Source organism: Equus przewalskii, chromosome 2, assembly GCF_037783145.1.
Source record: "Equus przewalskii isolate Varuska chromosome 2, EquPr2, whole genome shotgun sequence".
Lineage (NCBI taxonomy): Eukaryota > Metazoa > Chordata > Mammalia > Perissodactyla > Equidae > Equus > Equus przewalskii.
Window position 1 is genome coordinate 65,124,091 of NC_091832.1, and position 72,089 is coordinate 65,196,179.

The 72,089-nt window shown below is 35.5% G+C and overlaps 1 long non-coding RNA gene across 1 annotated transcript; it reads left to right on the forward strand.

The window, feature by feature from the left end:
- Positions 1-25,742: 25,742 nt before the first annotated feature.
- On the forward strand, positions 25,743-54,165 carry LOC139082047 (uncharacterized). The gene is made up of 6 exons (XR_011537716.1): positions 25,743-25,864; positions 27,308-27,402; positions 41,137-41,233; positions 42,529-42,647; positions 43,149-43,288; positions 54,068-54,165. It is a non-coding gene; the product is annotated as an uncharacterized lncRNA (long non-coding RNA).
- Positions 54,166-72,089: the final 17,924 nt, after the last annotated feature.

Genomic DNA, 72,089 nt, shown 5'->3' on the forward strand with positions numbered 1-72,089 from the left:
TGGCGAACCCCGGGCCGCCAAAGTATTACATGCGAACTTAACCGCTGTGCCACCAGGCTGGCCCCCATATTTTCTTCTTTTTTTTAGGAAGATTTTCCCTGAGCTAACATCTGTGTCAATCTTCCTCCACTTTGTATGTGGGACACCTCCACAGCATGGCCTGATGAGCAGTGTGTACGTCCATGCCGCGGATCCAAACCCATGAACCCTGGGCACCCCAAAGCAAAGTGTGCGAACTTAACCACTATGCCACCGGCCTGACCTCTGATGATAACTTTTAAGATCTACTCTCTTGGCAACTTAGAAATACATGATACAGTAATATTAACTATAGTCATCATGTTGTACATTACATCCCTATGACTTATTTATCTTAAAACGGGAAACTTGTGCCTTTTGACCACCTTCACCCATTTCACCCACCCCCCACCTCTGACAACCACCTGCTTGTTTTCTATATCTCTGAGTTCTGTTTTCTCAGATTTCACAATAAGCAAGACTGCCCTCGAAATCTTGTACAAGAATCTTTTGTGGCCCACTCTACATGGGAACACACAGAGGAATGCTGGGCAATGTGGTTGAGCTGAGCCCAGTTGACTACAGCCTCAGATGCATATATTAATAACAAATAAACATTGTAAATTAATAGACTAGGCACCTCTGTTAACATATTAAAAAGAAAGTGCAGAATAACACCACAAGAAGTTAAAAAAAAAAAAAAGAATTATAAGGAAAAAAGATAATGAAACAGAAAACAAATATAAAATAGAAAGCCTCAACACAGCTGGAATCTGACCCTTGGAGAGTGTTTTAAAAATTGATAGACCACTGGAAAGATGGATTAAAAGGGGAGAAAATCAAGATAGAAAAAACTAGTACCATAAATGAAAAAGAGCAGCATTACTTAAGGTGCTACATCAGAGGATGTCAAGAGCAAGTTTATACTACTGCATTTTAGATTTAAATAAAAGGACAAATTCTGAGAAAAAATATAATTTACTAAAATTATTCAAAAAGAACTAGAAAATCTGAATATGTCTATAATCAATAAAATAATTGAATTAGTGGTCAAAATTTTCCCAAAAAGAAAATTCCAGTCCCAAATGACTTCACTGGCTAGATCTCCCAAAATCTCTCTACATCTCCTTATCCAGCAATTCCATTCCTAAGATTCTGATACAGATGAGTATAAGGATACATGTACAACCTGTATAATGGAGAACAATGTTCACAGCAGAATTACTTATAATAGCCTAAAGCTGGGAAAACATATATGTTCATCAACGATAGAATGTTCATCAACAATAGAATGGACTAAAGCTACTCCATTAATTGAGTACCGCATAGCAAAAAAATATAACAAACTATAGCATCATGTAGCAACTTGAATAGAATGCGTTAAATAATGTTGAGAAAAAGAAGCAGAAAATAACAACGAACACAATATTTTATTAATGGATTTATACAAAGTTCAAAAATAAGGCAACCTATTTTTAGTAATGGAAATATAGGAAGGACAATGCTAAGGAAATTGAGTGTTTATTACAGAAGTGCTATAACAGTGAGAGATGGGGTTGTGATTGGGGAGGGCCATATAGAAGGGTGGGCTTCTGGGGTGCTGGTAAAGTCTTATTTATTTCTAGTTTTAAATCTTTGTCCCTCGGGTTTTCACTTTATAGGTAGTAAATTGCATGTATTTTATTCATTTTGTTGTCTGTATGTAGTAGTTTACAATAAATGAAGAAAAGCTATTAAGCTCAAAGAAAGCCTACTCTGTGCATAACATATTATTTTGACTTAAGGGAATCAAAATTATAACATTTCCAAAATCAAGCTATCTTTCAGAAAAGCCATCTCCCACACAGTCAGTCGCAAAGAAAAGTTAGTAGCATTCTGATGAATTTGTACGGCTGACAAGCAAGTCAGATGAGAAATTATTGATTTTGTTTGTTTTCAGTAGATCTAGCCATGGAGCAGGGTATTTGATGGCTGTCTCTACAGATGCCGATGGCACATCTTCCAGCAGTAGTTACTACTGATCCTCCTCAGCTCTTGAGTTCTCTTCATGAGAAGAGATTTCTTATCATCACTCTTTCCAAATTTGGAGATTATATCTAAAAGAGTGTAAATTTATGAGCTTTCCTCAGCCATTTAGCAAATCTGCTGATTAAAGCTGCAGAAGTGAATTCCAAGCTTAATCCACAAGAGTACTGTGCCTCAGCTGGACACATAACAAAAATAGTTGACATATAATCACTCAAAAGTGTAACAGCAAATTGCATAGGAGAGCGGATTGATTTTTGAGTTTATAACTTCAGTCTAATTACTAGATTTTTAGCGTTGTAAGCTGACACTCAAAAGGATTTGGTGGATTGCCCAAGGTCACACATCCAGTGACCGGAAAAGATGAGTCTGGGTTCTAGTCACCTGACACCCTGACTAGTATTTTTCCTGTCGTATCACCTATACTCTCTGGACCAAAATTCAGAGGTTCTAATGCTCATCAGTTTTTATATTTTTCCTTTTGGCTTTCAAACTATATACTTTAGAGTTAATCCCCTATGTCTTCATTTGAATTACTTACACAGTTAGTCCTTTCAAAGGTCAGATTCTTTACTGGAGGAAAAAAGACTCCATTTCGTATTCACTCTTCTGAAAATGTTAAGTGTTATCATAAACTACTAGCTAAGAAATTCCAGCTTGATTTCTTCCTACTGGATTACCACTTTCTAAATGTCTCTGACAGTTAAATATCCTGAAGATTAAAAACAGCCTTATTCTAACTCCTGACCAGCTAACTTGAAAAAATTATAAAAATGTGATTGAAGCTTTTTAATGGTATTCGTGCTATGTAGGAATGTGCACACATTGTCACTCTTATAGTTGACTGCCAATTTTACAGAAAATAAAAATAATCATTTTGGTGATTGCAATCTTTCAAAACAGCAATCAGTGTAGCCTACATCTTACTTCTCTACCCAGTAGCAAAGTATGTATTATGCACAGTTGGACAAACCACCTAGTTCCCTAAATGCAGAGAACAGTGCTCTTATCTCCCTGTGAATCATGCATTGAGAGTGAGAACAGCAATATTATACACAGTGTGTGTTTAGAAATTATGTCTGAGTATAATTGGTTAAACGTTGAGTAGAAATGTGAATACTGGCGATGGAGATATGTGATGCATTTAAATTGACTCTAAAACCCCCCCCCCACAAAAAAAATTTGCTTCCAAAAGTCACCCCGTTCTTCAAACATAGACCTCATAAATAAAAGTAAAGTTAAATTTTTAATGTTTTTTCCATCCTCACTTCTTTCCCCATTCCATAAAACAATTTTCTCTATAAAACCTTACATTAATTATCTGCAAAGATCTTACACTTCAGTTTATGTTCCCTTGTGGCGAATTGAAAAACCATCTGTGATTCCCTCTCCCTATGTAATTTTAGAGAATTTCAGAATGTACATGGTGCTTATCCTATAAAAGTCAGCACACCTGCACAAGACCGCGAGATAACTGAAATCTACAACGCATGTTCAAATGAAATGTGTTTTGGCATGATTTAAATGGGTTTTTTTCTCATTATAAAGTACTATAACACATGTTCAGTGTACAAAATTCATAAAGAATGGAAAACTATTTCAAAAAAGAGGCAGTCCTAATACTGTCCCCTGGAAGCAACAACTTTTAGTATTTAGACGTATTTCATCTCAGAATAGTAAAAGATATGGCAATAAAATAACTCCAGCACATGAATTCTACCTTCATTTCAGGCCCAGAGTATCCATTTCAGTTACAGGATTGAGGGGAAGAGGAGGAGGAGGTGAAGAAGAAGAAAACAAGAAAAGAGGTCAAGTTCCTGCCTGCATGAGGTTTACAGTAAGGAAGAAGAAAATCTGAAAAAGTAAATAAATAACAGGATGTCAGGTGGTAATAAGTATATAAAGAAAAAACAAGCAAAGGGTTGGAGAGTATATGGCAAGGGGTTAGAGAGGGACTAAGGATGCTTTCATGTCAGAGTAAACTTTCCTGAAAATAGACATTAGAGGAGAGTCCTGAATTCCTGAATGATCTTTGACATAAACTTCTCTATGTTCTTGTTAGCATATGCAAATTCCTGGGCTGTTTCCCCAGGGATTATGACTCAAAAGTTTTCATATGGGTTCCAGTAACCTACAATTTTTAAATGCCTCACTTGACTCCAAGTAACTATGACACAAGTTACTTTTTTCACACATTGAAAAACATTATGCTTCGTTGTCCAAAATTGTAGCTACTAGTCACATGTGACTATTAAAATTAAATTTTTTATTCATTAAAATTAAAAAGTAAATTATAATTTCATAAATTTATTTTAATTAAATAAAATTAAAAATTCAATTCCTCAATCACACTAGGCACATCACATTTCAAATATTCAATCATCACATGTGGCTAGTGGCTACTGTATTAGATAGTGCATATATGGACTATGTCCATCCTCACAGAAAGTTCTACTGAACTGTGCTAGTCTAATAGAATCAATTTGCATTTTTATGTTCATTAGCCAGCTGACAGGGCTGGAGTGACAATAATGTCAAGAGAAGGGAACCAGATATTCCAAATCCAGAGGTTCTCTTTAATACTTCTGGCAGATAAAGTCATCTTGAGAGATTCTCCTTGGGATATTTCCAGAAATTTCTGAACATTGCATATAATTGGCACTGACCTGATCAAACCAAAATATCTTTCTAATCACTTTGTTCAACTGACTTCTTATCAATTTTTTAACACCCAACAATAAAAAAGGAGAGAAACAATAGAGATGATTTATTTTTCTTTCAGTCCTTTCAGTCCTAACTAAAAGTAGTATGTATTAAAATCTATCCTGATAAACATTTTTAAACTCAGGGTCCTCAAATCCCAACATTCCTATAACAAAGTCATTTTTCTTACCTAAACCCAATTGTATAGAGCTAAATGAAACCACTATTGATTAGTACTTAGACAGCAAGTCAAATTATTAAAATAAGTTAAATTTAGGGTCTCCATGATCTGGATTAACTATACAGTTCATCTCTGCTGGATTCTAGTTATGTGAATTCTTAATCTGATCCAACACAGGTGCTTAATAGCTACAGAGGGCATGAATCCTCAAGGATAAGGATAGCTGGCATTTCTAGCTCCAACAATGCTGGCATGTAGTGAAACAGAGACCCACCCATGCATTCACAGGATGCTACCTTAAAGCATGAAATCAGAACAACTAGAGGATGAAAGGGAAAATGTTAGCCAGATTAGGTAATGGCAAGTGGTGCTAGAAAGACTCCCTTTCATCTTTTTTCACTTCTTTCTTAAGTCTTCATAATTCTAGAAAAACCCATAGCCAATGATAATAAGTATAACTGATAACATATAGGTTTGGGAAAAAATCAACCATGACCTATCTCTACCCCCTCAAAAATAAATTTTTAATTAATTCAGTTTTAAAATCTTCTTCTTTGCAGTAATACATGGTCTTGATTTCTTTACTCAACTCCCCATCTATAATGCAGTTAATATGATATAATGACATGATCATACAAATATATACATATCCAAACCTCAAAGTCATTTATTTGTAAATAACAACAATTTAAAGAGTAGATAAGACAATACATAGAAATCAGCTACATTTCTATGCACTAACAATGAAATATGTGAAAAAGGAAACTATCCCATTCAAAATAACATCAAAAACAATAAAATATCTGGGAATAAATTTAACCAAGGAAGTGTAAGATCTGTACAATGAAAATGACAAGATTTTGCCAAAAGAAGTTAAAGAAAATACAAACAAATGGAGAGACATCCCATGTTCATGGGTTGGAAGTGTTAATACTGTTAAAATGTCTATGCTACCCAAACCATCTGGAGACTCAACACAATCTCTATCAAAATCCCAATGGCATTTTCCACAGAAATTTTTTTAAAACGACAAAATTTGTATTGAAGTACAAAAGACCTGGACTAGCCAAAACAATCATGAGGAAAAAAAAACAAAACAAAACCAGAGGCATCACACTTCCTGATTTCAAAATATACCACAAAGCCATAGTAATTAAAACACTATGGTACTAGCATAAAAATAGATGCATAGACCAATGAAAGAGAATAGAGAGCCTAGAATTACACCCCTGCATATACAGTCAACTAAAAATCGACAAGGGAGCCAAGAACATCCAACCAGGAAAAGATAGTCTCTTCATCACATGGTGTTGGGAAAACTATATAACCACACTCAGAAAATGAAACTGGACCTGTACCTTACTCCACTCACAAAAATTAACTTGAAATGGATCAAATACTTAAACATAAGGCCTGAAACTATAAAACATCTAAAAGAAAATATGGAGAAGGAGCTCCTTGACATTGGTCTTGAAAATGATTGTTTTGGATATGACATCAAAAGCACAAACAACAACAGCAAAAAATCAGAAGTGGGACCACTTCAAACTAAAAAGATTTGCACTGCAAAGGAATCAACAAAATAAAAAGACAACATATGGAATGGGAAAAAAAAAAATTTGCAAACCATACATCTGATAAGGGGTAGGTATCCAAAATATATAAAAAGCTCATATAACTCAATAACAAAAAAAAAATCCAATTTAAAAATGGGCAGAGGAACTAAATAGAAATTTTTCCAAAGATGACATCCAAATGGCCAACACATACATGAAAAGGTGCTCAACATCAAAAATCATCAGAGAAATGCAAATCAAACCCACAATGAGATATCACCTCACACCTGTTAGAAGGACTATTACAAAAATGACAAGAGATAACAAGTGCAGGGGAGGATGTGAAGAAAAGGGAATCCTTGTGCACTGTTGGTAGGAATGTAAATTGGTATAGACACTATGAAAACAGTACGGAGTTTCCCTAAAAAAATTAAAAATAGAACTATCATATGATCCAGCAATCCCACTCCTGGGTATATATCCAGAGGAAATGAAAACAGGTTCTCAAAGAAAAATATGTATTCCCATGTTTATTGCAGCATTATTCACAACAGCTAAGATATAGAAACAACCTAAGTGTCTGTCAATGGATGAGAAGATAAAGAGGATGTGGTATATATATACAGACACACATATATATACACACACATAATGCAATACAATCAAGCCATGAAAAAGGGAAATGCAACCATTTGCAACAACATGGGTAGACCTTGAGGTCATTATGCTAAGTGAGATGAGTCAGATAGAGAAGGACAAATACTATTCATTTGATATCTCACATATGGAATCTAAAAAGAACTGAACTCAAAAAAATAGAGTGGGATGATGGTTACCAGGGATTGGGAGATGGGGGAATAGGAGAAATGATGTTTAAGGGCACATATCTGCAACGAATAGATAAATAAGTCTTGGAGATCTAATACACACTCCAGTGATTACGGACAACAAAACTGTATTATAAGAAACATTAAATTTCCTGAGAGGCTAGATCTTAATAGTTGTCATCATTAGGGGAAATGATAATTATGTGATGTGACAGAGGAGTTAGCTAAGGCCACAATGGTAACAATATTGCAGTATAAACATTTCAAGCCAATATGTTGTATGCCTTAAACTTACACAATGTTGCATGTTAATGATTTCTCAATAAAAAATAAATAAAAGTTTTAAAAACTGTTCTCTTCATGGAAAGTGGGTACCATTCTTATACACATCATTATTACAAATGTTTATAAGCACCTCTCTAAATGCATTACAGAAGTACTGTCTGAAAAATAATTAAAAAAGAGTAGATTAAAAATAAGCAACTAGAGGGGCTGGCCCCATGGCCGAGTGGTTAAGTTCGCGCGCTCTGCTGCAGGCAGCCCAGTGTTTCGTTGGTTCGAATCCTGGGCGCAGACATGGCACTGCTCATCAGACCACGCTGAGGCAGTGTCCCACATGCCACAACTAGAAGAACCCACAACGAAGAATATACGACTATGTACCGGGGGGCTTTGGGGAGAAAAAGGAAATAATAAAATCTTTAAAAAAAAAAATAAGCAACTAGATTGTTCATTACTGGAATAATAATTGGGAAAAATTTTAATCTTCAGAACTATTTAGAGTCATTTGTGCTCCGTATAAAATAACTATTGCATTAGTATTTTTAAATGCCAATAGAAACTATTCTGAAGGAACGGCTAACCGTGGGTAAAATTTTATTGTTTAGAATATTTTTTAGATAAATTATGGTTTATTTGATTGTTCTGTGGCATACACTGATTTAAAAAATTTTTAGAAAGAAATTTTCATACGAGCTCTTCAGCTCTTTTAATGCCAACTTTTATCCCTATACCAATTAACATCACAGGATACACATCCACAGAAAAGAGGATTTGTAATGAAAACTGCAATAGCACTGCCATTCTGGCAGAAGTGACAAATTCTAATTGAGGCCATAGTGCTTCATTAATTCAAATTTAAAAGTAGCTGGTGAGCAGACAACGTGAAATAAACTGTATATAACCAAAGCCATCACTGAACCTGTTTCATGAATTTTCCTCAATAATAATAATTTAACCATAATGTACCTCTTCTTGATCTCTCATATTGTCCAAACAATTTCATTATTTGGTATATTTTATCTCGAGCTTCCTTCTAATGGTACAAGTGTTAAAGTTATACCTTCCTAATAAGACTACACATTCCTTAAGAGCAGGAATTTGGGAGGTTGCTCAAGGCTGCAATAGCAGAATTGGATGGTCAGCACTGCAAAACTGAATGTGCAGTGTAGGTAAGGACAGCAGCAACAGGGTGACCACAGCTGCATGTGTGGTGTGAACATGACGAGGGTTCTGACAAGTTTCTGTTTTCTCCAGACTTCCTATTGATCTGAGAGGTAGTCACAACCCTTACAATAATTTCATTTCCTGCTTAGTTAGTGAGAATTTCTATTTTTGGCAGGAGAGTTCTGTCTGGTAAGGTAGAAATAATAAGAGAAGAAAAGTGCAGTCTTTCCAGTTATCAGCCATCTGACAGCGTGATTTACGAGGTAAACTCAGAGTGGTTGCTCCTGAGGTTTGGAGCATGAAGAGCTGGGATGATTATGGGTTTACTCTGTTCACGAAATTCTTGAATCCAAACACCCATCAAACATTCTCAGTAGACCAGAAAAAATCATGTTTTCGCATTATAAACCACTATTTTTCAGGTTGAAGATGCTGAATTGTTTAATAAAAATTGATTTATTTAAAGAGTTACTAAATAGGTAGTTTCAATCATTCTGTATTTTCTCGAGTAAGACATAAAAGAAGAACTACTCTCACTTGGAAGTCTAATAAACTAATTTATCTTTTCAAAGAACAGCATACCCAAAAAAGGAATGAAACACTGTCAAAGAATATTTTTTTTCCACAGGGAAAGAGTCATTATAAGGTTATTTTCAACCTAAAAGTTCTAAAAAATCCACGAAACTAATCAGAAAACCTTCTGAATTCCTGAATATTAGCATGCAACTACAGAAGGCTCAGCGACAGAAGGGAGAGTAAACTGCGTGGGATTCATCACAGGGATCTGTGCATAGATTATCAGAAGAGAAGAGGTAAACTTGTAAAAACCAGTTCATCATCATTGATATTTCAAAGTCCCAGCTTGAAGCAAGTGCTGACAGAGTCACCCAGCTTCTTTTTAATTAATACGCCAGTCTTAATGAAAAAAATAAAATGACCAGATTGAAATAGGGCCCCCACCAGCCACGGTCAGAGAAGATAAATAGAGAATGACACAAAATTGGCCTGAAAAGGAAGACAAATGCAGGATAGCAGCATTTACCTGATTAGAAGGCTAATCGAGCATTTGCACAATACGTGTTTTGGAAGGGACCAAACCACATCGGAGCTCTACACATGTTATTTATGTCTATTTTATTGTGTTGTATACAACATTTAATTTAATGGATTATTATCTATTTACTTTCATTTTACATGTGGTTTCAGAGTCCAAATAACTTCTAATTAAAGCAATCCCTTTGGATATTAATAAAGAGAAGCATCTGAAATACAACATCTGAACAGCTTTGTGCCCTGAGTAGACTAATTTGGTGAACATTCCTCTAGAGCTTTGAATGAAGCCTTTCCTATTTGGGCATGCCACCATTACATTTTTCATCCCATTCTTAATTCCCTGTTAAAATTTTGCTTACATGTATCACATGTGTCTTGTGGTTCTATCCTTTAGTTATCCATAATATGAAACTAATTGCATTTGTTTTGCTTATTGGAAAATCACAGAACCTTCAAAAGAAGGTGCAAAATTTCTGTTCCATGACTTCATTTTTCAAAAATTTTCTTTCACTTTTAGTAGTATTGATATCAAGAAAGAATGAATTCAGGACTTCAAACTATGATTTGGGTTTGTGGGGTAAACTCAAAATATATTGTCTGTTTTAGAGCATTGTAAGTAATGAACAAATTAAAGATCAATAAAATATTTTAAATTAATCACTGAAGAATTTCATTTCTAGCAAGATTTAACATCCCCATGAAAATAACAAAATATGTGGGATAAAAATACAAAAAGCATTATGAATGTTCGCATGGGCTGGCAATACAGTGAGAAAGTCAGGAGAGGGAATGAGTAAAGACCAAGATCCAGAGAGGAAAGTGGAATACCTCAAGTTGCCCTCGCACTTCTGAGCATTTTCCAAAACCCAGTGAACTTGAGCATCAATTTTCTGACCTCTTAGTGTTCAGGGACAGAAAAATCGAGCCTCAATCCCTTCCTCTGAGAGAGAGTCTAAGAAGAGGATGATAGTCTTAGTAAAATAGCGAACTATTGTTAAATCCCCAACTCAAAAAATCTACAGGTAAACTGTCAGTCTTGGAGCTTCATGCTCAATGTGGGAGATAAAATTTCTCTCAGGAATTTCAAACCATAAGCCATCCAATAAATGGGTATTCATATTGTTTGAGTTGCCTAAAACAATTTAACTTAAGAATTATGTTCCAAGTGTTTCTGGATTGGTAATGTAAATAGTTCCTAGATGAATCCACCTTCATCTCAATTTTTAAAGAATTTCCATGGATCAATTTCCAAGGAAACTATGTACCTATTGCCAAAAATAATTAAATACAGAGGTGTGATGATAAATTTCATGTGCCAACTCAAGTGGGCCACAGGGTGCCCAGATATTTGGTCAAACCTTATTCTGGATGTGTCTGTGAGGATGTGTTTGGATGAGATTAATATTTGATGGGAAGATTGAGTAAAGCAGATTGTCCTCCCCAAGGCAGGTGGGCCTCATCCAATCATTTCAAGGACTGAATAGAACAAAAAGGCCCACCCTCCCATGAGTAAGGTGCAATTCTTCCTGCTTAACTGCTTGATCTGGGACATTGGCATTTTCCTGCCTCCAGACTCAAACTAAAATATCAGCTCTCCTGGGGTCTCAAGCTTGCTGACTTTCATACTGGAATTTGCAGCATTGGCTTGCTGGTTCCCAGGCCTTTGGATTCCAACTGGAACTACACCATTGGTTCTTCTGGGTCTCCAGTTTGCCAACTGAAGATAGTTAGAAATCAAACACAAATGGAGACAAGACTTAAAATTTCCTGGGCAGACAAATCAGTTTAGTCATACACACAAAACTTAATTTGGCTTACTCTGCAAAACAAGGGAAACTTAACTTGGGCCACTTCTTGTTAATGCCTCTGAAAATCATAAACAGAACTTAAATTGTCCTCCAAAACTAATATGAGGTAACTACTTTTAACCAGCTCTCTTTTAGTAGGAAAACTCTCAAGTTATAACCAATCACTGTGAAGAATAAACATCCACTGCTTTCTCACTATATAATCTGCATAATAACAGTATAACTCTGAGCCTCATTCCATGTTCAGTTTAAGAGTTCCCAGTTTATAAACTGTTATTTTTTGTGTGTGCACAGTAAGCTTTTACTAATTATTATTCAGTGATCCAGTGGTTTTACTTCTGCTATTTCCAAATTTTTGACACAATCTTGGAACTTCTTAGCCTCCATCAACATATGAGCCAATTTCTTAAAATCACCCTCTGTCTCCAATATATCCTTTTGGTTTTGTTTCTAATACAAGAAGGAAACACTACAATATCAGTGAAAGTCAACTGAAACCACAAAGAGAAAATTCAGACTCATGAAAATGTCAGATATCAGGATCATCAGACACACAATATAAAATAAGAATTTTTATTGTATTTCAAGATATAAAAGCTTTGAAAAAATGAGTAAATAGAAGAAAATTTGAAAACATGTGACAAAACCATACTTCTAGAAATGAAAATGTACAACTGAAAATAAAATACTATTTGTGTTAAAGAGCAGCCTAGGCATGGATGAAGAGAAAATTATCAATTGAAATATAAAACTGAAGAAATTATCATGAATGTAGCCTAGAGAGAAAAGAAGTAACACTATGAAAATGAATTTAGGAGTCATGAAAGGTAGGATGAAAATATTTAACATATGTTCATTCAAAATTCTAGAATGTGAGGATAGAGAAAATGTGGCAGAGGCAACATTTTAAAAAGGAACAGGTAAAAATATTTCAGAATTGGTGGCAGACTCCAGTTAACATATTTAATAAGCCAAAGAAATCTGAACTAGAGTAAATAAAATCTTCATGTAGACACATCATAGTGAAATCACAGAACAGCTATGACCAACAAAAGATCTTACAAGTAGCCAGAGAGAAAACATTGCTTTCAAAATAATGGCAATGAACTTACTGCTGAGTTCTCTAAAAGACAGACAGTTGATTTCTCCCTGCCATGAAGAGAAAAAAAAAAAACCTATCAATCAAGAATTCAATATCCAGCTGAAATATATTTACAGAATGTAGGGAAAGTACAAAAACCTTCAAAATAGAATGAGAAAAAATAACCCACCAATTCCAAACCAAAGAAGAAAATGAAGAAAAAAGAACCATGGTAAAGACAGGATGAAAACAAAGTAAAATCTAAATAAATAGGAATAAATCAAAATGTATTAGTAAGTAAAATAAAACTAAATGGATTGACTCAATTTCTAGTTCTGCATGTAAGGAGCTTAGAAGGCATCCTAATAACAAGTAAAAGAGTTGAACAGACTGAAAAATCAACAACTCTTCTCAGATCCATGAGAAGTGGAGGACACAGGGAAACCAGTGTCCCCAGGCATGGAAAGACACTTAGGTATATATAGGGAGTTATGGCTTACCCCAGCAGACTCACAAGTAGAAACTGCTGCAGGAATCAGTGTTGGGGTAGGAAAACCTGGCTGTAATTGATAAATTACTAAAAGCTCAGTGTAGACAAGCCTGAGATATAAAAACATCAAGGGGACCCTGTCACAGAGTGGGGTTTACCTACAGGAGCTTGATGATGTTCTCCCTGTAAATCTTAGAGAAAAATCCCCTCAGGCTTCTCATGAGGGGTGGGAGGAGAAAAGAAACCATTTTAAAATACACCAGAGAATTCTGTTCTTCTTAATAAGGCCTGCCCTCAGGTGAAACTAGTTAACCAGAGCCTAACCTGCTGGGGTTTATCAGAGTATAACTGACCTGGGGAAAGGAAAATACGCAACTGTAGTCAGCTTAACCTCTTCCACGTGAGAGAATGGAAATACTCAACTCCTGCCCACTCTAGCCATCCTGTCCCAACCAAGTGAGGAGGAAAAACTGAAAATATTTGTGAAGCTCACAGTTCAGAGGCCTATGCTTACTAAAAGACTGAGACCTAATCTTAGGACTATAGAATGCTTACTCTCCTCCCATAACTCGCCACCACACCACCACATTTACTAAGGCCTTTTTCAACAAGTCCTTTTACCCAGTACATCATGTCCAGCTATCAAGAAAAAAACTATAAGGCATACCAAAAGGCAAAAAACACCATTTGAAGAGATAGAGCAAATATCAGAACCAGACATGTCAGGGACGTTGGAATTATCGGACCAGGAATTTAAAACAACCATGATTAATATGCTAAGGGCTCTAATGGATAAAGTGGTCAGCAGGCAAGAACAGATGGGCAACGTAAGCAGAGAGATGGAAATCCTAAGAAAGAACAAAAAAAATGCTACATATAGAGACACTGTAACAGAAACGAAGAATGCCTTTAATGGTCTTATTAGAAGACTAGACACACCTGAAGAAAGAATCTATGAGCTTGAGGATATATTAATAGCAACTTCCATAACTAAAAAGCTGAGAGAACAAAGACCGAAAAAAAATGGAACAGAATATCCAAGGACTGTGAACAACTACCAAAGGGGTAACATACATGTAATGAGAATACCAGAAAAGAGAAGAGAGACAAGAACAAATATTTAAAACAATAATAACTGAGAATTTTCCCAAATTAACGTCAGACACCAAACCACAATCCAGGGAGTTCAGAGAACACCAAGCAGGATGAATAACAACAACAACAAAAAACCTACACCTAGGCATATGATTGCCAAATTATAGAAAATCAAGATAAACGAAAAATCATGAAAGAAGCCAGAAAAAAACAAAAACGTTACCTAAGAGGAACAAATAATTACACCCAACTTCTCAGAAGTCATGCAAGTGGAAGAGAGTGGGGTAAAATATTTAAAGTGTGGAGAGAGAAAACCCACAAACCTAGAATACAATACCCTGTAAATTAATCCTTCAAAAGTGAAGGATAAATAAAGCCTTTCTCAGACAAAGAGAAATTGAGGGAGTTTGTTGCCAGTAGACTTGCTCTGCAATAAGTGTTAAAAGATGTTCTTTAGAGAGAAGGAAAACAATATACATAGGTCAGAATAACATAGTTCAGAAACTCAGACCTACATAAAGCAAGAAAGAGCATTGAGGAAGGAATAAACTAAGGTAAAATAAAGACTCATTTTTCTTATTCTTAATTGATCTGTCACTTAGTTATCTAATTTTGTTCAAAATAATAATACCAACAATGTATTTGATTATGTATGATTACACATATATTTTATGTATATATATATATATATGCTTATGTATGCTTATACGTAAGTGAAATGAACAATAGCAATTATACAAGGGAAAGGAGGGAGGAATTAGGATTATTTTGTTATTATGAGGTACTCATACTTCCTGTGAAGCGGTATAGTGTTATTTGGAAGTGGACTTGAATTAGTTGTAGAAGTATATTGCAAATGCTAGGGCAACCGCTAAAAAAAGTTAAGAAAATTTTTTTTAATATAACCGATATGCTAGGAAAGGAGAAAAAGAAAATAGAATCATATAAAATGCTCAAAAGCACAAAAGGCAGGAAAAGAGTGAAAGGCAAAAAATAGGAACAAGGAACAAGAGCAACAAATAGAAAACAGTAACAAACATGGTAGATTTACTAATGCAAGTGTATCCATAAACACTTTGAACATCAATTGTCTAAATGCACCAATGAAAAGAAAGAGGTTGTCAAAGGGATCAAAAAACAAGACTCAATTATACGTTGTCTACAAGAAACTGACTTTACATAGAAAGATGTCTTTCATAGGTGAGTGGATAAATAAACTGTGGTACATCCAGACAACATAAGATTATTCAATGCTAAAAGGAAATCAGCTATCAAGCCACGAAAAGACATGGAAGAACCTTAAATGTATATTACTAAGGGAAAGAAGCCAATCTGGAAAGGCTACATACTGTGTGATTCCAACTACATGACATTTTGGAAAAGACAAAACTCACGGAGACAGTAAAAAGATCAGTGGTTGCTAGGGGTTGAAGGGAGGGAGACATGAATAGGTAGAGAATAGAGGAATTTTAGGACAGTGAAAATACTCCGCATGATACTATAATGATGGATACCTGTCACCATACATTTATCCAAACCCACAAAATGTACAATGCCCCGAGTGAATTCTAAGGTAAACTATGGACTTTAGGTGATTATTATGTACCAATATAATTTCATCAATTGTAACAAATGTACCACTCTTGTGGGGATGTTGTTAATGGGGGAGGCTATGCATGTGTGGGGGCAGCGGGTATATGTATCTTCCTATCTTCTTTGGTTTTCGGTCTGAACCAAAAACCGTTCAAAAACAATAGTCTTTAAGAAATTTATTTTTAAAAAGGTAAAAGGACTGAAAGCTAAAAAAACTATTTCAGGTGATTAAAAAACATAAATTCAGCTATACTATGTTTTAGGGATGCACAAACTTATACATGGATAAAGGTTGAAAGTAAAGACTATATAAATATGTATATAGGTTCATACATATATATATTTTCATATATAGATATACTGTATATATTATATATCTCTGTATCTAGATATATCTATGTAAATCTATATATGTGTGTATATATGTGTATCTATACATATCTATACATATATAAATAGATATAAAGTAGATATATAAAAATATATAGATATAGGCAACTATTAATCAAAAGCGAACAAATGTAGCTATATTAATGTCAAACAATGAGAATTTCATTCAAAAAAGGTTTCCAGGAATAAAAGTGTACTATCTAATGCAAAAATATTACTAGAAATATTCAAGTTTTCTGCATAACAATATTTATAAGGAAAGTAAAATGATACTAAGTTTGTGTGCATCTAATTAGTCTCTAAGCATGTAAAACAAAGATAGATAATCACAACACAATATATAAGTATATCAAATCAACATGTACAACTTAAACTTACACAATGTTATATGTCAATTACAACTCAATAAAGCCGGGAAAAAAGATTGGTAGAACTACAGAAAGAAATGTACAGACTCAAAATCAGAGTGGAAGGTTTTAACAACCCTCTCTCTAGAATTGATAGCATAAGCCAATAAAAATCATTAAGGCTATAGAAGATATTGAAATATATTAAAAATGGTTTTACAAAATAGATAAAAAGCATTAACAAGTATTAACAGGAAGAAGAAATGACTTATATGTATATGAGAATATGTTTAACTTCGATAGAAATAAAGGAATTACAAACTGAAACAATAATAAGCTATCATTTTGTACTGACTGTAAAAAAATTCAGATAATATTATGTGAAGCAACTAGAACTTTCATATGCTGCTGTTGGGTGAGTAGATAAGTGAAAACACTTTGAAAGAGATTTGTATTGTGTAGAATAGTCAGACATACACACCTCACAATTTAGTAGTTCATCTCCTAAGTAGCAGTCCCGAGAGAAAGTGCACACATTGTGCCCCAGGGTACACGTATTTTTATAACAGCATCAGTCAGAGCAGCAAAAATTGGAAACAATCCAAAAATGAGTCAAAACTGAAGTGGATAAATAATAGGTAACACACGTATTCAATGGAATACTATGCAGCAGTGAATAAATTTGAATAACATCCATTAGTATTAACATGGATGACCTAGAAGATTAGTGGTCAAAAAAGTAAGTAATAGGGGCTGGCCTGGTAGTGTAGTGGTTAAGTTCGCAGGCTCTGCTTTGGCAGCCCGGGGTTTGCTGGTTCATATCCCGGGCACAGACCTACACACCACTCATCAAGCCACACTGTGGCAGCATCCCACATACAAAATAGAGGAAGGCTGGCACAGATGTTATCTCAGGGGCAATCTTCCTCAAGCGAAAAGAGGAAGATTGGCAATGGATGTTAGCTCAGAGCCAATCCTCCTCACCAGAAAAAAAAAAAAAAGTAAGTTATTTAGAAGAGTACATACACTATGATTTCTTTGTATGTTTGAAATATACAAAATTAAATACTATATTGATTAGCAATGAATTCATATAGATGGCAAAGACTGCAGTGGAAAGCAAAGAAATGACTACAACCAAATTCAAGAAGAGAATAACTCTGGGGAGGAGTGAGTGAGATCTAATCAGTCTGCTTGGATAGGTCAAGCTCTACTTCTTAGCCTAGGTGGTGAGCACATGGGTGTTCACTTTATTATTTTTCTATAACTGTAACATATGTTTTCATATACTCCTGTGAACTTGTACTTTATTTCACATATTGGACAAACAATAAACCACTGAAGCAAATGCAGTTAAAGACACTTTGCAGATGAGACAACACTGAAGATCTTTTTTTACACTTTAGAGATAATATCGAAATATATTTAATAGTGTTTACAATGAATTTATGAAGCACAGGAAAGCATGGAATCAAGGAAAAATAATTATTCTTTTTTCATAGCTATTAAATTTAAACTAGAATATTTCAACCATGAGTCAGCTGAACAGACAACTAGCTAGGGAAAAAAGAATATTTTCACCCTCAGCAAGGACTCCTCACTGTTGGTTAAATGTTAATGCTTTCCCCTGCAGGGTACAAGGAAAGAGGTCAAACACTTTAGGAAAATCGAATAGTTTAACCTGTGCTAGAGGGGCTTGTTAAATAGAGCCTGTCTGTGGTGAGAAAGTGACGGATTTTCTGGGAGTGTTCCAAATCTGTCAAGTTATCAACCATAATTGGCCATATAATGAGCTTCTGACTTTAATCAAATGCTTGAGCAAAAGGATTTTCCTTTTCTGTCAAAAAGCAAATAAACCTATGGCAAAATAAATAAATAAAGTTACAATCATTAAATTATGAATAGAACGCTGTTTTTAAATTAATATTTTAACTGGTTGTTAAATTCATCTTTCTATCTCATCCCCAGTGGATATGAGAATCTGGGAAGATCAGCTTGTTTTACAGAGTAAACAGTAAGAGAGTAAGTCAATTATAGCTTGAAAGTAAGAAACACTTTCCTGAGAGGATGAAATTTGTGATATATGAGCCAGTCAGATCCTTTGGGAAGGTGACAGAATCATTCAGTAAGGGCTGGAAGGCAGTAGTCTGTTCCTTAGCTTGTATGTACATCCAAAGCTAGTTGTTAAGAGAGTCACAGAATTAAAAATAATGTTAATGTAATTCAGCTGCTTATTTCCAAAATAATCTAACCTTAATTTGGTACAAAACAATTATTCTTAATTTTAGAAGAAAGGAATAATTTATTTCACATTGAAATTAGTATAGCTGTATGTTTCAAGCTAATACACTGAGTTTAGGGCTGTACTATAGTATTTGTGCTCAAGTCTTGGCTTTAGATTTTTAATCTACTGCAATCATAAGCATTTTTCTTAACCTTTGCAAGATAACCTTGCATTTAAGATTAATAATCAAATCTGCAGTTTCCTCTATTTACATAGGGAACTGAAAAGTAAATGGATTTGAAATATGCAAGATTCATATTTGCATTTTATTATTTTTAATCTCAATGGTATGATTCTTGACTTGCAATCAGACCACCGTAAGGAACAGGGGCATGAAGTGTATCAGAAGTCTGAATTCAGGGAGAAAAGATTATAAATGGCAGAGATTCCTCTTATCAAAGCCAAATTAGTTACTGTCAGATTTCTAATAAATTATTTTTCACCATTTTTATCTTACAAAAGTTTTACTTAATATTATTTTACTGAAATAAAAATGAATGCATTTATTTATTCAACAAACATGAATTGAATGCCTACTATGCACAGACACTCTCTTGGGTACTAGCATATCATAAACAAAACTAACAAAATTCACTGACTTCACAGAGCTTACATTTTAGACAGAGAAGATTGACCTAGAGGAGGAAAGACAATACTCAACAAATGGAAAGGTAAAAAATGTGTAATAAGTGAAGTAACTTTAAATGCTGTGAACAAATATGAAAGAAGGTATATAGCAGCTGCTGGAGTGGAGATGGCATGCTATTTTATATATGGTGGTCAGGGAATGCCTCCCATCACTGAGTTAGATGGGAAATGATCTGAGGCAGAGAAATGACATGATTTCAGTATTGAAGGGATAACTCTAGCTATTCTGTTAAGAAGAGCCAGGATTCACTGACAGATTGTATTAGAGTGAGAAAGGAAAAGGTATCAAAGATGATTCCAAGGTGAATTCTAAGGAACTAGGTTCGGGACATATTACTTTGAAATGTCTTTTAGAATTCGAAGTGGAGATGTTGAGTCGGGAGTTGGGTATAAAGCATGAAGTTCAAAAGCCGGGTCTGGCCTGGAGATATAAATTTATCAGTTCAGAGATGCAAATTAAAGTCTTGAAACTACAAACATCAACCAAGAAGAGAGGGTGGAGAAGATAAGAGATCCAAGGGCTTAAAAGTTCAAATTTCCAAATTTCCAACTTCCAAGGTCCAGGTGATCAGTAAGAACCAGCAAAGGAGACTAAGCAAATGCCCTGGAGGAAGACCAAGAGAATGTGGTGGTCCAGAAGCCATATTTTGAAAGTGGCTCTTGAAGAAACACTGCTGATGTATGAGAACTTAAAATTTTTCTGTTGGAAATGTTAGCAAGTTGATGTCTAGTTATATTTTTAAAACTTGTTTTGGTAGAGGAATATGTGTGAAAGCCTATTTTGATTGTATCCGTGATTTAATTTATAGAGGTGACTGAGTGACAACATAGAGAGATCAATGCCATTGAAAGAATTTTTATTACTCGCAGTCCCCAACAGACGGGGATACACCACACCATGCAGGGTCACATGGGGTGAGTACCAGAGTCAGTCAGGAGGCAGAAGGTGTGAAAGGAAAGCATAGGCCAGAGTCTTTAGGGGGGTTTTCTCAGGAAGGAATGGGTGAGGCTAGGTAGGTTCATTGAGCACGCTTAGGATTGAATAGTTTGAATAATTTTGGTGGACTCTGGGGTATAGGGATGGACTCTAGTTGTCCAGTACCTGCCCTGGGGTGATCAGGGTTGGGTAATATTGGCTTGGTGCGTGAGAGTTTGATAAACGAGATGGTTGGGAATATGGGCTTTGCCAGGTTGGTCTATACCTGAAAGACATGCTCACAGGCACGTTGTTTGCCATCTATAGGGATTTGCTAACCCTGGAAGGGCAAGTTCCTCCTTGGGTCTGCAAGCCCCCAAAATTTAAAAGCATCATAAAATACAGAAAATAAAAAATATGATTAATATAAATTCTCAATGGAGTGAATCTATGAGAGGAATCATAGGGGGAGGAGAACTGGAATCAAAGGGCAGGAACAGCTTTAATGAAAATTTTTCTAAAGGGGAGAGGAAAAACGGGGCAAGAGCTAAAGGAAAGAGGAAAGTCAAGAGTGCGTTTTTCTTACTGTGGAACAATTTACATTCTGTTTCTATGCTGATGGATAATGATCAAATAAAGAAGGAAAAAATTGATGATGCACTAGATTCCAGAGGTGGAAGTTCTGACTTTGAATCATGGATAATTTACCTATGATTGGAAGAGGGCAGGCAGAGTATGCAGGCACAGGTGCAGATAGGTAGGTAAGTGTGGGAAGTAGAGGAAGTTCTATTCTAATTGATTCTACATTCTCAGTAAAATTGCAGGTATTATCATGAGCTGATAGCAAAAATTATAGAAGCAGCATTAGAGGATTGAGAAGACAAAAGGTATGAAATAGTTGTCCAACAGAGTGGGATAGCAGTTGAACTTGGAAAAGATACTAAGTTTGCCAGAAGACACTAAGAATCTGCTTAATACTAGTATTTACAAGATTAAAGTGGACCAGGTATGTATTCTTTCTTTAGATATATTTGGTCTCATAGGTACAGGTACAAAGTTTGTGGATTAGTTGAACTCAACCAGGTTTGAAGATTTTCCAGGGGCATAGAACAAAGGAAGAGCAGTATTAAGAATGTATGCAAGGAAAAGATTCTGATAAGGGGTCATGGAATCGATCTGTGTAAAGAACGTAGTAAAAGCATGAGTGGCAAGAAGAACAAAAGGAAAAATTAGTAAGATCATGGATGATGTGTTCTCATAGGGTCAAAGAACAGCTATGAAGAATTGCCTTACTATTTGTAACACATTGCTAGTAGTCTTGGAGGTTAAATAATGAAAGGAAATGTTTCTAGCTTCAAGGATCTTACAATTTGGTACAGGCAAAAAGTATCATGATGTTTTCTTCATGATAAATTTATAAAATTTCTTTTACACCACATGGTTCTAGGTAAAGGTAGCTATGGAATACAAGAAAACATTCAAGTTTATTCATGTAAAAATAATGAGACATAAAGCAACTGCAAAAATACAGACAACAAAATAATTTCCCTAATTTAATCATGAGGTGAGGATACTGTAAATCCATTGGACCTCTTATAGACAGCAATTTCCTGCCACAGATTGAGTAGCGTCTACACCCTCTCCTCAGAATATCACCAGGGTGAGTTGGATGTAACTTTTTCAGAATCTTGGTTTAAATGTCCTACTTTGTATCAGAATCTTTCATACAAACCACATTCATGAAGAAGGAACGAGGGCTTAGAGTATGTCTTAATCTAGTTTGAAAATCCAGCACCTGTGAGAGTGCCTAGCATTTAATACGTGATATGCATAAGGCATTGGCCACAGAGATCTAGATTTAAGCTTAGGAGGTATCAACATATTTATATCAACATCAACATCAACATATAAACATCAACTTGGCAGGAAAGGGTTAGCAGCAGGCTTGTACTCCATTCTCTCCCTTTACTAGATCATGCCCCTGGGAAAGAGAGGAGATTATATAGCCAATCTCCTTGGGAAGATGTTTATGATAACACTCCTGACAAATATACTGACTTGCTCGTAAGAGAGTACTTATCTATGGAATATTTTCTCGGATATATATGTGTTATCTAGGATTGCTTAGGGCAAACAAAACTGGAATTTATAGATTTATAGAGAATGGCTTTCCGGAAAATGTTCTTTAATTTATATAAATGTCTACTTATAAATTGGAGATGTTTCATGACCAAAACATCTCCTTTTTGTATATATGACACACATCCACACACTACTTAGATCGCTCATACATTAAATCTGAGCCCAAGCATATCCTAGTCTTCCTTGGAGAGCTGTGTTGTTTGTTCCTGACTTCTTCCTACTTTTCCTGTGCCTGATAATTACACATATCCTTGAAATTACCAGTAAATTTTGATAGTGAATAAGGTATTTTATTCTTTTGAACCTGATTTTACCATCTGATTCTTTGTGTTATCTTTATCCTTACAGTCACAAGGCCAGATGAAATCAATTAAATCAGATTACATATAGAACATAAAACCCTGAGGCTAGCCAAAATTTAGAAATTAGGAGTAGAAGGAAAATAACACTGAAAATAAATAATAAGATAGGAAGAAAACTGAGAGTTAAGAAATCCATAAAAAGAGTAAATGTTTCAAGAAGGAGGGAGTACTCCTTCGGGGAGGATGCCATTAATGGCTTGAATAAGATAAAGGCAGAAACTCTTGCTTGGATTTGGTAATATGGATAACATTGACAAAAGCAAAAGTTGTGGAGATAGAATCCAAAGTGAAATTATTTAACGAGTGAGTGGAGGCTGTGGAAGCAGAACTAGGAATCTTAGGTAACTCAAGAAATTTAGCTGTGAAAGGAAGTAGAAACATAAATAGTGGCTGTGAGGGAATGTAGTAGAACGATTTGTCTGAGGTCTTGTTTCTATTTTTAACATGTAATATAACAACAAAATATTTGAAAGTTTGCTGGAATTTCAAGTATAGAGCGTACTATTGATGATAAAAGCATGAGAAGGGATAACTCCAAGTGTATGTCCCTGAGAAGACAGGTGGACAACGAGATCCAGATCAAGAAGAGAGAGATAGGCTACCCATAGGAGCAACAGCATTGTTTCCATTGAAGCAGGACTTGTAGCAGAGAACACAGGTAGGTAGATTTTATATATTTCTTCTACAGTTTTGGTAAAATGGAAGTAATGCATAGTCCTTGATCTCAAACTATTTCTATCTTAGTCATCTCAGGCTGCTATAACAAAATACCATAGACTGGGTGGCATAAACAACAGACGTTTATTTCTTACAGTTCTGGAAGCTAGAATCCAAGATCAAGGTGCCGCAGATTCGGTTCCTGGTGAGAGCCCTCTTCCTGGCTTGCAGATGGCCACCATTTAGCTTTGGTCTCACATGATGGAGAGAGAGCTCTTGTGTGTCTTCCTCTTTTTACAAAGACACTCGTGAACTCATCTAAACCTATTTATCTCCCACAGGCCCTACCTCCAAATACCATCACATTGAGAGTTAGGGCTTCAAAATACGGATTTAGGGGGAAACAAACATTTGGTCCAAAACAACTTCCATTCTTATGAGTTTGGCAGGGAACCATGTGAATACTGAACTACTTGTATAAGTGGTTATACATACCAGGTGCACACGACTAAGACTATTACTTAGTTATTTAGATTAAGTTTTAGATTAATTTAAAATGTTCTATTTACTTTTTTATTTACCCACTTATTAAAATTAGATTCGGTTATCTAGATTAGACTGAAAAATTTGAATTTTTAAAAAAATTGATTAAATTACATTAAATATATTTACAAAAATAGAACTACTCAAAATTTTAGTGTTTGTTGCCAATATTAAAAACTGTAATTATGCCCCACACATTAGGGCTAGATTTACAGATATTCAAACTTAAGTGTAATATGAATTGTTTAATGTTATAAAATGTAAATTAGCATCTTTTATAAATACTCAACTAATTTACAATTGCCTCTAGAATTGCAAATAGGATCACAAAAAGAGCAAGAAAATGGAAGTTTGGCACTACTCTAAAACAGTACTTTATTGTGGAAGAATCTCTTTCATTTATGCATTGGAAAGGAAGGATTTGACAAATTAATATTTCTTTCTTCTTATCTCAGCCCTTCTGCTGCTCAAATGCTCCCTGAGTTCAAAGTGAGGTCCACCTCCAAAGGCAGCAGCAGCAGGACACACAATACTCCCTAGAACGTGGGTGTATGTAGCTTTTGGGAATATGTAGCTTTCGTTTTGCATACAGTGGCTAAGAGAGATGAAGTATTCCCCATTTCATGGGCCTGAAGAGTGTCAGTCGTGAGAGTAGATGTTTAGGATGTTTCCATGCTCAATGACAGATCCTGAATGACAAGGCACTTGTGTTCCTTAATAACCTTTTCTTTTATCTGTTTGTGGTATTTGGGGTCCTTTGAAGTGTGGAGGCCAGGGCAGAGGTCCCTATGCCTAGACCTGGGAAAGTTACTGACAGAATATTCCACAAGTCTACAGCTAGCTAAAAGGGAGACAGAGATTAGTATTTCAAAACAGCCTGTCACTGTCCCTCACTCCCCACAAAAAAGTCGTCATTTTGATGTTAGGGAGGAAAAAGTGAATGCAAATTGGTAGGAACTAAAGGCATAAGCCACAAAGAGGGTAATCAAGGCAAAAGGGCATCAGAGATTCTCTAGCTATCCAAATGTGAAATCAATGTAACCAAAAGATAAAAATCAGTACTTTAAAAATAGAGCTGCAATTTGAACCTATGTCTAGTCCATAGGCAGAATTCCTGATAAGGGGAGAACTTCTTGTATGTTTTGTATGTTTAGGAAAAAGAATGTAGTAGGTTAATTAAAATAAATAAATAAAATGGAAGACCTACATGCATAGACTAAAGAGGAGACCTTCAATCAGAGTTTATTTGCATAAGGAATAAAAGGAATAATTAAATTCATTTTGCAAGTTTGGGAAACAGGTTTGTGGACAGAGAGAAAAGCAAGAAGGGGTGGAAGAGAAGGTCCTCAGGACAGAGAGAGAAGTTTGAGGCAGATGCACGGCTCTGAGGAAAAAGATGCCCAGTGATACTTTCTCTGTGAGAGTATGGGTGGAGAACATCGAGACAGTGATGCCTCATACTCAATAGTGCTGGTTCTAAAAGGAAACAATTAGAAGCAACTGGGATAGCAAGAATTTGAAGTCGGCAGGAAGTCAAAGAAAGACGTAACCATGGAAACATAAATGCCAAAAAAAATCTGGAATGTTAGAGAAGAATGTAGCCTCCTCATAATACATGAGATATGAGTTCAAGGCGTTTTATTTAGTTATTAAAGCAAAGTGTAGCCTCAGAATTCAGGAGGAGCTTGAAGACATCAGGGTGAGTAATATCTGATTTATGTTAAAATCATCTTTTTGTTTGAACTATATCACTAGCCACATGAATCCAAGTAGTCATTTAACTGTTTTGTGCCTCATTCCTTCTCATGTGAAGTCATAATAATCAAATCTGCCTTAGAGGTTTGTTATAGAGACAATGAGTATTATTGACCATACTCAAAGTTATGAAGTTAGAGGGTTATTAAGTATAAGTGTCATTCATACACAATTTCCCCAAAATAAACAAATCAACATTCTTAGCAAAAGTTCAGCTATGACATAGGAATATAGACATTCAATTAATGATCACAAATGTAAAGGTTTATTTTTAAATATAAAAATTAAATTATTTGACAAAATGTTGCAAATCCAAAATTAAATGTGTAAGAATAGAGTTGCTCATCCAGTTACAAACTAACAATAAAGGATATTTTGGTTCTTTTGGACCCACCAAAATCAGTAAACTATTTTGTAAGTTCTAAAAGTTCATCCATATGTTTTTGGTACAGGGGAAAGATCACTGGTTCACTGTTAGAAAAACTAAGTTAAAATCACAAATTCAATGCATCCTAGATGCCACTTGGCCTCCACTAGCCTCCTGGTACTTAGCATAACATGGAAATACTGGTATTTCACTGGCAGGGTTATTGTCAGGAGTAAATGAGACAGTGTACATCAAAGTGTTCAACATAACGCAGTAATATAGTCAAGGCTCAATAAATGTGTTCTATAATATACCTTCTGTTGGAGTCATGTTATTTTGGTTGTGCAGTTTAATTTTTACTCTGATATACCTGGGAATTCAATGAGTGCTCAATCTTCTTTTTGATTTAGGAAAAATTTTATTCAAGAAAAAAAATCATGGCGTCTTTAGACCCTCTGCTCTGCAAAATCTAGTGATAGTGAGCATTTAAATTTTGTGCTCAATACTGTTTGAATAACTTCTGAGTAGTAAATGTTTTATCTCATTAAGCAGTCTTGTCTGTTGTCAACATTTGATCTCAACAAAGAAATAAATAAAAGAGGGTGTTGAAGTTCCTTACTCTCTTTCCAGGATCCATTGTCCTCAAGTGCCAGGAACATAGGGAGCCACTAATTGTCCTCAGGGGTCACGAAGCTGTCCTTAGGTTCAGGCTGCCTTTTCTATGCTCATTACTAGACCAGAGAAGGTAAAAAGGGACATTAAAGGCCTGCTAACCTTTTCCATAGAGCAAGCCTGAAGCAGTGGGTTCCTCACACTTTTTGAACCAGTAACAAAGGTGTCCTTTAAACCAAGCTCCTCCACTCCAGGGCCAAAGGAGGCCCCAAACACCCAAAAGTCCAAAAGAAAACTCTTCCCCAAAGCTAAGGCCATGGTTGGTTTAATGTTCTTGGTTTTAGACTTTGTATGTTCCTATTCTGAATAGCTCCCTCCTCCAAATTTTGAAATCCTTTTTCACTTTAGGAGGAAGAAAAAGATGTACCACTTTCTTCAAGTCTTTTCTGAACAATAATGGATTTACTTCTTTCACCATTGTTCAGCTTGTTCACCTTTCCAAGGTCAGTACCATATTCCCTCAATGCATGCGTGTGATGATGTACAAGCAGCTTCCTAGAGGAGGTTGGAATGTCCAGAACACATACAGGCAGTCAAGGTCTTGGCAAGGAGACCAGAAATAGCAGCGCTCAGAGAATGCTCTCTACTAACGAGCTGGCTAATGAATTGCTGTTGGAACCACAGACTGAAATGCCCCACACCTCCAACTTGGGTGCCGAAAATAGAAAAAGTAAAGTGGGACAGTAGACTACAAAGGCGTCCTCCCATGCTCTTTTTACTCTTGCATCAAAAATAAAAGATTGAGGGGCTGGCCTGGTGGTATAGTGCTTAAGTTCCCACACTCTGCTTCAGCAGCCAGGGTTTTGCAAGTTCAGGTCCCAGGTGTGGACCTAGCAACACTCCTCAAGCCACGCTGTGGCGGCATCCCACATAAAATAGAGGAAGATTGGCACAGATGTTGGCTTAGTGACAATCTTCCTCAAGCAAAAAGACGAAGGTTGGCAACAGATGTTAGCTCAGGGCCAATCTTCCTCACACACACAAAAATAAATAAATAAATAAATAATCAAGATCAGAGACTAAAGGCTATTTACGGCTATTTCAAATTTATACGATTTTTACAAGAAAGGACATACTTCTTTTGTAATGGCAGATTAATTGTAGAAATTAGAGAGAGAAAAATACTCAAAAGCCATGTAATTTCAGCTGTTCATCCCAATTACTCTTCAAACTTTATAATTAGCAGGATTTGACCCATCTCATTTCAATTATTCCAGCGCCCCACCTCATCACTTTTTTGGAGAAACTGTTTCTCATATTAATATCCTCACCTGCAGCAGAATTTCTAATCTGGAGCCTAAAATTTTCTTTTGCTGGTGTCAGACCATTTCTTTTTATTATACCTAGCTGTCTTTTTTCACACCAAGGAAGTATAAACGTAAGAGAACATTAGGAGAAAACAGCAGAGTGCTACATGGTGACAGGGAAGAGACTTACAGGCCAGTTCCGTATTATTTTCCTTTATGAAGTAAATAATAATACTTGAAACACAAAGTTTATCTCACTACATTCCTACTCAAAATTTCCAATTACTCCATAAGAAAAAGTTTAATTTTCTCTGCTTGGGATTCAAGGCACACTGCAAACATGTTCCTATTTAATATTTCTAGCCGTGACCTTCATTATTTAGTTATAGAGAAAACCTCCACAAATAACAAATCAATCTCTTGACTTTTCTTCAAATAATCTTTTTGAACTTTTTTTAAAAGAATGTGTTTTTTCTGATTATAAACTTTTCTCAGTCTAAAAGAAGTTTTAAATATATACAGCAAATGACAAAACTAAAGAAAAGAAAAATATTCCAAGGAGACAGATCATTAAATCAGAGAAGTATAACCTGCCAATTAGCATTGAGAGATGAATGCTTAATATGGCTAGCAGTGGAAGAAATGTAAATTATAGCTCCAATAACATGCTGCTTTTTAGCCTATCATATTACATTTTTAAAAGTAATTTTAACTAGTTATTTTATAAATGTATATAATTTCTTGGCCAACACCATATTGATAATTTGCTTGTTTAAAAATTTTCCCTATTGTACTTTTCCTATCATCTCTATAATTGGAAGTTCTGAAAAGAACAATAGGTACCTGTGATATGCCAAGTTGCCCTCTAGAATGTCTGAGTGGATACTTCACCTCCTTCACGGCTGGCCAGCACAGTAGTGCATTATGTGCACTACACAAAGTTTCCTGGCCAAAAAGAGACTTAGGGAATAGGAGAGTGGGAAGGTAGAAATTTGGGCCACTCTTTGCTTGCCAAGTCCCACGCCCTATTAGAAGTCTGGGTCTTTTCTCATCTTTGTCATTTTTGTTAACAACAACACACTGAGACATTCCACCTTCTTCAAGTTCACTCTGTCAAAAATGGCTCATAGAGTTGCTCCATCAGAAGTGAAGACTAAGTTCTCATGGACACAACTGCTTCTTATTTTCTTAATACAGTGAATCATGTCTATATCAGAAATGAGTGTGAAGTTATTTTTACATTCTCATTCAATTTTTTTTCTTATACACAAACAATAGTCCTAACACCATACAGTCAGGCGCCGCATAATGACATTTAGGTCAATGACAAACTGCATATATGACAGTAGTCCCATAAGATTAGTACCACATAGCCAAGGTGTGTACTAGGCTATACCATCTAGATTTGTGTAAGTGTGCTCTATGATGTTGGCACAATGACAAAATCACCTAATGACGCATTTCTCAGAACATATCCCCGTTGTGAAGTAACACATGACTATATATTGAATAATGCATTATTATTAGAACTGCTTTTTAAAGTAGTTTTTACTGAATTTTACCCATATATGGTTTGATTGAAAATCATTATTATGATATTTTATTATCTATTAATGCAAACCCACATCATTTTTCCTCTTTTAAAGAATGTTTTAGCTACTTTATGCAATATTTTTACTATAAATTTTTGAGTAGTTCAGTTGTAATTTTTATTGCAATTGTATTTATATTTACACAATATTAGAGGAAATAAAATCTTTATTATATTCTCTTTGCCTTCTAGGAAAAAAGATTTCCTCTCATTAAATTCTTTTTTTATGACCCTCAATAATATCTTATAGTTTTCTTCATATAAGTCCTGAACATTTCTTGTTAAGGTTATTTATAGGTCCTTTAAAATATTTTCTGTTTATTACCAGGATCTGTTTTTTATTACATTTTCTAAGAGGTTATTGCTGGCATATAGGAAAGTTATTGATTTTTAAATAATTTTAAACTGGACTACTCACATTTTTTTTAACTGTGTTAGATTTTCAGATACTTGCCTTGGATTTTCCAGACATACTATTATATATCCCACAAGTATTGCCCGCAGAGTGCAAATGCCTAAATGCATCGAGTCAGGCACAGCCATAATGCATCAAGAGATTCAAACACTAATCTTCTCTTACATATGTCTCACTATCAACTTTTCCTTCCAAAGGTTAAATAACATAGTAGTTTTACTGCAACAACAGAACAAAACTCATGTATGATTGCACACCTGTAATTTAGATTTATAGTAAGAACAGATCTAGTTTAATGTAACTGCTGACAAAAGTCATTGACAAATAACTCAAGCTTACACAGGGTGTTATTTTTCAGTCTGCTCAGGGCCATTTTCACTCTTCTAGGATCCGAAGTGAACAAAGAAATAAGCTTAAAAACAGAGGCTCAAAGGGGTTTTCATGTACTCAGAAGTCACATTCTGAATACACCTTCCATCACCCAACTATTTTAAATACCTTTGTAAAATATAGAGTTATAACAGTTGTTATCACAATTCTGTTAACAATATCACTTCATGTTTACCAAACATTCATTCTGTGGTGCCCAGTGTTGGGACAAACACATGAGCAGATATCACAACACGAGGGGTGGGCAGATGTGATCTTGTTCAGTTAGCTGCTTAGCCATACTCCCCATCACACTAACAGCTTCAGAACTCACCTGAGAGTATTGGTTAGTAAATTGGGAGCTATATTGAAGGAGTGCTCATCAACGCTTTAGGACCAGCTCTCCAGTTAACCTGCCAGGTAATTCTGTGTCCCTTTGTCTGATTTTCGTTACATATAAATTATGAATTATATTGATGATTCCACTGTTTTTCTAAGGAAACAATATTTTTCAAATAAAAATTTGAAAGAAATTCTCACTCCAATTATGTAAATTTCCATAAATCATTGCTTATACCTCTATTTTAAAACTAGACCACATATTCATTTGTTATTTAAGTAGCTATTAGGTTGTGCTCCTCAAAGGCACAGATGAGGGTGTTCAGATGTTTTGTGTAGAGGTGCAAACATAATAGGCGCTTAATATATGGTTTCTGAAGGGAACAGCAAGGCAAGACAACTCAAGGCAGAAGGAGATAACTGGCTAAAAACAGTCCAGCTATACAGATTCAATAGAAAAAAAAATTGATCTTATACCCTCTTTTCCATCTTAACCATATTTACTTTGGTATATAAGAAATGAATGAAAACCATAGTTTCATGTGGTAGTATTAAGCAGGGAATGTGGCTAAAAGCCTTTGGACGATGTCTCCTACAGATCAGCCCGTGTACTTTTAGTGAGCAGCGTAAGAGGCACATAAACATCTGAAAGAGGTCAATGACATATTGAGGTCCTGAAAATGTGTCCTAACATAAAGAATTTCAGTAATCTTGAAGGTGAACATGTTTTTGAGCTTTGAGAAGGTCTAATTTTTCTCAGATAAATTACTCATCAAAATAGTAGGACCTTATGGGAATTTTAGGCTCTCGAACAGTCTTACAGCAATTCATATCACAGACATCCACTTTTGCTATAGAATTGAGAAAAAGCTGAAGAAACAAATTTGGTAGATCTGGAAATCATATCACCCAAGCTCATACACAAGTTCACTCACAAATTCATTTTATAGAAATTACCACAAATGTGTTGCATACAAGACCAACCAGCCTTTTTGGCCATGCTTACCTTCATTGCCACAACTAACAGAAACTATCTGAAGATGTAGATTGCAATTTAGGTTGAAAAAGGAAACAGATTCGCTTACTAATCACAATATCCTGGTAAATTTTCTGAGATAATATTTTAAATCCTTTCTTCTCGTAGTATAATCTCCACATCCTGTTTCTATTGCAACTGTACGTGAGATTTTCAGACTCCTTTGGCATCTACTTTAGTTGTCTGAACACACTATGTTCAAAGGACAGAAGAGTCATTTAAATACACACACATTTAATTTTAATCCAAATTTCTCCAGAGAATTATATTTGGTCTCCTTTGACTAAAATCCATCTGCCTTTCTCTAGAACTCATCAGCTAGTTTAAATGCCATTAAGTCAGCCACAGACTGTAAGGTTTATGAAATTTCAATATCTGCCCTTGCAAAGGCAATATTTTCATATTATCTATGAAAAGGTCCTGGTAAAGAGATCTGGGAGCTTAAATTAACTTCACTTACTTCTCTGTCTACACTCTTGTGTGAAAATGCCCCTCAAAGCAAAAAGCAGATGTTGCTTTGCAGAAACATTTTGCATAAATATGTTATTTTCATCGAACAGTCGATAAATTCACTTCCTTACAGCAACATTCCACCTCAGAATGATAGAACCCATCAACTTTCTGCAAATACGAATATTTTTCATAATAAGGACATGAATAGAAACTGTCAAAGATTAAATTTAAGTCTCAGGCGATTGCTACATCACTCTCAAAGACTTGTGATGTTGGAATGAAGCAAAAGAACTTTCAGGTCCAAAGAGAGCAGTTTAACAAGGTCAACACGCTTTATTGGAGAGTAAATCTGTTTTGTTTGAAGTATAAATCTCAAAACACAAGGTAAGCATTTTAGGAAGCGTTCATATGTGTCATGTCCCCACTAAGGTAAATTGTCTTTACATTTTTGTTTTCTCTTGTATTTAAAACAAACTAATCTTAGAAATTTCTGCATGAAGTCATTTCTGATAATAGTGTGGTAGGAAATTGGGACTAACTCTCTGGCTGTAAACAAACTGAAATTGCTGGATAACATATACAAACATCTTGTAAAAGCATTAAAGAGAGCCAGCCCCAAAGGCCGAGCAGTTAAATTTCAGTGCACCCTGCACTGGCAGCCAAGGTTCAGTTCACAGGCGTAGAACCCCACCACTCATCTGTCAGGAGCCATGTTGTGGCTGTGGCTCACATAGAAGAACTAGAAGAATTTAAAACTATACACAACTATGCACTGAGACTTTATGGGGGAAGAAAGGAAGAAAAAAGAATATTGACAATAGATTTTAGCTTAGGGAGAATCTTCCCCCTTCAAAAAACAAAAAAAGCATCAAGGAGCAAACAAGATATTAAGGAATTACTAGCCAGATCTAAAGGGCAAGTTTGAACCTAGAGAAAAGGGGGCACTGAAGTGCTTTTCACCTGAAGCCTTTGCTTCTCTTGGAAACTTCAAACTTTGGTTGGAGAAGGGATATAGAACGAGGGGAACAGAAATCAAAATTCAGGGTCTGCTCGAGGCGGAGGGTCTAACAGGAGACTCTCCCCACATTAAGCTGAGGCCATGGTGGATACACCCTCAAGGTAAATTTACCACTCAGTCAGCCAGATTAGCCCCTCAAATTGACATCATCTAAAGAGGCTCAAAAAACTCAAGACATGAATTTGACCAGATCCCAGATAGACAAGGTACTGAGCACAAACATTGAAAATCTTCCTTAAAGAAGTGGTTCTCAAACTTGAGCATTCATCAGAATCACATGGAGGGTTGTTAAAACACAGATTGCTGGACCTTGACCCTAGACTTTCTGATTCAGCAGGTCTGGGATGAGGCTCAAGAATTTACACTTCTGACAAATTCTTAGGTGATACTGATGTTGCTAGTCCAGGGACCACTCTTTGAGAACCACTGCTGTAGATGAGCATACCTTTATCCTAGGCCTCAAATTATTTCCACACAAAAAAAATTTTGCAAGGATATTGAGAAGCATATGATAAAGATAAATAAGCACTCAAGGAAACAAGTATGATGAGCAAAAATCAAAGTAGAGCTTCAAGATTTCAAATACTAGAATTATCAGTCACAGATGATAAAACTATATGTTTAATTGAACATCCATGGTTTAAAAAAAAATAAAAGTCAAGCTTAAAATATCCTGGAAAATGGGAAATTATAAACAGTGATATCACAGATTTGAAAAAAAGTTGCAAATAGATATTCTGGAAATGATAAAGAAAGCAAATAAATGAGATTAACAACACATTAGATGAATTTGATGAGAGAATTAGTGAGCTGATATACAAGTCAGAAGAAAGAATCTAAGAGAGAAGTCAGGGAACAATAGTCCACAGGCAAATTCTGGCTGACTCCTTGTTTTTGTAAATGAAGTTTTATTGGAACATGGCCATGATCATTCATTTTTTTATTGTCCAAAGCTTCTAGGGCTCAAACTGGGATTAGGAGAATAAGACACCTAGGAGGCAAAATTTAAGGACGTACTCACTCTTAGTCTCATCCAAATGCCAATTTGGCACTTGCCCAACCCTGAGAGTGTGTCCTCTTAAATTTAATCCATAGGCACTCTCCTGCCCCACTCTCATCTTGGCCTTGGAAGGAGGCATGAGAGGTTCTTCTGAGTGGTAAATATATGAAGCTGTTAGTTTTTGCTGTAATACCTATAATTTGTGCAATTTTCTGTATTTCAATTTCAAATTTTTTTAAGAAATGCTCTTCTAAATCAGATCAAAGCACAAGTAAAAAGAAGATAGAAACAATTTAAACTCAACAATAATGAAAATACTATATATCAAAGCAAGTGAAATGAAGTTAAGATAATACATTAATGCAAATATTAGAAAAATAGATAAGACAAATTTAAGTGATCTGAGCATCTATGTTAAAGATAGCACATCCGATAATGTAGCCATTCTACTCCTGGCTATATAGCCTTTAGGAAAGTGTGCCCATGTGCCCAAAGTTACGTGTACAAGAATGTCTATAGCAGCATTATTATACTATATGGCTATAAAAATGATTGAATTACAGCAACAAGAAAAACACGAGCAAATCTCAAAAACATAATGTTGTACAAAAGAAGCATAGGGAAAATAATATACACCATCTCATTCCATTTATACAAAATTCAAAAACAGGCAAAACTAAGTCAGAATTAAGAATTGTCTCAAGGTGAGGGACAAGGGCCATGATGAAGAAGGTACACAAGGTAAAATTCTGTTGTTCTTACAATAGTTTATTTCTTAATATGAGTGAAAATCACAGTAGTTGCTTTTCAGTTATTCATTTAACTATACACTTATTTTTATGCACTTTTCTGCATGCACTTCAAAATTTTTTAAAAGTGTAAAAATGAAATAGGAAAGATCACATATGGGTATTAGCTGAACAAAAGAGGATTAAGATAATAGTTCCGTTTAACTACAGACTTTCATTATGTTTCTGAATTGCATGCTATTATGGCAACAAATTGTCTAACAATATGTTGTTTACTGAGCTTCTTGAGAGACCTGCTTCTGTAAAGCAAAAGAATGTATACAGTGGTCTGTTAAATGGGTCATTTTAATAAATATGGAAAAAATCACCTATTTTGAAAAATACAAAATTCACACAAAAGTAGACAAAATAGTGTAATGAAAACGTATGTACCACTCATCCAACATCAACATTTATCAATATTTTTCACATCCAGTTTTACCTACTCTCCTCTAATTCTTCTGAAGATTTTAAGGGAGAACCCAGATATCATGTCATTTCATCTGTAAATATATCAGTATTCCGTTTTAACAAACAAAAACAGATTTTTAACATCACCACCATGCCACCATTATCATATTAAAAGTTTCAATACTTGTTTACTATCAATACATGTTTAATTGTTCTTGATTATTTCAGCAATGATTTTTATAGTTGTTTCTTTGAATCCGGGTCTAAACAAGGTCCACATGTTGCATTTGACCATTGGGCCTCTTAAGTCCTCTCTGTTCTTTAGCAGCTCTCTCCCATTTCCTTTCCTGTCATTGATCTATTATAGAATCCAGATTATTTGCACTGTAAAATGCCTGATTTTCTGGATTTGACTGACTGTTTCCTTGTAGTGTTGATAAGTTTTTTTCCTTTAGCTGCCTATTTTTTTTTTTCTTTTTGGAAGTATACAAACATAGCTCGCAATCCTGATACCATCGTGTTCATATGCAGAAATCAACGCTTTTCTGTGGCAGCATTATCCTGCTGGAGTACACATGAAAACTCAATTAACACCCTAAAAGAAATAAAGATCACTTTCAAAAACACTCATTCAGTTGATAGTGGTAGGGTCCAAGCCATCTATTTGATGCAATAATAATTGCATTACAATATATCTAAATCTAATTAGAGAAAAGACAAAAATTAATGGACTTTTGAGCTCATTATTTTTAGGATAATGAACTCTTTTCCAATTAACTATCATTCCTAAACCCTAAATCAATCTTCTCTGTGAACTCGGAAAGTCTCATTTGCAGCACAAATCCCGTATTTCATAGAGCAGAGTTTCTTATTTGTGGACCACTTAATGTGGCCTCATTGCATTCATGGGGTGCCGATTCTAGATAAATTGAGAAACAGGATTATCACAAGGTTTTAAATAATAAAATTTATAACAAGATTTGAAATGAACAATATTCAGAATATTTTGTGTCAGTGAGATGGATGATGTTATTTGAAATTTTTCACCAACTTATTTATATTAGGCCTACTAATGAATATTGTGAATTATGTATACTGTCCCATACACAGTTGATTACTTCATTTATTCTTTATTTCTACCAAATTAGAAATTCTTAACTAACAAATATAAGTCACCTAAAATGAGTTTGAATGTTTTGTGTCTCTGCTTATAATTCTGGATAGATATTTGGATCAAATATGAAATTACATTTTAAGTTATTGAGAGATTTCATATTGAATCCCATGTCCTGTATGCTAAAAGATGCTAAATTGATTACTACAACACATTCAAAAGCATTTGAATGATCTGGAAAGGATATAGTGGTAATATATTTCTAATTCTCTTTTTTCGTATTTATTCATGAAAAATATTTCTTCATGTTCTGTTGCAACATTTAAACCTGTTTTTTAAAATATATTATAGTGTGTCATTCATTTTTTTATCTGACAAGTGAAAAATAAATCTGCGGACTGAAAAAGAATCACATTCTTGGCAATTGAGCTGTATGCACCAGTTTAGACTTCTTCAGAAATTCTGTCGTCTCAGCATCAATATTAACATCATGTTGTCACTAAAGTAATATATTCAGACTATCCAAGTCACCAAACATATTTTTGAGATATGTCACAGAGAAAAAGTCCCTGAAATGAGAGAAACAGATCTCAATCTTTTTTTTGGTGCTAAGAATCTTTAAAGAACTCTTAGCCTTCATTTGAAAAGCTCCCAGGAGCACCCTTCCCCTTGATAACTAGCATACTTCTGAGGGAAAAATTGTCTTCTTTTCACTTCTCACCTATATCTATGAATAGGAACCTGAAAACTCAGATATTCAGTGGCCATGATTACCCACATTCACAATGTTTTCTATTTACTTGAAAATTCAATCCAGATTGGGCATATTGCCAACTATTGTCTGAAGAAAAACAATATATGACATTAAATGTATAGTTTTTATTTGCATATCAAAACCCTAGTGTGACAAATATAGTGATTGCTACTTGTTATTGATACCAAACACAATTATCCAATCATAGTTGAAAGGATTGTTGTGTGTTTCCCCATATACTAATTGAGAATGGATTCATGTCAGGATGATCCTCTACCTGTTTGGCAAAATATTGACCAGAAGCACAAATAATTGCTCTTCCATAATGTATGCCGTTAATACCCATCTGATTTTGTCTCCTTCCACTGTCTCCTTTACATACTGTGTTTCAGTTGTACAGGCTTTTTTTCTCTTGTATGGAAATGCCCAGTTTTTGCTTGCCATAGTACCTCTGCATGAGCTTGTCTCTCTATCCCCACATAAATAGGGGTTGCTATCCTCTATTTCACGTGGCTGCTTCCTTCTCATCATCCAGATCTCAGTTAAAAGTCTCTCCTCAGTAAAATCTGTCCTAACTTCTCAATCTGTATTACCACACTCCCAGTCACTCACCATCACATCCAGAAGGGATACCAAAAGTTATTTAACGATCTGTAAGCATGAACACCAATCAGAGGGGAAGTGGTCTATGGACAACAAGTATGGCTGTATTGGTATGCAACCGCTGAGCATTTACCCAGACAACATTAAGTTCTTCCAGTATCTTCAGAGCATTTGCCACTATCTGAAATTACTCTTGACTTGGCTGTTATTTGCCTCCTCCCAAGAAGAATACAAACTCCATGAGAGCAGAGATTTCTTCACTGTGTTCCTATTATCTAGAATAATCTTAGGCACATAACAGATGTAAAATATGGCCTGCGAATGGCCCTAGTTTTTCTCTGAAGAATACTACTTTGAATAATATCACTACAGTTTCAGATTCTTATGTACTATTAGCAACAGTGTTAGATTACCACACATAGGAAAACATTATTTTGTTATCATTCTAGGAAAAACTCAATGAGTTTGCCGGGCAGATTACTGCACTTTGCTTGAAAATGGATGGCGCAAAAGCATCAGTGGCTCCCTAACAGTACCTGACAGGCTTAACAAGTTCTGAAGAGTTCATAGACACTGTCCACTCCCTCCAAGGACCACCAGTGGGCCATGAACTACACGTTGACAAACACTTTTTTTTCTTTTTTCGTTGAGGAAGATTTGCTCTAAACTAACACCTGTGGCCAACCTTCCTCTATTTTGTATGCTAGCCACCACCACAGCATGGCCACTGACAGATGAGTGGTGTAGGTCAGCACCCAGGAACCGAACCCAGGCTGCTGAAGTGGAGTGCACCAAACTTAACCATTAGGCCATTGGGCTGGCCCAGATAAACACTTTTGTAGAGCAAATTTTGACTTCAGGTCAATAAGTGTCCAAACTTCTATTAGTGCCAAATTAGGGACTTTCACAGTAATTTCTATGTTATCTTTCTCATATGAAAGATAAGCAAAACTTTAGAAAACAGTAAGATTAAGTGTCTTAAAATGGTATGGAAAAGACAGAAGTTTCAAAAAAATTTCTAGAAGCTTTATAAATGATTCTGAGATTTGAGATTCAAACTACACATAAGGATGGTAGTCATCGAATATACTAAAGGCTTATAAAGTACCAAACTCTCTCCTGAATTTTCCTCATCTGTGAAATAAGGATAATAGTACTTATTCTGGGGGTTGTTCTGATGAAAAATAAGATGCATATGAAGAATCTAGCAGACTGCCTGACAGTTTAGTAAGTGCTCAATAAATATCGTTATTAATAACCATTTCAGCAATCTGAAAAAACAGACATGAAGTATAGCTCTAACAGCTCTGAGAGTTTGTGATCTTCTTATTCCAGGCATGCCTTGAAGTCTCCATTCAAACGCTGGGTCAGCGACGCAGATCTAGTGCTGTGCAGTAGAGCACCAGCCCGCTCCATCTTTCAGCCTCCCTTAAAGTAACAACCTTAGGAGGAGAAGTCCGTTAAAAAATTTATAGTAACCGTGAAAACTCTTCTTCCAAACTCATACTCCAAAACTCCAAAACATTATGAGTATAATTGAATTATAATTACTGAGTTATGAAGCTGAATGGGGATTTATAGTGCAACCTCCTGGTTTTACAGGTGAGGAAAGTGCATCTTGGAGGTTAAGCCATTGGCCAAGAGTCCTACAGCTACTTTCATTCAATTCAATAATGTCTATTAAGTATTTACTCTGCACAAGGTAACCTGCCTGCTGTTAAAAGGAATAAAACATAAATAAGGCATAAGTTCTGCCTCTAAGTAGTTCACAGCAATGGGAGAGGAGAAAACACAAGTATCAAAAGATGATAATAGAGGGGCCAGCCCAGTGGTGTAGTGGTAAAGTTCATACACTCTACTTCAGCAGCCAGGGGTTCGTGGGTTTGGATCCTGGGTGCAGACCTACAGGCTACTCATCAGGCCATGTTGTGGCGGCATCCCACATATAAAATAGAGGAAGATTGGCACAGGTTAGCTCAGGGACAATCTTCTTCAAGCAAAAAGAGGAAGATTGGCAACAGATGTTAGGTCAGAGCCAATCTTCCTCACCAAAAAAATAAAACTAAAAAATGAGAATACACGACACAGTCTGTTGCAATAATGGTGCCCTGGTAGATCAAAAAAGAGATTGCTTCTGCTTGGATGCAAAACAGGAAAGGATTTTTTTTAAGTGAACTTATAGATGAGCCTTGAATGTTCTCTCAGCTTTCACCATGCTGAGATGAAAGGTACGATGATCCTTCCAGGTAGAAGGATCAACAGAAGCAAAGGCAGCAGGAGAAAATTAAGGACAAATTTAGGGGTCATAGAGCTGTCCAATGTGATTAGTGCACTGGGTACAGAAATTACAAAAAATCAGATAGAAGTGTATAAATAAAGGTTTGGGTTGCACTATGGCTGGCCTTGAACACCATCTAGAGGAGTTTAAATGATTCAGAAATCTGACGAGAAGACTGCAGACACTTTATCAGGAGAATTGCTTTATATAAACTGTGGTTTAGGCAGATGGGTCTGTAAATGCCATGAGGAATGATTTATCTCAGAGAGAAACTGGAACTGGGTGGATGAGTTTATTCAACTGTAATATAGATCAGAAACATATAGTTTTTCTAGCACATTGACAGGGCCTGTGGAAAGAAACAAGAAATGTAGTAGCAGCAGAGTTGATTGTGTTTGGCAACATATTGAATTTAGGATTAAGAGAGTACAAAGGTCAAAGATAAAAGGAAAAAGGAGAGACTTTAACAAAAGTACATAAGGCCAATAGCAGGAAAAATGTTTATCTGAAGAGAAAAGATGGCTGGTTTAGTCTTTGGCCTTAGGCTGATGTATTGACAATGGATTCCATTCATTTCAGTGAGCATAAACTTACACAGAGTTGGCAAAAGCAGATAGAAGGCTTGTGAAAGCTAAATTCTGGAGTCATCCGCATGGAGATGGTAAAGTTTTTGGAGTAGGTAATATCAAAACAGACAGCTAAAGGAGAGGATAGCAGAAGAAAAAGTATTGGGGATTACTTTCTTTAATCTCTTTTTATAGCAGAAGGAAGAACTGTCAGAAAAGGACATAAACACAGTGCGTTTGGAGAAGTGAAGGGGAGGCTCCCCAGAGTACAAAAGAGGAGACATTTCGAGAAGTGAGTGGTAACACTTGCTTGTTTGCCCTTCCCTCTCTTCACACGCTTCCATCTTTCCTAGAACTGCATCTGCCCCCGTGGGGTCACACATTTTTTGAGGCAGCATTAGAAGAACATACAGAGAACCAGAGAATGGGAGAAAAAATAATTAGTGAGATACTGCACAACTGAGGCCAAGGAGAGTTTTTGAGTGTGGAAAGGGAGACAATCCAGAGCAGCAGAGGTGGGGCATTTGGAGAGAGGGGCCTGTACCTGGTAAGTATTAGGTGGGGTTACAAATAAATCACCTTTAATGTTCTCTGAGGAACATAATTAGAGATCAGAATTTCTTTGTAATCAATCTGATGCTGATCTGTGCTCATTCTGTACAGCTTTGTGGCACAGACCACACAGGACCCAATTCTCACGAGAATGGTTCTAGTCTTTAATGAGAATCAGGCCAGGTGCCCTGATGGTTAGGCACTTTACACACATATCTTATTTAATTCTTAAATTCATACTGTAAGATAAGCATTATTATACACATTTTATGCATAAGCAAATTGCAACAAGATCAGGGATGAGGACAGAAAAAGCTAATCTAATGTGCTGAGGGGACAGTCCCTGTCCATCTTTGCTAGAGGAGTTTCAAAACATTGACTAGCAAAGCAGTCAGTGGTTGAAGGCCTACACTATTTGAGGGTGGTAAACAAGTGGAGACAATAAAACTAGTCTAATATTACACATTTCTTGATAGGCAAAGTGGGTGCATATAACATATTGAAGACCACCAGCTTGGAGTTAAACAGATGTGTTCAAATCATGATGCTGTTACTAACTATTATGTCTATTTCAAAACATCTTTTAGCATCAGTTTTGACATGCATATAACGGAGATGAAAATAGTACCCATCTCATTGGGTAAATGCACGATTTAGACAAGTTAATGCATGCAGAATACTTAGCACAAAGTTTGGCCTAAAGTAGCTCAAAAAATTTTAGTTATTACTAATAATATAAGTGTTAAAAGTCTAATATTTACCCCAGAATTTGGTAAGTATTTAATATTCTTAAGGTTTTAATAATAGTACCTACCACACGCCAATCATACTGTATCTTTATGAGTTAGTATTGAGCAGGAAAAGCACTTTGAACACTGCATATACTTATTCACACATGCTTATTAAATATTAAATCAAAAACTTTATAAACTGTCAAATGGCAAGCATGATTAAATTTTTTTACAGAATTATATAAATTTGAGAATGTTTTAAAAGTAGAAAATATTTCCTAAATTTCTACCTGTGGTGATCTAGGCTTTTGAGGATGAGGAAGTGTTGCAGGCATTGGAGTATCAGATATTTCTTTGCAAAATACTACTGCATTCCACCTCAGCCGCTCCATCCTGCCTTGACCAGGAAAGATACAAGCTATGGTAAGTATACTCAGTATAAAACTTTCACTAAATCAGAGATAATTAGATTTTTGCCAGAACAGAGAAACTAGAAAATATTTTGATTTCTGTTATTACCAAATCTTGATCGTAGGTAATATGAAGAGGTTGAATAACTAGGTTAAGATGATAAACCCAATCTCTAGTCCATACTTCTCCTTAGCAAAGAGGTATCAGTGAATATCTAGTCTTGCCCTATTTCTTACAGTAATTTCTAGGGTGGAGAGAGAGTGAAGCAAATGTATTACAGATAGACAGATAGAGATAGATAGATAGATAGATGGATAGAAAGATGGGTAGATAGACAATGTATATTTATTATATATATATGTAATAAATTTCCCATACAAAAGTCAGAAGAGCAAAAACCATTATTAGTTCAAGAAGAATGTAGCTATCGTTACTATTTATAAATCCAAAGACAGAACACTTGCACATCTACACTATTTTTATGTTTCCCTTTTTTTTCACACTCACTAAAAGCTTCTATTTCCTGAGGAAAACAAAAGCCAGTGGAGAAGAAGAAAATGCAAGCATAGGAAAGGATAACCTATGAAAGTAACATATTTTAAAATACAGAAAGAGAAAGAATCAAAATATAAATAGAGTGATGTTTCTTTCAGGTAAGCAAGCACTATGGTTTTTTTTTCCTCAGACACAGATGAGAAATATTTCAATTCTAGTTAAGATTTATTAAGTGCCTATTACCAGGTTCCACGCTCTGTATCCTGGAATTAGAGATACAAATGAGAAAATATGGGCTCCGCCCAAGGAACTCACACTTCAGTGAGAGGACGAGCCCGTTAAATTAAGCAAATGAAAATAATCACTTACAAAATTCCTCTGTGATAGAACCATGAGTCAAGCACTCCAGGAACAGAGATGACATTGATTCTGCCAGCAGGAACAGGGGAAAACATTACAAAACAAGTGACATTTGCTTGTGACTAGAGTTAAAACCAGGATTTTGCCAGAGAGATAAGTTGTGATGGAAAATTCTGGCAGAGAAAATGTGAGCAAAGTCACAGAGAAGTGAAACAAAAATGAAAGGAAAATTATATAGAGACATTGATAGACAAGGAGGTGGATAATTGAAAGCGTTTGTGTTCCAGGACTTTCTGTTCTCATAAAAAGAGAAATCTATGTTTGAGAGGGCTCATGTGAAGGGAGGTTTGGAATGCGAGGCCTTTGGGGAGTGATAGAGGGTTAATAAGAAGCAATAGGTGTGACCTTAGTTATGAGTTTAGGCCTCATGAATTATAAGTGAGCTAGGAAGCATGTGTTATGTGAATTTCTCTCAGTGATCAGTTGCTAACAAAGAATTAAAGTCTTCCTCTCCTGATTCTTAGTGAAGGTTTCTGCACTAATATACAGTATTGGTTACCGAAACGGTATTGCAAGAAAGGCCAGACTCTTGTTTTGCCCTGGTGGATGACACAACACATAGAGATAGTTAATAAACAGGCATATGACTCGCAAATTCCCAGAAAAATCGTTCTGTGAAAAGCCAACCTCTTCAGGCCCTAGTTAGAATCGAGTAACCACTTAGAGATTAAAAATAACAAAACCAGGGGATTTTGAGCAATATGTCTGGCTGGAGTAAAATTTAGTTACTTTTACCAAACAAAGTTACTTTCACTAACATTACCCAGAATCACTGAAGCACAGAGCAATAGGAGATCAAAGGAACAGTCACCAACCCCAAATCCAAAAATCAAAGGCACAGCTGGGTGTGCGCACACACACACACACACACACACACACATATACACACGTGCCTTGGCCCTTAGCTAAAAGACTCTTAATATATTTTCAAACTGTTACTATGGAAAATTTTAAACATATACAAAAGTAAGAACAGTAAAATGAACATTCTTATACCTATTACCCAGCTTCAATAATTATAATCTCATGGCCAGTCTAGGCTGATGAGTTGTTAACTTCTTTTCTGTTTCAAGAGGTTTTATAGAGACCTGAGCAGTTGTATAAAAGATGACAGATGTATTCAAGAGAACAGAAACTATTTCATGCCTACAAAGAGTACATATCGGCTTAACAAGGTTGTAAAATATAAAGCCAAAGGTTGCAAAAGCCTCTTTTCAAATATACATAGAATGAACCATAAAGAGCACACAGAACAATTGTATTCCATCCTCACAAAAGACCAATAAAATTATAGAGCTTAAAATGCCCCCAGAGGGTTTATATAAGCTCCAAATAATTTTTGACTACAGCATAATTTAACACTGGAAGGGGCTTCTATGGGAAGCTATTAATTTCCATCTGTGATGATCATTAAAAATATCATCGACATCCATTTATCTTTGGGGCACAGAGCTGTCACTTAAGTATCTTTCTATCTTATTCATTTATTTGTGTATTAAATCAAATTTTACTACATGGAATTCAAACAGTTATGCTGAATTCTAAGTGATGCAATCAATTTTTTAATGCAGAAATGTGTTAATATTTCCAATTTGGTGTAAGTGCAGTTAATTTGCTAAGGATTTATGTGATATGGTACTTACGATTTTATGGGAAAAAGCAATCAACAATTTTGTCTATCTTTGTTAATTTAATCAGTTTACAAATAAATATATATATATTTATTTTTATATATAGCTTTCATCTGATTATTAAAACAAATTTTGACCCTTGTTGATTTATTTTCATTATGTACAAATGAAGAAGAGCAGACTATCCACGGCTTCCGCCTAACTCAGCAGGCTCCTTCCAGCTCTTCCAGGGAGTACTAACTAAGTTATTTGTTAACTGGCTCAGTCATCTAATTCAGCATCATTTTTTCCCCTTCATACTACATTCTTTGATCTTCAACCACTCTCAGATTGGTAAATACCAATTTGCACAAATTCTCATGATATTCAAATATACATTCTGCTAAATCAGCTCTTACCACTTCCAATTATTATCCAATTACTTGAAAATATTTTCTTTCTCTCTTTCCACACATTTTGTGAATTAGGAAAGAAACACCTCAATTATGGCTCATAAATGTTATTGGGGTGATGGGTATATGCCTGCAACAAGAAAAACAGAAGTCGTGAGTTTTGAAGTAAATCATATATAGTAGGGAAAAAATATCAACCTATAAAACCATGAAACTCCCCTGAAGTTCCTTTTAAAGTTATTTTCATCTTCCTTATCATCTTTTAATAATTAATCTGCTTTTACTCAAATGCAAGGATGTGAGATAAATATTTATTTCTGTGTTTGTGTGTGTGTTTATCCAAATCTAGTGTTTACTAGAAGCTAGGCACTGTGCAAAACTAGGAAAATACAGTGGTGAGCAAAACTAGATGTGGCCCCTGATTTAATGGAGGCAACAGACTAGTGCAGGAAAGAGACATTAATCAAATATTTGATTTTTGTCTTAATCTTTAAAGCAATGAGAATCCAATGGAGAGTTTTAACTGTGAACACGTGTGAATGTGGTGTATGTGTGGTATGTATATGTAGAGAAGTGACATGTTCAAATTTGCATTGCCAAAGGATCATATTGGTTGCAAGGTAGAGAAATTTTTAAAATAATTTTTATTAATTTGTACTTTTTTATGACTAGCATTATAAAATATGTTCTCTTGATTGTGAATATAAAGTTTTGTCTATATATGTCCAAAATTGGTTTATTCAGGCTAGCCTAGAAATCTAAGCAAAGGTTTTAGCATTGTTTGCAAGACACAGTGCCATGCAAAGACCAAATACCTTATTAAGAAGACTAGGAAACTAACCACTCCTATAAATGCACCTGCTATTCCTTTGGGCTATTTTTTAGATCTTTGTATATTCATCACGTTTTATGACCTTTCATCAATAGTACAAATAGTACTATAGTACAACAGTACAGCGGTCCTGACTCCAGCATACACAAATACAAGTATTTTTTACTTTTTTGAAAATTAGTATTTAATTGATCCAAGTAACTATTGCTTCCAAAAGAACAGGCCAACTTTAAGACAAAGAGGACCAAAATTCAGCCTATATTTATGCACTATCTACTTATGATGAAAAAAACTACATCAACCTTTAGTAACTATAGCTAGTTATGAACCTTACGAACACATGCAATTATCTACTCTATTAAAACTGCAAAGTTGTTTCCATAGAAACTTGGAAACTTGGAGCTGTAAGCTCCTAGAGAAAAAGGATTGCATTTTATTCATCTCACTATTTTAGGGCCTAACAAAGGGTTTAGAACAAGTCTTAATTAATGTTTGTTATTTTACTACATAAAATGTCTTTCAAAAGTCTATTTTAGTTACAACTTCAGATTTAATTGCAATATGCCCAAAGGAAAGTTGTTGATTGACAAATTACTACTTAAAATAGATAATTTGATGACCATTTAGCAAAGTTTTTGGTGTGTGTGAGGAAGATTGGCCCTGAGCTAATATCTGTTGCCAATCTTTCTCTTTTTGCTTGAGGAAGATTGTCACTAAGCTATGTCAATCTTCCTCTGTTTTGTATGTGGGATGCCACCACAGCATGGCTTGATGAACGGTGTGTAGGTCTGTGCCTGGGATCTGAACCTGCGAACCCCGAGCCGCTGAAGCAGAGCACACGAACTTAACCATTACACTACCAGGCCAGTCCCTAGTCAAATATTTTTAAAGTAATATGCACTCAATATTCTTATTTATCTTAAAACATAATTGCATTTATTCAAATACAATGAAATGAAAATAAAGCAATAGAAAATATAATGACCTCATTATAGGGACACCAACACCTCAGTTTGCCTAAGACTGAGGAGTTTCCAGGGATGTGGGACTTTCAGTGCTAAAACTGGTAAAATCCAGGCAAACTAGGACTTTTGATCACTAAAACTCGCTGTACATAACAAGTATCACTTTCCCTTAACGTTTTTTTGAGACTGTGTGGTGTCTCTGTTTTGGTAGTCTATTTAATTATGAAGTTTCTAAGTAAGAGTGAAAAATTAACACTAACAATTGGGCCTATGGGATCCCAATAGCCATTCTTTGAGACTGCAATTTGCTCAAGCTTCAGTTTGGTATCAGGTTTTGGCCTGATTGCCTGAATTGCTCCTATTTTCTTTTCTGCTTTTACTAATAGTCACTGAAACAATTGGAGGACTTGAAAATCCGGATATTCATTCCCATCAAACAGGTTTTAACAGAATGCAGGTGATTCATCTACCTCTTAATTGGCCAAAGTTTCAGTTTGGTCTGGATTCATGGCTGAGTAGTTGGCGGCATAAACATAGCTTAGCATGAAACAAGCTAAGAAGACGAAATTTTCATACCTTTTCATACCATTTGCAAGCAATAATTAAATGGAAAACGTTATTGATATACTTGGCTCTTAGAATCCACAATGGTAGCTGAAATGAAAAGAGAAGGAATAACAGGAATGCCCTGAAACAAGACACGAGGAAAAAGACAATGAAAGTATTTTCTAATCAGTATAGTGAAAAAGGAAAACTTAAAATTTCCAGCTTGATTCAACATAAGATTTGAGCTATGTGTAGGCAGGGGAACACATGTATTTAGGGAGAGACGAGTTGACTATATTTGGTATTTTTAACAAAGTTTTTTATAGAGCAAGTTTATGGCTTTATAATGAAATGGGGAGTCACAATACACTGAGACAACATCCGATGAAGACTACTGAGACTGGAGCCATTGAAATCTCTTCTTTTTCTTTTCTTTTTGTAAGCCACATTTGGAGTGAATTCCAGATTTATACAGATTCATTGAACATAATCAAAACAAACAGTAAATTATCTACTATGTTTTCTAGGAACAACAAACATTTAAAATGGGATCATTTGTCTTTTCCTCTTTTTATATGAAAATTACTCGGAACAAAGCAGGTGCTCTCAGTGTAATAGACTGCATGCTCAGCCTTGAAACCGCTGATTTATGAGATCCATAGACGGAGATGACAGGGGAGATGAGCTGGATGGTCTCCTTGAATGTCACTTTGTATGTGTTATTTGAAAAATGAGCGTGGTGCCGACATTTGTCACATTTAAATGCCAGATTGCTGTTGTCAAATGTGACTGAAGTTTTCAATGAAGCAGAAGGATAAGGAGGGATTTAGAAAGTTGCATATACACGACTAGGGAACTTAATTATAAATAAGACAATCTGTGTATGCAAATACCGAAGAAACTTGTGTTAAATTAAATCACTGACAAGTTAAAAGTTTATTTGTATCTTCAACATTCTGTCCCACTGGTGTACTTCATGGGAATATATTAAGTAAGTTAAATGAGGAAATAGACAGTGTTATTCATAATGCCCCTTAGAGCCTTTAAACTATAAAGATGCTTTGTGTAACTCTAAATAGAACTTTGTCAGTATGTGAAAGGTTACATTTTGCCACAATTTAAATTTTGAAATTCATCTTCCACATATCAAAAAGCAATTCAATCAGCCCAATTAAAAATGTAATTAAGTTCTTTGAAAAATGTGCTCCAGAATTGGCAGAATTTGCTCATTACTCAGGAAGCTAAAATTGAAATAAAATTTTTGAGAATGAATCAAAAAATCAAAACAAAAATCAATCAAATACAACTAATGAAACTATTGTTAGAGGTTATTTTTCTGCTCAATTATAAAATCATAATCCTAGTTATGCGAATAAAGAGTGTGGATGTCATGGAAAGCAAAAAAGGATGTGGCAGGTAAAACGTCAATAAAGCTTTAGAAAAAATGGAGATTCTCTTTAAAATATTTACTTGTGATAGTGTAAGCAAAATAGTTTGTTATGTGCTAGCAGGTGAAAAACATAAGGAAAGTCTCATCTCACACATATCTTATATACATCCTTTGAAAAATGCCAGTTTGGAGGCTATTAAGTCAAGGAGTTATGTTATTTAAAACCATGGCTTCTATATATTTATATTGTGTGAAATGGTCTCTTCATATTAATTTTAATAGAAAAATGCATGTAATAAGAATTTAGTTAATATAGATGCTATTTTAATATAGCTTCATAATATGTGGAAAAAGTGAAGCAACGTTGATTGACATGAGAACTTGCTATGCCCCTGTGTTGTTCTACCCTGTAGGAAAAGTCCAACACCTAGGCTAGTGTAGCTTCATTACCAACATCTCCTCTGATGTATATTTAGTAATGCATTTAACATATGTTTTCAGTAGGTTTTACTCTCTGCAAGACAGACTACCTTCAGGAAGAATCCTTAGGGATTATCCAGTAGCCTCCATTTTCAGATGAGGAAGAAATACACACACATACACACACACACACAAAGCCACTTATCTCAAGACATATTGTGTAGAATTGGTGTTTTCTTCCTTAATCACTTGGAAGAATTTCTCAGTGAAGCCATCTGGGTCTGCATATTTCTTTTCCACAAATTTTTATTACAAATTCAGTTTCCTTAATAGTTATGGTGCTATGGAAATTATCAACTTTGTATTGGGTGAGTTATGATAGTTTGATTTTTTGAGGAATTGGATTATTTTATTAAAGTTGTCAAATTTTTGTGTGTAGAGTGGTTTGTAGTATTCCCTTCTTATCCTTTAATGTCTTCAGGGACTATGGTGATATCCAATTTCATTCCTGATATTGATAATTTGTGTCTTCTCTTTTTTTTCTCAGTTTTACTAGAATTTCATCAATTTTATTGATCTCAGAGAACCAGCTCTTTGTGTTTTTTATTTTCTCTATTTTTTCTTTGTTTTCAATTTCATTGGTTTATGCTATTATCTTTATTAGTTGTTTGCCTTTAGCTTGGTTTTGGTTTATTTTGCTCTTCTTTTCCTACATTCTGGAGTGGAAGCTTAGATTATTGATTTAATATGTTCACTCTTTTCTAATGTATGCATTTAGTGCTATAAATTTCCTTCTCAGCACTATTTTAGCTGTGTCCCACAAATTTTGATGTGTTGTATTTTTATTTTCATTACCTTGACACTTCCTCTTTCACCCATAGATTATTTTAGAAGTTATTTTGTTTCCAAGTGTTTGGAGATTTTCCTGTTATTGATTTCTTGTTTGGTTTTATTGAGGTTGGAGGACACAGTCTGTAAAATATCAATTTTTTAAAAATTTGTTTAGTTTTATTTTATTGTTCAGGATATGGTAAATCTTGGTATACATTCTCTGGAACTTGAAAATAATGTTTGTTTTGCTGTGATTAAATGTTGATTAGATTCTGTTAGTTGATGATGTTGAGTTCTTCTATATCATTGTTGATTATCTGCTGAGTTGTTCTCTCAATCATTGGGAAAAGAGCATTAGCGTCTCCAACTAAAATTGAGAGTATGTCTATTTCTTCTTTCAGTTTTATCAGTTTTTGCTTAACATATTTTGTAGCTCTACTGTTTGGTGGATACATATTAAGGATTGCTATATGTTCTTGGTAGAGTAATTCTTTTATCATCATATAATATCTATGTCTTGTGATTTTCTTTGCTCTGAAATCTACTTTATCTAATATTAATATTGCCACTCCTGTCTTTTGATTAATAAATACATGATATGTTTTTTCCATCATTTTATTAACCTGCCAAAGCACTATAATTGAAGTCAGTTTCTTACAGACACATATATTTGGGTCATGTTTTTCAGTTCATTCTGCTAATCTCAGCCTTTAATTGGTGCATTTAGACCATTTACACTTAATGTAAAATTGATATGTTAGGGCTTAACTCTGCCGTTTTATTTTTTGCTCAATATTTGTTCTCTGTTTTCCATTTCTCTGTTTTCTTTTTCCAGCCTTCCTGTGGGTTATGTGAACATTGTTAGAATTCCATTTTCATTTATGTGTAATATTTTTTATTGCATCTCTTTGATAGCTTTTTGGTGGGTGCTGTAAGTATTGCATTATATATACACAACCCATAACAGTCTACTGGTCTTGTCATTTTACCAGTCTAAGTAAAGTGTAGAAAATTTACTTCCCTTTATGTTCTTTTACACCCCCCTATTTATAAAATCATTATGTTAAGTATTTTTTCTAATACAAATTTAGAACCACATTAGATAATGTTATAATTTGGGGGTTTTGTTTTGTTTTGGTTTGGTTTTGTTGAGGAAGATTGGCCCTGAGCTAACAACTATTACCTGTCTTCCTCTTTTTGCCTGAGGAAGATTGGCCCTGAGCTAACATCTGTACCAATCTTCGTCTATTTTGTACAGGGACACAGTCACACCATGCCTTGACAAGTAGTGTGTAGGTACATGCCCAGGATTGGAACCCACAAACCACAGGCCGCTGTAGCAGATGCACAAACTTAACCACTACGCCGCCAGGCTGGCCCCAGACAGTGTTATAATTTTTGCTTCAATCACCAAACATAATTTAGAAAAGTTTAAAGTAGGAAAGTCAGTTGTAATTACCCATATTTTTGCTTATTATGTTCTTCTTTTCTCCCTAATGTCTCAAGGTTCCTTCTTTTATCATTTCCTTTCAGTTAGAGAACCACTTTAGTTGTTATTTTAGGGCAGTTCAGCTGACCACAAACTCTCTTCACTTTTCTTCACCTGAGAGTGCCTTGATATTTCCCCCTTCTTCCTGAAAGATACTTTCACTAGATATCTAATTCTTGTCAGTTCTTTTCTTTCAGCACATGAAAAATGTTGTACCATTTCCATTTCTGGTCTTTATGGTTTCTAATGAGAAATTCTCCATTGTTTCAACTGCTTTTCCCCTATAGGTAAGGTATCATTTCTCTCTAACTGCTTTCATGACTTTTTCCTTGTCTTTGGTTTTCAGAAGTTTACAATGTGTCCTGGTGTGGGTTTCTTTCAATTCGTATTATGTGGAGTTCACTCATCTTCTTGAAACCTCAGGTTCACATCTTTTGCCAAATTTGGAAATTGTTTAGCTGTTACTTATTCAAATGCTTTTTTAGTCCTGCCTTTTTTTGTTTCTCCTTCCAGAACTTCAGTGTCACAAATGTTAGATCTTTTGTTACAGTCTGACAGGTGCCTGAGGCTCTATCCAATATAATTTTTCAGTTTTTCTCCCTGTTGTTCAGATTGGGTAACTTCTCTTACTCTGTCTTCCAGTTCTGTTATTCTTTCACCTGTCCCGTCTATTCTGCTATTCAGCCCATCCATTGTTTCTGTAAAAATTCTGTTAAATGTATTTTTCAGTTCTAAAATATCCATTTGGTTCTTCTTTATACCCTCTATTCTTTGTTGAGACTTTTTATTTCTTTGCTGTGACTTTCCATTTTTTCATTTATTTCAAGTGTGTTCACAATTGTTCCTTGACACATTATTATGATACCTTCTTTGAAATCTTTGTCAAATAACTCTAACATTTCTGTCTTTTTGGTGTGAACATCTATTGATTATCTTTTTTTCATTCAGTTTGAGATCTTCCTGGTCCTTGGAATGGTGAGTGAGTTTTTATTAAAACCTGAACATTTTGGATGCTATGTTATAGATATTTTGGATACTATATCTCTGTTTTAATTGGTTTTTTTTTTTTTTTTGACACTATTCTGGCAGATGAAAAGAGGATGCTACTATATTATTGTCAGATGCAGGTAGAAGTCTAGATTCCCAACTTGGCCTTCATTGACAACAAAAGTAGGGGGTGTTCCTCATTACTGCTAGGCAGCAAAGGAAATTTTGATTACCTGCTAGGCCTCCACTGATAACTCTCTGGCTGGGAGGGGCAGAAGTGTTTCATTATCTCCCTAAACATCCTCTTCTGACACCACAAGCAGGGAGGAAGTTACCCAGTGACCACTGGCCAGTGGTGAAAATCCTTACTTTCCACTACGTCTTATGAAACTACCTCAGGAAAGGGCTACCTGATTACTGCCTGGTGAGGGAGGAAGTCCAGACTCCCCAAGTGGTCTCTGATAATACTGCTATTGGAGGGGTACTAGTACTAATCTGTGGGGAAGAAAGTCTCTGCTCCCTACTCAGCCTTCTCTGACACCACTCCATGGGGTAGTTGGGGCACTTCATTACAGGCTGACAAGGATGGCAGTCTAGGCTACCCACTTGACATTTAATGAAACAGGTAGGGGTAGGGCCACAGTTTTTCTCTACGGTGTTTGGCTAAAGCACAGTGATTATTATCTAAAAGTTTTTGTCTTGCAAAGATGTTCCTTTGCTTAAAGAGAGCAAGCTTATGTTGGGACTTTTTCTGGATTGCCAGCTCCAAGTCTAGAATACATAAGACAAAAAGAAAACCTAGGGAAGTAACCATCATGTCATTCCTTAGGTCCCAAGGTCCTTAGCTGGTTTGTTTTCTTCTCTCCAGAGGTTTTCTTATGTTAGTTTTATGTATATTATCCAGAATATTTAGTTGTATTTAGCAGGAAGAATAGGGAAAATTATATATCTACTCCATTCTTCCCAGAACTGGAGGTCTTCTCTTCACTACTTTTCAATGTATTAATTTCACTATTTTTCCTTTGTTTAAACAGATTGATGATACTTTCTTATAAGAATGGGAAATAATCACATACTGTTCTGGGATTTTAAATATTGAATCCTTATCATCACCTCATTCAGTTAACAGAAAGTGAGTACTTAGTACACTATATTATATACAAATTTCCTGACATGTTCTATGGTTTAGGAGTCTAAAACAATTTTAGGAAGTAAGGGCTGTATTCAGTTATTCCTTCCGAATGTCCTTTTCCTACGCTGAGGCTCTTTCAAACATGTTACATAATTTTTTCTATATTTTCCATAAGCTTTGAGTAGTTGTAATACTATACGTTATATATCAGCTTTCTTTTCGGAAAATGGGATACTCTTTCTGCCCTCTTTCTTGTACAGGAGAAAAGACTGACAAATTCAAAATTGAAGTCACATATGCTATGAAAACCCATCTCAAAAAATGTATTCAGAGGTCACAAACCTCTTGTGGCATAAATGGCGATATAAAGACTGCAATTTAATAGATCTGAGACATAGAGAAATCCTTTTGCAAAGAGAGCTCAAAAATATTATAGGAAATAACCCAGATTTAATTGGCAAGTGCTTAAGGGCTGCCCTTTGAGATACTCTTTCTTTGAGATCTGATAAGAAGTGGGAGCATTTGTAAGAAACCCCTTTGAAAAATAAGGTGTTAAGATTAGGTAGCAAAACTATTAAGTGGCTTCCCCTTGTCATGCCCTGCTAGCTCATAAAAGGTTGAAAGAGTGAACTCAGAAAGCAGGAGACCTGACAGAACATCCCTAAGAGTGGGATCAGGAGACAGCAAGAGTATACCAAAAAAAAAAAAAAAAGAGGAAAAAGCAGTAATTGAAGAGAATAAGAGCTTCATAGATCTGACTTGAGTGGAAATGGTTCTTAGAGTGAGTCTGTGCTGAAAAAAAAAGGCATTTTTAGGTGTTTTTTTTGGTTTATTTTTACTTTTACAGATGAAAGGGTGCCATATATAATAGTCAGTGACAGGGTTTCTACAGAGGGGAATTCTTAGTTTGAAAATATTTTTGATCTCTTTTAAACAGAACTGGAGAGCATCTATATGAAAATGAATTAAGCCCAGGAGGCAATAAAACCTAGCCAATAAGCTGCTTAAATTGCTGTCCTGGAAGCCAGCCAAAAATAAATTAGATAAACTTTGCAAAAGGGAGTCCAGTAACAAATGCAAGATTATATCAAGGCAGAGTTCAAATCTAGTCCATTGAACATGAAAACCCAATAAGTGAAGATACAGTATGCAAGGACATGAAAACTACTTAAAGACGTTAAATTCGTCCGACTAAACGAAAGAAAAGAAAGTAGCAATAACTTCTCCTCAATGAAAAAATGCACATTCCGTTAAGAAAAAAGAAACAGGAAATGGATCAATTGTGCTAAACCTAATTGATTTAGAATTTTAAGCAGAAAAGCAGAGAAAAGATTCATCGATCTTGAAACAGTGTTTAGACTCCCGAGTATTTTGTATACCATAATAATCAGTTGGAAGAAAGGTGATCTTGATTAACTTTTTCATATAAAATTTTCATAAAAAGGCTCTACCACAATGGTTCACATTATGTAGTGTAACTATTTAAGAAGTCGAATACTGCAGATTCAATAAGAATTAAATGGAATTGTTTAAGAACAACAAATAGTACTAGTTTTTATCTATCTCTGGGGATGGAAATAATTTGCATGAGTAAAACACAATAAATGATAAATTAATTTTGTTCTTTTAGCCTTGAACTGGAGTACACTTGTAGGAAATGCAGTTAGCATGAACCATGGAGGAAGGAGTGGCCCGTGAGTGTGATTAGAGGAAAATGTGTGACTTCTCAAAGCCAATCAATCTTCTGTAGGGAAATATTTTCTGAGCTGATATGTCTTGGAGTGAATTCTGCACTGGTTTCAGGTCTCCTCACTCTGTCTGAGAAATGGTCGTGAAGTCTACTAATATGAGGTGGATGCAGCATGAGCTCTAGAATCATGCAACCCTGAGCTGAAATTCCAGACCCACCACCATTTTCTGTATGAATTTAAGATTATGTCATTTCTGAATAAGCTGCAATTTTCTAATCTGTAAGAGAGATTTTAATATCAAACTTGCAAAAACATTGCATTACTTTATTAGCGAGACTTCTCCAGAAAACAGAGCCAATAGAAATTTATTATCAAGAATTGGCTCACATAATTATGGAGGCTGAGAAGTCCCAAGATGTGCAGTTGCCAGATGGAGACCCAAGAGAGCCAATGGTATAGTCCCAGTTTGAGTCTAAAGACCTGAAAATCAGGAGAGGCAATGGTATAAATTCCAGTTCAAGTTCAAAAGCAGGAGAAGACCCATGTTCCAGCTCAGCAGTCAGATAGTGAAGTTCCCTCTTACTCAGCCTTTCTGTTCTGTTCAGGTCTTCAATAGATTGGATGAGGCCCCCACATTAGAGAGGGCAATCTGCTTCACTCAGTCTACTGATTCAGATGTTAATCTCATCCAGAAATAATTCTCACAGACACACACACAGAATAATGTTTGACCAATTATCTGGGCACTCTGTGGCCCAGTCAAGTTAACACATAAAATTAACCATCACAATTACCAATAAATATATAAAGGAACTAACAATGTGCTAAAATGTGGTAGGTGCTCACAGATTACTAACTACGGTGTGCAGTTTCCAGGAACTGAAGTATTTGAAGTGCAGGCTCTCTAACATTGCTGTCTGACATTGGCTTCTGGACAGTAAAGATCGCATAGAAGTTTAACTACGTAAGTGAAACTAATCAGAACTAGATAGAAAGAAAGGGAAAATCGGTTTAGAAAACTCAAAAAGCGAACATGAGCTAAATGAGATGAAGCGTTGGGCATTAATGATTCCTAGTCAGGAACAATAAGAAATTTACCAGTTAAAACAAAAATGAACAAAAAGAAGAACATGTATATTACATTTGGGAGTATTATACAGCACAATAGACTCACATGATCTGAAGGAGAGGATTTTCTTCTCCTCTCCCTCGGAATTATATTTTTTCCAAAGTCACTCTCATTGCACAGTGCATTGACATGCAAAATGAATGGGAAAAATATTGTTTATGAATGTCATCTACTGTTCCAGAAAGTCATGAAAACTTTAACAGTGCCACTTAAATTACAAACAGTGAAGAAAATATTATTCCTGGATAAATAAAGATTTGTTTTAACCTATGTATTTAATGAAACTGTGCATCTCTTAGTCTATTTTTTGTGTATCACAGTGAAAGAAATTACCTGGGGCAGTATGGTCCCTGCCCACAGTCCATATCATCTGCACACTCCATACAGGACAGCTATTACCCAACTTATATATAGATCTAATGAAAAGGAAATGATCGGTTGAAAACAGTTATCGTCATGAAGTAATATTAGCAAGCATTTACTTGAATATTACTACATGCTAGGCACAGTTTTAAGTGTTTAAAATACTTTAACCAGTTTTTAATCTTTACAACACCCATATGAGGTAGGTACTGTTATTATCCATTAAAGATGAGAAAACTGAGGTACAGAGGGGTTAAAATAAGTTTCCCAAGGTTACATTGCCAGTAACTGGCAGAACTATAATTTGAACCCACACCATCTGGCTCTTGACTCTGGTCTCTTAACCACTATAAGACACTGTACTTCTCAGTCCTACTACAAGACAAACCACCAAGCATCATATATAACAATACTAATATAATAGGCAATGTTTTCTCATTTTTATTAATGCACGACATAGCTACACATATACACATATCTACATACATAAAACCAATCTGAGATGTTGAGTGTCATGAAATAATGATCCGTGTGCTATATTGAGTATATTCGTTTCCTAGGGATGTAAGTGAGCATAAGTAAGGCCATCTTGTTACACTAATGATGCTTTCCTAGTTAAAACCCTTCTAGCATGTAACTACTATAAATTGCTACAAGCTTTCACGATTTTCTGGCCCTGATCCTTTGCACACACCCCAGCTGAGGTACTCTGATAGCTTTGTTCTTAGCAATCTTAACAAATGTCCCCAAGGAATAAGAAGACCTCCAGGAAGAAGGAACACCTGTAGGATATTCATCATCACGGACAGAAGAAAAGAACAATGAGGGACCCTGGAGTCCATCGTGTGTGAAGGCCAGCATCTCTAAACCCCCTCCTTACTGCCCATTTTCCCTGTATAACTGCCTCTAGATTCTAATTCTTTAAGATGTTTTTTTGAGATATTAGTCTGCCATCTTCCAATTGTGCTGGCTAATCAAAATAAAAGCTTCCTTTCTCAACCTCTAACTCGTTGTGATTAATTGGCTCATATCTCTGTGAGCAGAGCGAACCCATTGCTAGGTAACAGGGATACTTCAACAAAATACCACAAACTTTGGTAGCTTGAAATAACAAAAAATTATTCTTTCATATTCTGGAGGCCAGAAGTCCAAAATCAAAGTGTCAGCAGGGTCATACTCCATCTGAAGGCTCTAAGGAAGACTCCTTCCTGCCTCTTCCAATTTATGGATGTGCCAGGTGTTCATAGCAGCATAATTCCAATCTCTGCCTCCATCTTTAGATGGCCATCTTATCAGTGTGTGTATCTGTGTGTCTTTTTCTGTCTCTAATAAGGACTCTCATTGGATTTAAGACCTCCCCAATCCACTGTAATCTCCTTTTGATCCTTGTCTTTATAATATCTTCAAAGACCCTATTTCCAAATAACATCACATTCTGAGGTTCCAGGTAGACATGGATTTTCGGGAGATACTATTCAATCCACTACACTGAGTTAAATAAGTCCAGTCAAAACCCTAAAAGCATATTTTAGAGACCCTGATTATTCTTACTAAAATTAACTTAAGTATTTTTTTGACATTAATCGATGAGAAACTCCAAATTAGGAACCACTGGTAGAATCCATTCCATGTGGGAGGGCAGAATTCAAGGAAGTTTCTGGCAAGAGCTGAATTATGAATCTGAGGTACTAACTGGGAGGACAGAGCAAGAATCAGAAATAAGGTGGGGTAAGAAGGAGCTAGGCTAAAAATGAAGATAGGCTTAAACTTATGTACGTTGTATGTCAATAATATCTCGATAAAGCTGGGGGGAAAATGAAAGTAGGAGTGAAGGAACATAGGGTCTGGGAGAAGAAAAATGGTGCTACGGATGTAGCGGCGCATAAGCAGAGCATGGAAGTGTGGCCTGGGCTTGGGATGACTCCTCTGTACCCAAAATGTGGCTTTGGGGCACCACAACCTTAGAAAGGTTTTAAATGGAGTAGTAGGGAACATGGAGGACCTCTCAAGGCAATCCCCCCCAAGACCTCAAAATGCCTCTGCAAAGGCAGCTGCAACTTCTAGCTCTGCCTCAAGGACAACTCTCCCTTCCTTTGACCTTGAGAACAGAGGATGAAGTTTCTGGATAGGAAACTCAAATGCCATTTTCCTTAGTAAAAAGGGCATACGCCAGGTAAGGTACCAGGCCCAAATCAGGGCACTGACATGGGAGGGCTATAGGAAACCCAAAGAATGTTTGGATCTTGGGGGTCTATAATAATAAAATGAATGAACATGTTTTAGCTGAGATATCATGAAAGAAAATTCAGTGTCCTCAATCAGGGAGACGGCTGAGCAGAAAAGCTGTCAAAGTTGGTAAGAATAATTTATTTTATCTTTGGGTTTCAAGGAGAGTAAGCAAAACTGCACAAAAGCAATCTTATCGGTGTATGTGCTTATCTATACCATTTTTTCCCTGTTATCCCCATTCTCCACACACATTCTTTCCCCTCTCCAAAGGTTACCATTCTAAAGTGCTTAATATATACTGTTTCATTTTTATGTGTTTCTAAAAAACGTATAATTTTATGTTGTATGAGTGTAGATTCAATTTACTTAAATGGTGTTCACTATCTCACTCTTACTCTTTTCAACCAACAATTTGCTTTTAGGATCCATCCTTGTTATCAGGGTTTTATCTAGTCAGTTGCTTCTAACTGCTGTAGAGTACTGCACGATGGGAATCCACCAGATTTAACCCAGCCAACTCACCCGCTGATGGGCACTCTGACTGCCTTCAACACTGTCATCACAAATTCACTGTGATGAACATACTCTTGCGAGTTTCTTCATGGACCTGTAAAATAATTTAATTTGAATATAAGTCAAGGAGATGACTTGCTGAATCTTGAAGGATATAGATAATTAATTCATTAAGATGTGCCAGGTTGTTCTCCAGGATGGGTAGGGCCTTCTCCATTGCCACAAATAGCAGATGAGGACCCTATAACAGTACATCCCTTTCAACTCTTGGCAGCATCTAGGCTGGCTAATAACACGTCACTTGGTAGCTCACAGTCATTTTAATCTGCATTTCTTTGATTACTTGGAATTTTTAAGATTCCTCTTTTGAAAATTGCCTATTCATATCATCTGTTCATTTTTCCACTGAGGTTCCTGTTTGCTATTTAGTGAAGTCTGACAGTGAGACAAAGCAACTTTGGGGCAAAGAAATGAAAAAGGGAGATAAAGTCAGGTGCTCCTAAGGACATGAAAGTTTCTACAGTATACAGAGTTCTCAGGAGTAGGAGTACTTCCTATATTAATATATCATCTGGCTTCACAGAGAGAATGACTTTAACTTAAAATCAAGTCTTCTATAGAATTGCATAGAGATTCTAGAGAGATTTTCAAGGGAAAGAAAGAAGTAAATAAAATTGTTGTCTTTCCTAAGCACAATTAAGATGAAATGAGGTTGAAAAAAACTGTGAGGTATATTAGCCCAGAACTGACTCCCCAGCCGAGTTCAGAAGCCTCTATCACTTGCATCAATTAAAAGTGACAGCCTCCACTGAAAGAAACACTGAGAAATAAAGTGTAACTGATGGCCCCTCATTACTACTGGAATGGATTAGATGCTTCAAATGATACTTTCTGCTTTTTTGCGCTGATTTAACATGGCATGCATGATCACAGAATAAAGCTCTTCTCACTTGTCCACTGTCATCATTTAAATACTCATGGATAGAGGTTTGGCTGCCATATCCATTTATTTTAAAAACTCCTTTCTAAAGCTGCCAATTACATGGGTAATTAAGAGAAGTTACCCAAACTAGTGACTATACAGTGTCCACTAACTCAAAGAAAGGAAAATGGGAGAAAAGAACTATCAAAGAAGTGCAGCTCTGGTTATTACAGCCACTGCAATGACAACTGGGATATCTGGGGCCCAAGGGCTTTAAGTCTCAGAGGCAACACTTAAACGATTCATTCTCTGGTAATGGCTTCTTCTCAGCAAGGTGCATTGCACAGGGAGGGCTGAGTCATTTTTCTTCAATTGAACAGATAGATTGCAAATGATTGATAGTTGAAAAAGACATCTGAGGTGGAGGCAGCTCTTTATCAGCTTATCATTTAATTTTATGAACCCATTTGATGAGTTTTAATTTCCTTCTTTCAGAGTCTTATCTAGAGAAACTACTTAATTCATGTTGGCCTTTGGTAATTGTGCTAGGCTTTTTGTAGTCACTGATAAATACATATCCTACCACTTTACTTTTATACAAAAGATATTTCATGCTATCTTATTTCTGAAATTGAACAGAAATATGGGGAAATTTTAGTTAAAAGCTGGTTTGTGTTTTAAAACTCACGAAATAAGATATCAAGATCTATTATCTTTTAAAAGAGAAACAATGAGCTAAACTAAAACATTGCTGTCTTAAGAGTTTAATTTTCCTTATATTCATACACAGTGTGCTTTCTTTAATGTGTATGAAGATCATATTGCTGAACATAGAAATAAAAACACATCCCTAAATCCATAGAATATTTCCAGGCTTGCGTTTGAGGATACCGAAGACTTGTCACCATTGCTGCCTTTAGCTATTTAATTAAATTACGTGTTGTGTATGTTCAAGTCCCCTATCCATTGACTAATAGTTATATTTGTACAGCAGCATAGAGGTTTCAAATGTATTAAGGATGCCTTATCTTAATGTGATGATCCAGAGAGTTAGAGGGCCAGCATTATTATTACCTCCAATTTAACTTCACTTTCAGTTTCTTCCTCTGCAAAATGAGGTTGATTATAGTACAGTATCTACCCTATAGGTCTATAGTGAGACTTAAAAGGCATAATGCATCTAAAGCATGTTGCACCATGTCCAGAATATATCAAGTTCTCAATAAATGTCAGTGTGGTTATCAATATTAGTTAGAAAGCTTCCAGTAATCCTTTGACTTTATCAGGACACTAAATCAATTGTTTCTCCCACCTTCTAACCATCTTCATCCTCATAATGAGCCTTTCTTCTCTCTGTACTAGTATAAATTTTATGGGCAATCAATAGAATCACATTCTATTCTCATTTTTTTTTTCACCATCTCTGGCTTCATTATGCCCACAATTCTTGTTAAATCCAACTTTCTGCCTACTCCATGAATGTCTGCACCTGTGTGACTGAATGTGGATGAAAACACCCACACACAACACACACACGCGCCACAAGTAGTCTGATTTGTCTGACTCTAAATTAACACCCGCAAATCTCCAGTGGGCCCTTAATAGGGCCCAGCAAACCTAGTGCATTTCCCAAGTCACCTCACTCTCCATTCAACCAGACAAAATTTTACACCCTCCTCTCTGAAAATTTCAAAATATCCTTGCCATCTTCACTCATCTTCAGATTTCTTCTCCAGTGTCAACTTCCTCATGATGATTCTGTGATGCTATTTGAAGTTGTGATCCCTACCCAGGCCCCAGAATCTGTCCTCCTTTGCCCGCTCAATATTTCCTCTGCACTTGGCTCCTTCTAACTTGCCATATAATGAGCTTATTTAGTAGGCATATTGTTTGTCTTCCCTGATAGAATGTGAGCTCCACAGGGACAGGAATTTTGTAAACAACATCCATTTTGTTTATGAATATATTTCTATAGACTAGAACACTGCCAGGCTCATAATAGACACCTTTCCTACATACTCATTGAATGAATCAATATAGAAAGGACATTTTTTTTAATGGACAAGAAACTGGAAAATCAACAGAAAGGTCCTGTTTGTTCAGTAATTAGGAAAGGTTGGGATGATGATTACACTGGGAAGAATGAGAGAGAACAGATTTTCCCACTCAGGAGAAGAACTTTGGGTAATAATGATCGGACAGTGAGAGATCAACTTATGAGAGATTTTGAAATTACTCAGCGTCTTAGGCAGACACACCTTAGCAATAACTGCAACTCAATTAGGCAAACTGTTAGTATCTTTCTCCTGATAATGGAAACTGGAGAGAGAAAGGGGAATGCACTAACCCAAGAGGCCGGATTCTCAAGAACTGTGGTAGAGGCAGTGAAAGCAAATACAGGAAGCCTGAGCCTGAAATTTCCTAGATTTGCTCTCAGAGGATGCAGCAGCAACAATGCAAAGAAGACCGAGAATGTTCTCAGGGAACCTGAATCGAGTGAAATGGAAAGAGCATCAGAAGGAAACCAAGCACTAGAGGCTTTGCTTTAGCTCTGATGGTCCTTAACCGTGTAATAAGCATTAATTACTTTGGGCTTAAAATTTTTTTTGCTCATAAAATACAAGGATTTATGAATTTAGGAATATTTGTTCTCAATTTCTCTCAATACCTCCTAGGTTCTTATATTTGAAATAGAGTTTTCTATTTCAGGCCTCTGTTTTTTGCCCAAAGACTCTTATATAGATAAATTACATGACCAATAGAGAAACTAAAACTGCTCTGGATTCTATGGTTTCCTATAAACTCCCAAATCCTACCTATAAAAACTGAATTATGACCATTTCACAAAAGTTAACACTTGTTACACAGGTGCTCAATGGGACATTTAAGTTATCTCATTTATGCATTAATTTTTAATATACACTGTACTTCTAGAGAAAAAATGAAATGAGGGTAAAGAATTATAATTGGTTCTTCCAATGAGAAGAACATCATAAAGGTGTGTAAATTAGAAATAAAAATTTTAACTGTATCACTCCAGGTTTTTAGTAAAAGAACTAAAAGACAGAATCCAGTCTGTCTCGTTGATACAAAAGAAAATGTTACCAAATAAAATCACTTGGCCCCTGGCACCAGTGAGTCAGACTTGAGTGCTCTGAGGCAGGAACAATATATAGCCACTCCACAGACACTGCTCTGGTGAACTGTTGCCTGGCCCTACTGCCCAGTGTCTATGACACTAGACCCAATCACAAAAATCTCCACCCTGGCATCCCCAACAAATGAAATGTATCTGCCATCACATTTGTCAGAAGGTCAGTTCTCCCAAGCTGGTCCCCTGCTCTCATTTCTCACCTCCAAATCCAGCTTGTCTTCTGATTGGTAGGATCTAAGTCACTTGTCGCAGCTAATTAATGAAATCACATAGACCAAATGACAAAACAAATTATTAATGATTTCTAAGGTCCTCTCCAGATCTAAAAAACCATATATCACTAAATTATGCCATCAGTAGATGCCGACTGCATATTCAAAATTTGGGGCCCCAAATTAACTACTTTTTTCACTGCACTGACTTTTTAGGATGAAAAAACTTTATCTCTTCCAGTCACGATCATCTTTAGAGATGAAAAGATAATGTCCTCTTAAAACCAGCTTATAAATGCACATGTAATAGATCAGTGCATTCTTATTTTAAAAAAATAATAATATTGCTATAACCTCTGCTCATCAGCCTCAATCTAGCCCCTTCTTCACCATATCTGTAGAAACAACTATTGTCAATCTGGTGGGTTTCCTTCCAGACAGTTTTCATTCTCAATTCTCTTAAGATCTGAACAACTAAGCTAGTAATTAATTTTATGGCCGAATTAGACAAGTATTGATTTTCAATAATAATCATTTTATACCAAGAGACTCTTGAAGAAGATAGATTATCTAAAAAGAAGTGTTGACTAGTGAGTATTACATTTAATAAATCATGAGACTTTAAAAAGGCACGATGTCCCACAACCTCATTTTGGCCAAAGAAAAAAACTTAAAAGAAAAGAGTCTTCCAAAACTCAAGAAAATATTCTATTTGTAGAATGGGTTCATTTACCATTGTGTTTAAAAATCAAATCTGTACTTTCAGGGAAGCCATTTATATAATTAAATTTGCAGACAAAAAACATTAATACAATAACATGATACCAATTTAACATACTTATAGATTATGTTAAAGGCACTTCTATAAAGGGATCTGCAATAAATCATGTCTGCAGAAAGCAGTGAATGTTCGTGGAAAATATCACATTTTCCTCTCATTGTGCTTCACATTCTCTGGGTTATTACCCTGACCATAGAGAATAGGAATTGCAAATTATTAATTGTAGTACTGAATTAAAAATTATCTGATAATATATAGTTACGTGTGTTCTGTGTACGACAAATCAAACTTGGTGGATCTATAGTCGGTCTGCTGGGCTGCGACTCCATAGCTGTACGAGCTGTAACAGATTGCTTTCTCTCTGCTTCAGTTCCCTCATTGTTAATTTTTAGATGCTCATGAGTGTGAGGACCTAAGTCGCAGAGCTGTAGTGAAAATTAAATGAATAAATCACTTAAAGTGCCCACGACAGTCTTTAGTACATGCTAAGACCTCAATGTCATTTATTAGCATTGTTCTTATCATTATTACCATATTATTATTGTTTTTGTTGTTATAAGTAGGCTTCACTGAATGAAAAGATTACTCTCACAAATTCACGTATCTAATGAGTGAAACTTTGATTTGAATATATATATAATTTGATACAATGTTCTAATGTTTTTCCACACTTTAAACCATAAGTAGCTGCATTTCACAATCATTGTTTTTTTAAGAATCTTATCAGACTCCTCTTGGCTTAAACTACTATCAAAACTACAGGGGGAAAACACTTCTCCTCTAAGCGTGCTGAGCACAATTCATTAAAGTGAACATATTAAGAGAAAATAAATTCAATGATGTATTCTGTAATTGATGTATTATTATATAAAAATATTTACAAAACCTCTTAATCTCAAGGACTCTTCTAGAATGTTAGCTCTATCCCTGTAGGATGGGCCTTTCCTGTAAGAATCTTTGAGTGACGTGGTTCAATGGGATGGGCATGACAGCTTTCTTGTCTACTGCCTTATCCCCAAACTTTGATTTAATACCTTCAAATTACATGAATTCAATCTTATCGTTCAATAAATAAATGAGCCCTCACTGCTGCCATTGCTCACTGTTCTGTACACGTAGATTGGTCCTTTGCTTCTTAACCAGGGTTTGCTGACTACAGTACCTGAAAAAAGACAGGTCCGGCATCCAACTACTCCTTCGAACTCTGGCAATTACTAGTACAACCCAGAAAGGAAACTGACCTGGGGACAGCCAATTTGAGCTGATCCGCTGTCTTAATCAGATTCTCCCTCTTAATAAATCTAATTAGGAGACACAGAGGTATAAAGAGTGACTGGAAAGCTCTCCACCTGAGACCTTAAGATGCACAGAGAGGCAAGAGAGGAGCATCCATATAGCTTGTGGGAGGCAGGAACTAAGGAAAGTTGTAAAGGGTGAGAGAGAATGAAGCAGATAAACCAGAGAGAAGCCAAGAGATGTGGAAGAGAGACTGTGTGTCTTCTGGGGGATGTAGAGAGGAGTCCTCAATATTGACTTTCCAGTTCAGACCCCAAGAAACACGGAGTGACTTCATTTTTCCATCCTGGAGTGGTCACATATTTTGAAAGAAGATCAAGAGTACCAAGTGGAGATCTGCTTCGCACTGTATAGCTTCAATAAGATTTTATTCTGGCAAATTAAGGAACCTTAAATTCCAAAAAGAATCCCAGAGGCATTTCTGCAGCTTTTAAACCACACTGACTTACCCTTAAAAGAGACCAGGAGGAGTTGCTAAAACTGTCAGCGCTGCATCACTTTACGGCCGCAACCGGCTTCCACCTATTTAGTTCCATTTGATATTTTGTTCCAAGTGAAATTCCATTTCCTTACTGACTCACTTCCTATTTCTTTTTATTTACCTTCACTGGGCCCTTCCCAAGTTTTCCACGCTCTCAGTAAATCATCGAGCTAAAACAGAACACCTAGTAAAATGACCACATTCTGCCCCTTGCAAAATGTCTTCTACTGAGTTCCCCTTTTTCTAATTAGAGTTCTTTCTGATATGTGATTTTCATAAGCGTGCTAGTAGGGGAGGGAGTGGGGTGATTTCTGCTGAACAGAAGTGTTCTTACTTTTTAAACTGCTATTCATAATCGCCAGTATCTTGCTTATCCATATTTGATATTTTATAATTTTCTGTACCACTCCTAGAAAGCTAATTTTTACTAATCTTATACTTGCTCAATTTATTTTTCCTTCAAGTAGATTCTCTTATACTTACAACATCATTACATTTATAACTGTCTATTTCACCAAATTACTCACCAACTTGGTAGTATTATATTTAACGGACATAATATATATTCTCTCATCTAAGTCTTTAGTTCACACAACAAATAAGACAATACCACTACCAACCCTGCTTGCTGCATTTTAGTTACTTCCTTATATTTAATTGATTTAGAACAGTCTTTTTTATTTTGTTTTCCTGTCATTCCCCTCTGCTTTAACCTAAGAGCTCTTTGAGCTAAACCAGATTTCTACAATGTTTTGATAAACATCCCATGAGATCAAACCTTTAACCTCTCAAAGGTGAAATCACATTACTTTTTGCTCCTTGTCCCTTATCTTCTAGGGCAATCACTCTCATATGAACAAAAAAGCCATTTTAGGTTGATAGAACTCGTCAGCTTGGATGAATTATTGTAATAATATGTAATATATTGCCAAGTTTCAAAGGCTGCTTTTACCCTGTCCAGCATCCTTTATCCATATGCGGGCTTCACATTTACCCTTTCTCAGTCTTTAGGAATTACCCTCTTTGTTAGCAAATTCTCAGAAGTAATGGATAGTGCTTTTTGTGACTACAACCAATTCCTTAAGTGTGCCACGACATCAGCACATGTGTGGTGGAGCATGCCTAATTTGTTAATGCACTCTTCACAGAGCCCCACCTATTTAACAATGGCCACCAATATCAGGTATCACCTACCACAGCTGGCAGAATGTAGGAGACCTTCCAAGTAAAGCTGTGAGTTTTAAAGCAATTTTTTAAAAAGTCTTTTCCAAGTTAGCTGGCCAGACTTTCCCTTTTGCATAGTTCGTTTTAAGCATCTCACTTAGCTTATCTTTGTGACTAAAGACTTTTATAAATTCCTTTATTCCTTTTATAAACTGCATCCCACTTCGTCTTGTGTGCCTATGCAGCTGTTCAAAGGATTCCATTAAACCTCTGAAAGAAGATGTCAGATTTCTCTCATAAATAATGATGAATAAGAAACCAAGGCATTTAAGTAGCACACACCACCCGCTTTTCCAGCCGTTACCTTTGCTTACCTCTCATAAATCTCTGTTTACATTCGGCAAATATTATGTGTTACCAACTGCATACTCTCACCTTGAAATTCATCTATACATTAAAAAAAAAAAACTCACAGAACTAGAAATTTCTTAATTATCCCAGTTGATGTCTCTGCCCCCAAATTATCATGGAGTCACATTATTGCACATATGAAGAGGTCTCTTAAAAGGAGACTTAAAAGGAAGTGGAAAACCAACAGTCCCTTTTGCCAAAGCAATCTATTGAACCATTGTTTGGGAACTTAAGATGCTCTTCCTAAAAAGCAACCAAATGCTGTGAAAGCCCATTTTAAATGTCTCAAAAATGGATCCTCTAAAATGTGTTGGTTTTTTAAAGAAAATACAAATGTTCCGAATAGTGACAAAAGGGAATATATTGTTGAAGAATGATATCAAAGATGGCTCTTTTAATTTCAATATGTTATAGTGACAAATAGCCTGTAGCAAAGCAAAGACATACAATTTGTCTTGTAACTATTCCCTTGCCCATTTATTTGGCTAAACATAGGTTGGGTCAGAAATAAAAAATATATATTGATTTAATTTATGTCCTTACTTATTTTAAGATGTAGTCTAGTAGAAAGGGTAGACTGCTGACAGTGTCTTTAACAGCAGACAATTTCTAATAATGTATATTTTGCTCTATAAATTTATGTAAAATTTTCTACTTAATGTACAACCTTGCTCCTAATAGCTGGATTAGCAGTACTCATAACATGCTATTTACATGGGTAATGAATTATTCGTTAAAAGCACATATACAGGACATCTCTGTTACAGCACTTCAAAAACTAGAATATAAAGTAAATGTCTATAAATACATTTTCAAAATGCTTTTATATTCATCTTGCTCATATTTTATTCTGGAAGTCCTAAACATTTATGGGTGAAATATTCCAGAATTCAGAACAAACAACAATCTATATTAAGTATAGCTTAAGTGTGTGTGAGGCGATGATTCTAGGTGGGGATTTTTTTCTCCGGAGTCTCACTTTCTCAAATGGGTTGTTCCAAAGTCTGGACTGAGGTCGAGGCACTAGGAAACCTAATTATAGTCATAAACCTAATCTGAGTTACTATTAAATCCAGCTTTAATGTTAATAAAGTTAATATCTAGATTACTAGTCTTTGATCCTTACATCTAAGTCTCAAATGTCTCTAAACACAAGAGAAGAATGAGAGAGATGATTATCACTCCAAAACCTCCAAAATTCATGTAGCTTACATTATTTGGAGATGTAACAACCAGCAGAACTGAAATCATAAATGGTTAAAAGAGATTGACTCTAGGAAGTATAGGGTAGGAAAGGGGTGGGAGGTGCAGAGACATTTAATTTTGTGCCATTCTTTTCTATTCAGTCGTTTTATCATGTGTTTCTTTTTTCAATATGAATAATGTTGAGAAACATGACTATACCCTTAAGGTACACATCTAATAACATGAAAATATAAATCACTAAGTTATCTACTGAGACATTGTTTGTAATTTTAAGATATTGGAAAACTGTCTATTTGGATAATGAAGGGAAGGTGGTTAAATAAACAATGGGACATCTACACAATGGGATACCATGCAGTTGTATAAAGAATCAAGAAGACCTCTCTAACTCCATGTGGAGTGATTTATAGGATAAATTATTAAGTTTAAAAAGCTAAATACAAAAAAAATTCTATCATATGCCATTTTTGTGTAAGAAAAATGGGAAAATTAGAAAATATATGTATCTTCTCAATTGGGCACAAAACAAAAGAGAGAATACATCAGAAGCTACTGATATTGGTTATCTTCCAGGGTGGGTGGGAATAGGGTGGAAAGAATAAAAGAAATTAGAGGGAATAACATTTCTCTCACAATAGTGTTTATACAGTTCTAACTTTAAGAATTATGTAAATGTTTCACATACTCAAAATGAAGAAAATAAATAAAATTAAAAGGAGGAATTCTGAAATAAAAAGTAGAATAAATAAAATAAATAAACTGAAGCTGCATTTTAAATTAATAATATAGCAACACTAAAGAGAGAGTAGGGAGGGGGAGAGAGAGAGGGGTAACACTGGCGACTCTTAAACATAGTATTTAGGTTGTGTATCCTCAGGATAAGGAAAGAAAATAACCCTAAACAAATAGTGAACTTTAGTTAGGAGGCTAATTTTTCCAGAAGCATAGGCCAGCAGTCAAAAACTATTTTTTGTGTTTCCTAATTTTGAAAAGTTAAGTAAACTCATTGTGGATGTTGGGAGGTATGTTTCTCACTATTGGAGAAGCTGATATACGGATATAGGTAAGGATAAAACAAATCCTCTGGTGTTGAATTTGAACAGGAAGTATTGAACCCATGGTTTTTAAGATAAATGGATATACAGAAGAATAGGCATTGATGTGTATGAAGGTATGTGAATATACCGTAGTTCTGTCAGCTAAGAAGGACTAGAAGCAATGACACTCTAGGAGTATATCTTGATTTCTAAGTACCATTCTTCACCAAATATCATGGGAGAAATGCCTAATTCCAGAGCTAGAGTAAAGAAAACATGAGATAAATCTGGAACATCTTATTGTGCCATAAACTAAGGAAGTATCAAAAGGATACAGGAATTATCTGGACTTGAGGCTTCTACTAGCCAAATATGGATTATAATTTTGTGCATAAAATAAGAATCTTTGAGTTCAAACTTATATTAGTTAACTAATTAATTAATCAATTAATTGAGGATAGGGGAAAGTGATTCCTTACAGCACAGAGCCAACTAATAAACATGCAAAAGATGATAAAACAGAAACATCACCATTTTTCATCCATCATAATAAAAATTGATTCAGAAAAGAATCCTCAATGGATGCTAAGAGTAGTGGGCAAAAATTGAAGGAGTAACAGGATATTTTCATAGTTTCAAAGTTTCTCTCCAGACGTATTGTTAATTATGAAGGAAGAAATCTATAAAGTTACAATGGAGAAGCTTGACAAATAACCACCTTAACCATGTGACAAAGTTAACAGCACCAAAAACAGGACAAAAAGACATCATGTGTCTCCTGGAACTATGCACTGAGAAGAACACATCACTTCTATGGAATTTTTGCTCAAAACCTATAGATTGAATTTAATCATGAGATATCTGAAAAGTCCAAATTGAGTGAATTCTTCAAAATATCCGGTCTATTGTCTTCAAAAATATAAAGATCATTAAAAATAAAGAAAGTCTAAGAAATTTTTCCATATTAAAAGAGATTTAAAAGATGAGATCATTAAATGCAACACATGATCTGGGATTTTCTTTTGTTATAAAGGGCATTATTGCCCTTTAGGGCAATTGACAAAACCTAAATAAGTCTATAGGTTAGATAATACTGTAGTATCAATGTTAATTTCCTGATTTTGTAAGTGTACTGAGATTATGCAAGAGAATATCCTTATTTGAGGAAAAACATACAGAAGAGTAAAAGAATATCATTTCTGTAACCTACTCTCAAATGTACAGAAAAAAATTGTGTGTGTGTGTGTGTGTGTGTGCAGTTGCAAAGGGCGGGGGAGAAATTTGTACAGCTGCAGCGGTAAATTGTTAACATTTGGGGAATCTAGGTGAAGGGTA